The following is a 72,089-nucleotide window of genomic DNA, read 5'->3' as shown; positions in this document are numbered from 1 at the left end:
CATTCATTGTAATAAAAATCACGTTTGTGATATATGTCATATTGCAAAACAAAGAAAGCTGAGTTTTCCTTTAAGTTCTTCCTTTACCACTACAATATTTGAACTGATTCATGTTGATATTTAGGGTCCAGTTTCTGTGATGTCCATACATGGTCATTCTTATTTCCTTACCATAGTGGATGACTACTCTAGACACACTTGGATTTATTTGCTAAAGAATAAGGCAGAAGTGAGACCTTTAATTCAAGCCTTTTGTGCATTGGTGGAAAACCAGTTTCAAATACCACAGTCAAAACCATTAGAACTGATAATGGTAAGGAGTTCAAATTTGACCAATTTTATGCTACAAAAGGAATAGTTCACCAAACAAGTTGTGTAGAAACTCCTCAACAAAACTCCATAGTAGAAAGAAAACACCAGCATATTCTTATTGTTGCTAAAGCCTTATTATTTCAAGCTAACCTTCCCAAAATATTTTGGTCTTATGCAGTTACACACTCAGTTTATCTCATCAACAGAATCCCTACACCAGTCTTGGATGACAAGTGCCCCTATCAGCTACTATATAAATGTCTTCTTGACCTGACCCAACTCAAGGTCTTTGGTTCACTTTGTTTCTCCTCCACACTTGTTAGTCATATAGGACCAAATTTGATCCTAGAGCCACAAGGTGTATTTTTCTGGGATATAAAAGTGGCACAAAAGGTTATATTGTCTATGATATCAAGACCAGAGAGCTATCAGTATCTCGAAATGTCGTTTTTCATGAAAATATTTTTCCATATCAATTGAAATCTCCTACCAACACTACTTCCAATTCTAGTATTCCCTTGCCAACCTTTATTCCTACAGAACCTTTTGATTACACTCAACCACAAACTGAGTCAGAACCTGAAATACCACAAAATCCTCTTCTTGATAGTGAAATAGCAGAAACAGTAACCACGCCACATAATCCTATACCAACACCACAATGTTCAACTAAGAGAATTATAAAGCCCCCTTCATATTTACAGGATTATCACTACAACCTTGTTGCTGCCACTGCTGTGCCACATCAATCTTCAAGCAAAGGTAATCTCTATCCTCTTTCTCAAGTGCTTTCCTATGATTGTTTGACACCTTCATATCAGTCTTTTATTTTGAACATTACCACCACACCTGAGCCCACCAGATATTCCAAGGCCGTCAAACATGAATGTTGGAGGATAGCCATGGATCAAGAACTAGAGGCATTGGCAAGAAATAATACTTCGGTCCTGGTTGATAAACCACCTGACAAAAATCTCATTGGTTGCAAATGGGTCTACAAAGTCAAGCACAAACAGGATGGGACAGTAGAACGACACAAGGCAAGGTTGGTTGTGAAGGGTTACACTCAAATAGAAGGTATTGACTTCATGGATACCTTTTCCCCGTAGCAAAGATGACCACTCTAAGAGTTGTGTTAGCTTTGGCCTCCTCCAAAAATTGGTTCCTACACCAATTAGATGTAGATAATGCTTTCTTACATGCAAACCTAGAAGAAGAAATCTATATGGCTTTACCGCAAGGTGTCTCGACTTCCAAGCCTAACCAGGTCTGTTTATTAAAGAAATCTCTCTATGGATTGAAGCAAGCTAGTCGACAGTGGTTCAATACTATCTCACGTGCTCTACAGGTTCTTGGTTATTCTCAAAGTCAAGCTGATCACACCTTATATACCAAGAAGACTGAGAAATCCTTCACCGCTTTACTATTATATGTTGATGATGTGTTGTTAGCAGGAAATGACATTTCTGAGATCAATAAGGTCAAGCAGTCTCTTCATGCACAGTTTCGCATTAAGGATCTTGGAGAAGCCAAATTCTTTTTGGGTTTAGAGATTGCGCGGTCCTCCAAAGGCATAGTGGTTAACCAACGCAAATATGCCTTGGAACTTCTATCAGACTCTGGTCTTCTCTGTTGTAAGGCAGCGACAACACCTATGGATAGCTCAGTCAAGTTGGGAGCTACTATTGGCGAACCACTCTCTGATATCAGCTCTTATAGAAGATTTATAGGAAGACTTCTTTATCTTACAACTACAAGACCAGACATAAATTTTGTGGTGAATCAACTTAGTCAATTCTTATCTGCTCCAACAGACCGACATCAAGCAGCTGCTCATAGAGTCCTTCGTTATATCAAAGGCTCACCAGGGTGCGGCCTTTTTTATCCATCATCAAACACTCACAAGCTCACAGCATACAGTGACTCTGACTGGGCTGGTTGCCTTGATTCTAGAAAATCAATTACTGGGTATTGTTTATACATTGGTTCCTCTTTAATCTCATGGCGATCGAAGAAGCAAACTACTATAGCAAGGTCTTCATGTGAAGCTGAGTATCGTGCACTTGTTGCAACAGTGTGTGAAGTACAATGGATCTTTTATCTACTGTAGGATTTACAAGTTGTTGAGCCTTCTCCTATATCACTCTTCTGCGATAATCGCTCAGCAATCCATATTGCTCGTAATCCCAACTTCCATGAGCGTACAAAACATATTGAGTTGGATTGTCACATTGTTCGAGAGAAGCTCAACCAAGGCCTTATTCATCTTCTGCCTGTCCCTTCAGCACAACAATTGGCTGACATTTACACAAAGCCTCTAACGCTTGCACCATTTAGATCTATTTTTTCCAAACTGGGAATGATTGATATACATTCTCCAGTTTGAGGGGGGCTAATACACATGGTCAAATTAGTCAAATTAGTTTCCAACTAATTAGCATTTGTTACGGTGCCAGCTACTTACTTATCTTTAGCTGCTGTTTATTCTGTTTCCTTATTTCCAGCTTTGATGCTTCCTTTCCGTTTTTAAATTTCAAGTATATATGTAACCCTTGGTTGGTTCCTCAATTAATAAGATTAATTTTCTATTCATTCAGATTTCAATTAGAATTAGGTTTAACTTCTCTAAAGTTGGTAACTCATCGTAGATAATAAAGTAATAAATTTTAATCTTTGACGCCAGTGATATATTTCATTAAATTCATAATTTGTTATGTGTATGCATATATAATATTGATTATTAATTTTCTCATTAACGATTGAAATTTGTTATTTTACCTTTTAAAGTGGGTTTTAGAGAAACCAAATCTTTATAGTTTTATATAAGGATATTCTACATACATGATAAAAGTCTACATTATTATTAATAATTAACACAAGTTATCAAACTCCCTTTCTAATTAAAGAATCATACTTAAAAAAATTAAAAAAATGTATCTAACCTATTTACCACATTTGTTCTTGTCTATAAAAAACAAATGATAGTCTTATTTTATTTCTAATTATATATATATATATATATATATATATATATAAAGAAAAAAACATGAGTCTACACTTAAATGGATTAACTGACGACAATTGAAATTTGTTATTTTACCATTTAAAGTGGGTTTTAGAGAAAGCAAATCTTTAGAATTATAGTTTAATATATCGATATTCTACACAATTATAGAAGTCTACATTAATAATTAGCACAAATTATCAAATAAAACTCACTTTCTAATTAAAGAGTCCTACTAATTAAAAATATTAAAAAAATTACTTAAAACTTATCCTATTTAATACAATATTTTATAAGAAACAAAATGATAGTTTTATTTTGTTCTTAATTATAAGAAATATGGGTCTACTTGTAAATGTATTAATTAACAATTTTCTTTTATACCTTTAATTTATTATGAATCTGTCAATTAGTATTTTACTCATTTTTTCATGAAAGTAAATGCATTTATTGAAAAACTTTCACTATAACCCATGTTTAAGGGTTAAAAGTATTATTTCTTGACTTTTGAGTAATACTATTAAATATAACTACCGCTTATGTTATTTAGTCCTATGAGTATTTTTTTGAATAAAATTTTAAATTATAACATCATTAATTATCACTGACTAACTTAATTAACTACTTTTATCTTGATAAATTTGGGATTTGTTTCTTATATATAGAAACAAATGTAGTATTGTTTAATTCAAATTTGGCCTTATCCATGTATATCAACATCAATATGTAGAATTTTTTTTTTATAGACTATAAGTATCTTCTACTTGAAACAATTATGTTTAAGTTAAATTAAATCATTATAAATGATAAAACTCTTCTTTTAAATGTTTAACACAATTGCATATAATTTTAGTTATAAATAGTATGCACAAAACTTGAATTTAAAATTACTTGTTAAGGCAAAAACAACTTTATACCAGTTGACTATGTACACCAGTAATATGTAAGGTTTATTCACGTGTTTGGATTTAACCACGTATATGAGTGATATAAACTTTCTACAATATAAGCAAGTTGAACGTATGTAACAATGTATATGTGCAGCTCTCATTTATCATTTTCTCTACAATATATATCCTCTACCTCCGTATTCAGGAGACACTTTGAATTAACAGACCCCACCTCACTGTTAAGCATAGAATGCATTATTGCCATATTATATCGACTGTCCTCATCAATGTGATTAATGCATGGATTCACATTCACGTGCTTAATTATACTCAGCAAAACTGATTTCTTCTAAGCCATGCCAATCCAATAATTCATATATCAAAGACATGAGCCCTTTCCACATGATGTAAGGACTCCCGTGTTGCATGCTCACATTTCACTTTTTTATGTTACAATCTGTATTTGCTTGTTTTCCCATGATCAATGAATGAATGTTTTGTATGACACAAAAAAGACAGCTTTTATTTCATTTGACATTCAAGTCCCCGACCCTGTTATATGTTTGGATAAACAATGAGTGAGCTACGTATAATGAAGGAATGAATGTACAAGTTGTTGGGGAGTTTAGAACACTGGGGAGCATTCTATATAGTGGGTAGTGAATAAGTCACACAAGTGAGTTTGATACCATAACATAATTTAAAACCTTAAGGCATTAGGTAGGTGGGTCTTTCTCACTTATATATTACTCAACATGCCCAACTCTAATCAATGTGAGACTTTACTTCACACTTGAACTCCAACACTCCCCCTCAAGTGTGAATCCCTTCCACATGGTTACACTCCCCCTCAAGAGGAAGATTTTTCTTTCGTCCATGAGTATTCAATGGTGACCTTACTTGCACTATCGTTGCACTTCAACGACTCACGTCCTCCACACTTCTAGGAAGACTTTCAGTACAAGGGATGATCCTACTCTTGGATTCAACCCATACTCGTCTGAGCCGATCACCAGTCACTTGGTCGAACCATCGACAACACTGGGGAGCATTCCACACAGTGGGTAGTGAGTAAGTCACACAAGTGAGCTTGATACCACAACATAACCTAAAACCTTAAGGCATTAGGTAGGTGAAAAACTTGTTGAGATTTCCGTTGAAGTACTTTTGTTATAATTGTAAATCAGTTTAATTCCATCAACGGTCTCAAACACGGCAAGTATACCGGCCGTTCAAGTAGTAAAAATATCGTATCCACAGGGATTAGAAGGTAAAATAAGCATTTATTGACTATTCGTGACTAAAGAATAATTCTAATTTATAGTTTGTCATGTAAATGTGAGATGAAGAGCATGACTATTGGAATGTTAAAACTATAAAAAGATTAGTTTTAGAATAGGAAAGAGTAGAAATGGGATAATGGTATTGTGAGGCTGTGGAGGTCAGATTTTACCGAACGTAACACTAATGTATTCTTAATCTCTTGTTAAATTCATTGCTTAGTCAACCCATAAGTTTACTCAAACCTAATCCCTTAGAGAAAGAGCCTAGGTGCGGATATTGAATATCAATCCCTTGAGTACCCAATATCTACACCCGCATTACGGGCTAGGGTTTAAGACTACTAATGGGTCAAGCTCTATCCCTAGATACAATCACCACTAGGCATATGTTTCAGAACTAGTTTCAAAGGTTATTTTCCAATACCCATGGAACCTTAAATCATGCAAAGGGTGATCAATCCAAAGCAAGCATTAAGAATAGAAACAAACACAACAAAGAATAAAATAACATGTATATATATCATTAAAATCGTAAAGATTACAATAGAGTACGTTGGTTACATCTAACCCCACAAAATGGGTGAAACCACTCAACAAAGAGGGCAAATACAAAATAGAGATGAAAGGAGGATGAAGAACCGAAGGAAAGATCCACACACGGACGATCCCAAGCCCTGGGAATCCCTTCCGCAGCTCCTGGCGGCGCCCAATGTGAGAATGGAGGTTTCTCCCCCGAAAATGGCTTCAAATACGAGCCTGGGAGATCAGATTAGGGTTCCGCGTCCGGCGCACAATTCTTCGCGCCCGGCACAAGTTCTTCTAGAGAAGTCAAGCACTCTCTGTCTCAACACAAGCCCGGCGCAATTCCTTTTGCGCCCGGCTTAATTCCTTTTGCGCCCGGCACAATATAACTGGCAGAGATGAAATACTATGTTTTTGTCACGCCCAGCGCGGGTTATATTGAGCCCGGCGCAGAACCTCTTATTTGCTCCTTAGCTTCTTAGGTTTCCAATCCTAAGAGTCTTCAATCTTCAAGTCCCTAGCTCAATACCTGCATAAAAAATGAGGTGTATTAAGGTATTGTTAGCTAAATTTGGGTTAGTTATATCTGCACACAAAAAGAACCAAAAAGAGAACAATTATATTGCAATGGTTCAGAGGATGAGTGGAATTCGTTCAATAAGTCTCATCCAAAAAGAGGTAAAATTGAGACTTAACAGTAGGTGGGTCTTTCTCACTTATATATTACTCAACATGGCCAACTCTAACCAATGTGAGACTTTACTTCACACTTGAACTCCAACACAAGTATTATTTAAATATTTTATTGTGGAACATATAGTGAAATTTCCATTGATTAGTTGCAAAGTGTATGAAATTATAAGAAGGTTAATCAATAATAATTTGTGTATACTTCCAAATTGGAGTAAAATTTTCATTTGATTAGTTCCCGGTCGTTCTAGAATGGTTCCTTTAAAAGTACGTTGTAGAAGACGAGTTTTTTCTTTAATTAAGCTTAATTCACTTCTATATACTATAAACCTTGGTTAATAACCGTTTTCTTTTAAGATACAATAAAGACCTTAATTAAATAGTTAAATATAATTTCTAATTCCAAAATGATATTTATAAAATGATAATTTATTTATATTTTTAGACAAATTTATTATAGTTTATGCTTGATTGATTGTATTGAATATTAGTTTTATTGCTAATGAAATACAATCAAAGTTGCATGTTATTAGAATAAGAGGATAAACATAAATTTATAAATACAAATGTCTTCATTAAATAATGATTTAAAATAAATTCATAAAGGTTTAAATTTAAAATAGATAATATCATATCAATATGAAGATATGTGTGTAGGAATTTTCAGTACATGATAAATGATATCACAATTGATGGATTTGAGTGGATGATCAGCTCAAACGAGTATGATGGAAGCGTTGAACATAAGATTCATTGTATGAGTAGAGGATAGTGCAAGTACCTAGACTATAATTTATTAGTTCTATAAGTCATTATTAAATACTTGTGAACTAAAAAGATAGTTTCTACTGCATGAAGAGGTTAAATTATGTCCCTCATCAAAAGAGCAACATAACTTATAAACACACAAATATCTTCATTAATAAAAGACATTTTGAATGATGATCAAAAATAATATCATAAAGGCGTCTAAAGTAGATAATATCGAACAATTGTGGAGATATATGTGTGTATGTGAAGCCCCAGTGCATAGCATGAGGGTATCAAAGTCGATGGTTTAACTAGGTGATCAATTCAGACAAGTATAATAAAATTGATAAGTATTCACTCATATGGATCATCATTGGAGTACTTGTGGAGCTTTCTGCGAGGAAAAAGGGTAAATCATGATACTTTATTTGAGGAGTTGTTGGAATATAATTAAAAGCTTAGATAGTTAGAACAAGAAAATAAACATAAATTTATAAATATACAAATATTTTCATTGAAAATAAACATTTTAGATAATGACAAAAATAAAAATCCATAAGAGCCAAAGTAAATATTAATGTAAAAGTATACGTACGGAAAACCCTAGTACGCAACTAATACATATATAAATATCTATATCTATTTTCGAAGAATCACATCATTCTAATATATATCTAGCTATACCATTTTAATTCATCTTTATTCATGTAACTAATTAAGAACATCTTCTATGATTTAAATTATGATGATAATCAATTTATACACAGGATTATAATTATTGGAGTTTTAATTTGAATTTGAATTAAATGAGACAGTTATTCTATTTAAATGAAAGAGACTAGATCACACCGACCAATATTGATGTGTTGCACAAAGGTGAAAAACAAACAAATTAATTCATTTAATATTGAGATAGCTACCCTTTGACAGAGAGGACCTATGGGACCTTTGTGATGAAAATCCATTTAAGAGAGTGAAAAAGAAAAGTCACTGGTTATCTATTATATATGTGTTGAACTTTTCACCGATTCATCGTCCTACTGTAATATATATATATATACACCTTTGTAACTTGTAAGTGGTTGAGAAACTTCAGGGTTACTTTAAAAAATAATAACAAATTTTTATATCATTTTATTACTAATATAATAATAATACTTTCACAATTATTACTGAGGTAATCATGTTCATGTTTTAAAATCAGTCTAACAAAAATTTAATTTATCTTTGATATAAAGGAGTGGGAAGTGAAAAAAAATCACATAAAAGAGTGTGTTATGTGATGGTTAACACAGATCATATTTTAAATTAGTTATTTTACCTCTAACTCCTTTTTTCTCCTTTAATTACGAAATGCACATGTTAAATAAATATTTTTTTAGTAAGCAAATTTAATTTCCTGCATTAAATTTTGAGTTGGGAGCCAGTCCTATCTTTTACCAAAGAGTAGTTTGATTCATGATTATCATTAAACTGTATTTGGCTAAAATGAACATGCATGCACTAGGAAAAAAAAAACTATTTACTTTATCTTTTAGTTTTTATAATTAAAAATATTATAATTTAATATATATATATATTATTTTTGTTTTTTTAGTTTTTATAGTTTTATAAATTTTACCTTTTTAGTCCTTATAACATCTTTAAATATAGATTAAAAGATAAAAGTTGTGAAATTATAAAAAAAATAGAGTAATTAAACCAAAATTAAATTAAGAATAAGAAGGGTCAACGCATGAACTTTGAGTGTAGATTGATGAGAGCCATATCTGTATTATGTTTCTTAGTTAGCAGTAACATCAGAAATTTAATACCTGATTTGGCTATAAAATCATAAATCCTTTTCAAGTATTATATACTTGGAAACCTAGAATCCTCCTATGGATGCTCAACCATAGTTTATCAGCTTAAAAAATAAATAAAATTCAGACCATAGGCTGGACAAAGATATAATTAACTACTGATAGTTAAGCAAGTGGCTGTTATTGTAGTTTCAATACTAATTAGTTAAAGCATGCCATATGTGAACAATGTAATGACCCACTTCTTAAATGTGGGGGCATGCTAAATCACTTGTTTAATTTAGGTTTAACATAATAATTACTACTTTTGAACAATGAAAGAATGAAAACCAGAACCTTCATTCAAATCTATTTCTAATTATAAGTAATACCATGTGAATAATTTGCCAAATACTCCCATCATTTCTGTTCTGACGCATGACAATCTGAACGAGTGCTGCGAACTTATGCAATAAATGTTTGGGATAATAAACACCAAGAAAAGTCAATAAACGATTTCAGCCACGAAATGTTCCACATAAGCGATTTACATTGTTGATGTAGTGGTCACCGGTCTCCTGTCGTGAAGAAATTCTTCCGAACATAGTATGTACAAATAGTACATGTTAAATAAAAATTCGTGGACCGACCTTCATCATATTCATATTCAATTGATTGATCTTATGGTTAGTTTTCAAATTTTATGAAATTTAATTTAAGCTTTAATTTGATTAAAAAAAATGATGTGGAGACTGATAATATTAACGTAGTCAAAATTTTGAAAAAAGATTAGTTTTCAGTAAATTTGATGAATATTATCATGATAAAAGAAAACACTTAAATAATGTTAATTAGTGTGCTCATAATGACTTTCAATGTAACTTTTCAATAAATAAAAAATTCTTTTCTTTTATATATATATTTTATCTAATATTCTAAAAATATCTTTTAATAAGGCTCAAATCTTCATCACGTAAGCTAATGAACTAACATAGTAATTAGATATCTTGTCCTAATATGTTATGTAAACTGATGAGCTGACATAGTGATTAGATGCCTTGTCCCAATACATTATACATTAAGTAGATGAGATATCTATTTAACAAGAGTTTTATGTTCAATTTTTGTTGTGTAAAAACTTTTTAAGTCAACTACAATTAAAGTGTTATGAGAAAAATTAACTCATTTAATAAGTTGAAAATATTTGTACAAAACAACAATAATATCCTTAATTTTTGGTATAGAATAAATTATATTGGGAAGAAAATGTTTATTACCTTGTGTGTCCGACAAAGATTAATCTGCTTCTGATGGTGAATATTTTATATAAATATTATGATTAAAAAACTTAAATTAATTGAATAATTACAATTTTCATATTTATCACATTCTCATTGGCCCTTGCAACACAATTGAAAATGCGGTAAATCAGTTAGTCTATTCTTATAATATAAATTTGAATTTTCAATTTTTAGTGCGAGTATATATTTTTAGTAGTTATTCTCATTTTCATTGAGTTCATATGTCTTATTCTAACATTATATGTACATTTTGATTATTTCATCTGATTTTTTAATTTTTTATTATATATAAATATATTACTTATTGCTTAATTTTAATAATTAACTATTTTTATAAACCATCTCAAACCACTCTTTTTATTTCTTTTTTCTTCATCTATATATTTGATTGTTAAACCTTTATTTTTTTTAATTTTCATATGTGTTTCTACATTAAATTCCAATAATTTTTTTAAAGAAATTGTTAATATTTAAAAAGCCCTGTATTACAATGTAAATTATTTATTTGTAAGTTCAAAAATATAATTTATATATATATATATTAAAAACTATATTTATTATAAATTTTTATCGGACAAAAGTAAATATTTATTCTGATCATTGCATAAGCTATAAATACTAGTAAAAAAGATGTACCAATATGACAATTAATAAATTAGTCATTTTCATATCCAACTAGTTTATGACTCAATAATAATAATTAAGATATTAAATGTAATTGATTTCAAATTAGGTTTATTATAAGAAAATTTTCTAATAATTGTATCTAGAGTTCCAAATTTTCTGAGCTTGACCCTACTTTCCAACTTTACTTATATATGAATAAGGTAGAAAAGTAGAGAATTAATTTATAATATTGAAATTTTCATCCTCTAAGGAGCACAAAAATTTTACGGCGGATAAAACCAAAGGAATAGATATATTATCATATATACATACCATCCATAAAGGAACATGAAGAGTTGTACAATGTTTAGTTACTTTGTACTCAAATGTTCCGGAGAAGATCTATTTAGCAAAAAAAAATTGAACTCAATCTTCATTATGTGTAAAAACTTTTGGAATTAGTGGTACTCACACTTTCAATATATTATGAGTAAAACTAATCTTTAATTTAATTAGTGAGTTAGAAATATTTATGGTAGGAAAAAAAAATTGATCCACAAAGGAGTACAAAAAAACTAGCTTCAATGCAATTTGGATATAATTTAGTAATTAGTTACCAATTTTAGCATATTATTTGGATCATGTAAAAAAAAAAACTAGCTTCAATGCAATTTGAAACTATTTTTAAAAAAGAATTAGTTGAGTCCTCCTTTAACTGAACGCTTGAACGTGTACTGCCGAAGCAAAAAAAAAAAAAAAATACTTAACCAATAACTAATGTTACTTGAAATCAAAGGAATTAATTTTCGATTAGCAGTCGAAAGATATCCGATGAAAAGAAATAAAATAAAATAAAATGTTTGACTTTTTGTATTCTACAGGATCTTATATAGTTTTCTCATTAATAATTACAATTCTACAATGTTACTCTAATGGCCATCCTCAATTTAGAGGATCAAATTGCATAAAGTACAAACTATAATACTAGAGAAGTATAGGAGGGATGAAGAGGAAGAGGGGGCTAACAACTAGTCCTACAAATCCTAAGCAGAAAATGAAAAATGGTATAAGAAGAATATCTTAATATTGTTTCTAATCAAATTCAAACCATGAGTAATTGTCTTTGAGCTTCAATCCTCAAATCCTCCTTCATCCTTCTAATGAAGTCGTCAAATTTTTTGTTCAACTCCTCAGTACTTAACACATAGTTTGGTTCTTCTACAACTTCTTCCTCTTCAACACTTTCTCCAATCATAAACTCATCATTTTCTGATTCCTTGTCTTCATCACCAGCACCAAATGATCCAATTTCTCCACATGGCTCCTCCTCTTCTTTCAAACCTGATTCTCTATCCCCTTTTCCTTTTTCTTCACCTTCCAAAACTATGTCTCCAATGCTTTCTTCTCCTTCTTCTTCACCATAGTACTTGATTTCTATTGCATGTTCTGCTTCTGTATTCTGTTCATCAGGCTCATGATTTTTCTCCATGACTACCTTCCCCACCAACATTATTGGCTCATTAGCCTGAACATCTGAGTATGAAGATTGTGATCCATCTTCAACATACTTGTAAGATTCACCAACACTACTAGACTTAGATAAAGATCTTGTTATGCCAACAAACACAAGGAGGCCATTGCACAGGAGGAACATGCAGTTCTTGTCTATGGTGTGGGTGAATAGTTGGAAGGAAAATGTAGAGAAGTAGAAGTTGAAGTGGTAGAGGAAAGCAAGCAAGGAAGATGGAGGAATGAAGAAAGAAAACAAAGATAATGAGACTAACAATTGGATGAGCTTGATTAGATAGTTATGAGCTTTTGTGCTTTGAGTAAAAGCTGATATTTTGTGGGTTTTGGTTTGATCCATAGCTTCAATTTTGCTACAGAATGAAAGTGGAACTAATGAGAGTTTCTGAATGGAGTTGTGAGATGGGAATGTTGGTGTGTTAAGGCCATGAGGCATGAAGGCCTCTCTTATATAATGCTTGTGACTAGAGGGAATGATGTTTTTTTTTTAATTTCCAAAAATGCCCATGGTTGGCAAATTATTATGAAGCAGGTGGCATAAATTGGATGTTATCCCACCTCCCAAAACTTACCTGCTATTCAGGGCTTTTGTAATAAATGACGATAGGTACTTTAATGGGACATGGCCAATTTTCAAGTTACTATTTGTCACATAAATCGGCAAATGGTTATTCATGTTCACTAGTTTTGAGTTTGACGTGACAAAATGGCTTCATGTGGGGTTTGAGGAAAAAAATCAAAGATATTGAAAAAACATTCAAGTTTCACATCTAGTAGATATAAGAATAAAATAGAATGTACAAGCGAGGAACTTATTTTTTAAGTGAATTTTGTGAGGTTAAGTTATAATCAATTCTAAATTCTCTAATTGTATTAACCTATTTTATATCTATTTAAAAATGATCACCTACTATTTACACACATACTAAGCCTAGTACTAGTTAAGTTAGGTTAATCTCACATTCTAAAATATGACTCGGAGGGGGAAATAAAAAAAACCTAAGTCAACAACCTTAAATCTACCCTATATTAGTCCTAAATATAATTTAAAAATTGCTTGCTAAATGCTTATGGACAATTCATACGTGCGGGGCACAAAGGTCAAACTATGTATCCACCAGACCAATTATTTCAAGAAGAGTTCCGATGCTGCAGGTGAAAAATCTATTAATGGATTTTGCTTAGGAATTAATCCAAGCTACATTGCTAATTTGGTTTGTTTTGTTATAACCAGAGAGCCTTTGGATGTAAGTCACTATAATAATAACAATATGATTTATGTTATCCTTTTCTGTCAGTCTTATCATGATTATATTGAAATTAGGCAGCAACTCAGCTAGTTATTTGTTAACTCACTTTGCTGTCACAGCAGCAACAAGTAATGCTCACTTTACATCGTGGCAACTGGTGTGCCTCATCATGTTATTTTTCCACCATACCTAACCAAAACGTTGTAACTGCAGCAACAAAAGAATAATACACATTACACAGGCTTCAATTTTTTTTTTGTTATCATGTTATCAATTCATGTCATCTTGCTGTGTTCCTATTCATTCTACTTTAAACACTCAAGATTATTTTGGAACAGTAAACAACAAGATTGTAACTAGCAAAACTGAACACTAACAAATAAAGGTGGGACCCACGTGAATGTTATCCAATATTAGGAGTGTTTTCGGAACCATTTTTTTGCTACTTGAAAATGCCATTGGTGTTAAGATGTGGTAACAGGCTAAATTTATGTCCATTTAGTTTAGGATTGGGCAGCATATAGATTGGAGAAAAAAATGTAATTGAGAGTGCCTAACATTGTTTATAATTTTAGTTTGCTAGATTGCATTTCAAGCTTCCCCTTTTGCTGCATTGAATTTGAGAACTAACCTTATGGTGGATGATTTTAGTAAGTTCTAATAACTCCCCTATTGTTAGACTAGGATCTCTCATCTTCAGTACTTATTTTTCTATTGGATTCTAGTCATTCTACCTCTTGTTGATATGATATGTTACAATTGCATCTTCAGCCTCTATTTTTGTAGGTCCCGACTTTAATAGGGTGACATGTAATATATTTTATGCAGAAATTTCAAGGTTTGCTATACTCAACAGCAACGATAGGTTGATTCCTTAAGCTATATCATGTACGCCACTAGTCTTGTATTGAGTTGTTCTGCTTCTTTATATAAATGATTAAGGGTTTTTTAAATAAATTTCTCCAGAACCAATATTAGGAGAGAAAAATAAGAAAAATAAAATAAAATAAGTTCCTTTATAACTTAAAATTAGCTGAAGTTTAATTTTTGGAAAAGCTTTTTTTTTTTTTCTGGAAAAGTTTATCCAACTAAATCCTAATCCTCTTATCTTCTGGTGATCCTTTTCTCTTTCATTGAAGTGTTGTTGTTATATATGAAGGATGGATGAATTGGTCATTTGAATGGTTTCTATATTTATTATTTGTGGTTCTGATGGGAAATGTCCCTGTTTGTGGATACATGTTATGCTCTTTTTTATTTTATTCATCCACTGTAGTTCTATAAAACACCACAGCGCAGGGGTTCCACCTATGAAATTCTAATTTTATAAGTATTGGGTACAAATACTCTATGATGTAATTAGCTAATCAAAGCTTTCTGATAAGTCATCGGAATGTGGTTGGAACTATCCAGCTGTAACAATTTTGATCCCTCATTTTTGTTTTTATCTATAGCAAAAGAGTTGAAAATTTGCAAAAAAAAAAGTTCAAACTCCATTGTTGACTGTATGCTGACTTTTGTATATAATATTGCGGTGCCTAAAAAAGCAATAGAGCTTTATCTGGATGTGAGAAGGTTAGTTGGAGAACAAAATCAAGCGTGTGCATACTTTGTCTTCTGTGACTTTTGGTTTGACATCTGTTTTGCTTTTTAATCTATTTTCTACCTTTATTTTAATAGTTTGCTCTTCTTCTTTTATTTTAGAGTTATACTGAACCATACTCAAACAAGCTGGTGTTGATGCTTCTTGGAACATTCAGCTCAGTTTTATGAAATAATTGTATATACTGATGAACAGAATATGGTTACCTGATAATGTTTCTTCATTTACAGAATGGATACACATTCTTCTTATTAAGAGTATTCATATGTTGATACTATTGTTGATTTCTGCTGTTTGTAGACCTTGTTTTAGATAGATTGGATACCAAACATTACATAAGATATAGGCAATCAAGGCCTGATGCCAAATATTAGAATGGAAAACATTTTAGAATAGGTTTGTGCTAATGTTTATGTGTGAAAAGAATACTATTAACACTCTTTCTAACATTTTCTTTATTGTAGGATGAAATTTATTGAAAATCACAATTATTTTGTGAATCTAACATTCTCTTTATTGTATAGTCAAATTTATTAAAAATCATAATTTTTGTGAGTTTTGCATTTCATTTAACAAATTTCTCTTCTAATTGAGTGATTAGAAATCACATTCTCTCATGTTCTCTGTTGATTATGAACATATTTTTAGTTTTGAGCGTTTTTTTTATTTTGAGCATTTATATGTGTAGCACAAATTATATTAATTTGTGCATCAAAACTTTAGTATAGGGGTGGCAATCCTGCTACATGCTATTACACTATAATTCTTTTAGTGTCTGCCCCTTTGCACCACTTTTGGGATTGATAACTATGCTTATAGTATTGTGTGTGGCTCGTCAATCTTGTTATTTTTTTTTTTTGTACTGCTGGACTGTAGTGTTGTTCCATATGTGCTTATAACAGGAAATAGATTCTCCTTTTGTTCACCTTACTTGGGACTGTGGGAGGACCTTACAAAGTTAAGAGCATGTTTGAGTACAAGTCTATAAGTGCTTTTAAGAACTTTTAAAAATAATTCTTTATTTTTAGTAGAAAAACTCTAAAAATGTTTCTAACTTGTATCTAAATAGATATATAGCAAAGGTTCTTTATTTAAGTGGCCAACTGGCCATGGTTTGGAATGTTGCCTCTAATTTGAGGACTGTGTCCCTATGAAGCCATGGCAGCAGCATGATATAAATGAAACAACACTTTTTGCTATAACTGTTGTGACATTTTGGACTTGCAAAAGTTGCATTAAGGCCAGTGCTAGTAGCATCTTACCAGGGATGTTTGATTCATGCTGAATTCATTAGGCGCTCTAAGGATCATTAGAGGTAACCTTTTAACTTCTGCCATGTTTAAGCTTTACAACAATTTCAAATTGGATTTTTCCCAGATTTTATATAAGATGTCTCGTCTAATAATTAAGTTAATAGGTAAAAGCTAATTTTCCCTTTTTAAATTTAACTTGTAAATGTTGCTAGCTTTCCTATATGTTGAGTATGTAGTTGGAGGTAGATATGATGTGAGGAGCTGTGGGAATTATGCTGGTGTAGCATTTTTCAGTTTGTTCTTCTGATCTTATCCATGTGTGGAGAAATAAGGTCTATCCTGATATTAGACCTTATTTCGGATATAACTGTCTATAGATAGAAATTTTTTTAAATATAAATATTTTAAAACAAATATGTATTCTAATATAAAGTAGATACATGTTTTACCAAAAAAAAAAAATAAATACACAAATTTTAAATATTTTAAATAATAAATACTTATTATAATAAAATGTAGACAAAAAGCCCCTCATCATAGAATAAATATTTCTTTTGTCACAAAGATGGAGAAGGCAAAAATCTAAAACAGTAAGTCGGTGATGAATTATGTAAGCGTCGAATTTAATTATATATATATATATATATATATATATAACATTTTTTTGGGCCCAAAATTTATGTGCTCGTACCTATACACCTCTAAACAGTGTTCAGAATTGGGCCTGATAAGTGTTTTAATGGTGAATTTTTCCTTTATATACAATTTTTTTAAAATATAAATTTTTTTTTAACAATTTTTATCTCATTGAATGATACTTTTTTTAAAATATTCTTTATTAATGCTTGGATATTTTTAATTGTACAATTTTTTAGACATTTATAATGAAAATAATTTTTAAAAAAAGCATTATAAAAATAATAAAATTTAATGTAATTAACTAATGTGTGAAATTAATTTTTTTTATTAGTAGAGAACTAGGAATTTTATTTTATTTTTGCACGTAGAGAACAAGGAAGTTAATCTATTTGATTTGTGGATTTGTGCGCATTTAATTATCTGCACTGTATGTTGCAAGCTTTAAATACTTCCTCCATTAGACCATGGACGTGACATAAATTTTGTTTGTTGAGACAGTTTATTTCTTCCCTAATGATACCATGATGAAATTATGTCAATATATCGTATTCTATATATTGATCACATTTTGGGGATAGAAGACTTTTTGTGACAATGTTTCCAAATGATTCATATACAGGTGTATCACCATTATTTTTTTATATAGAAAAAAAAAAATTTTAAGAGCATTTCGTTTAAGTATTAAAAGATTTGTGTATTATTTTGATTTAAGTGTTAGAATATTATCTTTTTAATTAATATTATTATAATAAATCTATGATGAAAATTTTAAAATCTTGAATAATTGAGATCATAACAGTCATCAACGATAAAAATGAAGATAAAAGTTATCAATGGTGAAGATTTGTTGATAACTATTTATGGTTATCTGTAGTTAAAAATTAGTTTCCATAAATATTTGTAAACTCATTGTAATAAGCGTACTTGGAATTTACAAACACCTTATGAATTCTAAGTTTTGGTGATGATTACGAATGAACATGTTATTACAATATTTTCAACCATTGTTTCAATTCTAGTAATTTAGATTTGTTTTTACAATTTATTTCTCCTCTAATTTCTTCTCAAACTTAATATTTTTACTTCTCAATCTCAATTTTTTCTCCAAACATATATTTTTACTTCTTAATCTCAATTTCTTCTTCAAACTTTTACTATTTTATATTTCCACAAAATTCTTTTCATTTTCTACTTTATTTGAAGTTATAACCAATAATTTGCTGGTTCAAAAAAAAATCCACACAATTTTGAAAGATTTTGAGTCCTACTTAAAAAATTATTTGTATTCAATTCTCAAAATCAATTTTCACCCAAAAATAATATAAGAGTGCATTAAGAATAGAAAATGAGAATGGTTAGCTTCGTTGTAAGTTGATTACATCATATTAAATATTTGTTTTCAGCAATTCTTCATCAATTTTTCCATCCAATTCCGTTTCTAAAAAGCATAATGATTTCTAGATCTAAGTTCATCCTTAAATTCATGTAAAATTTCTAAAATTGATACAAAAGTTAGAAATAATTGCTTCTAAAAATTTATGCCAAATTAAAGTTACCATGGATCACCTTTATAGGTGATATGGTGAGCCATTTTTCTTAACCATTGTATTACTATGATGTATACTACCATATAGCAGACTCTCCACACTTGTTTTTTGTTTAATTTTATTGTTCCCTCTCCCTCTTCTACAAACAAACTTCACAGCACACACTTTCACTATATCAGCACTCGTTGGAACCGTTGTCAATGGCATTAAAATTATCAAAGTGGGCCACCTATTAAAGTGGTTCACCTTAGTCTTTGTCTTAGTGTAACATTGTGAGTCATATAGTGTTGTAGTTGTTTTAATTTATATCGTGTCATTGTGTAGATTGTTGTTTTGCGTTGAGGAACTTTGGAATTTGAGGATTCCATCTGAGTTTAGGTAGTTTTGTGGGCTTTTTTGGGCAAAGGTCTTTTTGACTTCGATGGGAGAAATATATAAGATTTCTATTTAGAATTGAACTTCATAAGTTTGTTCTTCAAAAATCTAGAGAATGAAAGAAAGAGAAGAGCTTTGGCTCATGAGTTCTCTTCTTCAAATCTAAAATCCTTCTATATGGGATGATTTCTTTCCAGAACCTCACTAAATTTGCTTTAATTGTGATTCAGGTCAGTAGGAACCTTGAATCAAGTTGTTGAATCGTTTAGGGTTGTGTTGTGGATTTCTCAGAGTCTTCTTCTTTCCTTCTCCTTTTCTCTTTGATTCCAAGGTCAGGGATTTTGGACTCTTGCTCTTAGTTGAGTTGCTGAATGATTTATGAGCTGAATGTTGTTTGAAATCTTTGAGATTCGTAGTTGAGTTGGTTGATTTAGAGTAGGTTTCTTGTTGGGATTTGAATGTTATGGTTTTGGGAAAGCGTATGATGAAAAGATTGATGTTTTGAATTAATTATGAGTTTCATATTGGAATATGTGTTGTATATGAGTGACACATAGCATATATGAGTGTATTCTTGTGTGGCATGTTGGTTTTACTGGATTTCAGGTGAATGGAGAGGAGAATCCATGATTTGCATAAGTTCAAAGTTCGCGTTGCATTAGACATGCCTTCAAAGAGTCGAACATGATTTCAACATGAGACCCTTTATCTTGTCACATTAGGTGCATAATTGGTGGTGTCAAACGTGAAGAGAGAGACTCATCTCGAGTTGAAATGACGTCCAATGTGGTTTGAATGGTGTCAAATGTGAGAGCATTAGGAAGTCTTTGACTTGGTGACACCGAACCTAGGTGGAATGGCACCCAACATGGCTAAACTATGACTCTTTGCCTAGACGATATTGGGCACCGATATGGTGATATTGAGCGTGATTCAAGCAAAAACTCCCTACTTGAAATGAGGCCAAGCATTGGACTTTGCCATGTCAAGCCTTAGGTCACAAGGGCCTTTACCTAATCCATATTGGGTATGGGTTGTGTGGCACGGGCATTGGCTAGACAGAGGATTTCTTACCTTGATGACGTTAGGTGTCAAGAGTGTGGCACCAAGCACTAGATGTTTATTAAAATTCTTTGTTGATTGTAGTATGAGCTGAGGGAAATAAGTAGATTTGAGTTATTTAATGCATATTTTAAGTTGCTAAACGTTGAATATTATATATATATATGCTAATATATGATGGTAATTAGATATGATGGATGGTTGAGAAACGAAAATAAATTTTGTATATTATGTGTTGGTGGTGTAATTGTATTAAATATGCTTTAAGCATGATATTCCTTTATATTTCTATTCATCCAAATAACACAACTTTTTACTTTACTTCTTGTTTATTTTTATCTTTATTCCTTTCTACGCATTTCTCTTCTTTATATTTCATTCCTAATTAGGGATGGCAAATAAACCCGTACCCGTGGGTAATACCCGAACCCGTCCCGACTTTGACGGGGAATACCCGCTTTGACCGGGTACGGGTACGGGTACAGGTAAAACCCGATTAAAAAAATCGGGTACGGGTACGGGGTCGGGTATATACTTACCCGCCCCATCCCCGTCCCCGTCCCCGTCCCCGTCCCCATCCCCGTCCCCGGTTAAATACCTGTCCCCGGTTTAATTTTTTTAAAAAAATTAACATTTTAAATATTGTTGTAAAATCTAAAGGCCACGAGCAAGCAAACACTTAGGTTAGGGTTTCAATTTTTCAAATCTGATTCACAGTCCAGTGTCTGACAAGCACTCTACTTTCTCCCTCCGAGCCACCGCACCAGCCACTCAGCCACGGAGCCACCGCACCAGCCACTCCAGCCTCTACTTTCTCCCTCCGAGCGGCTCCCTCACCACGACTGGTACGTCTCTCTCGCTCAATCTTCTTTCTTCCTTCCCTCGCAGCGGGGCTGGTATCCGTCGAGGTTGCACCGTCGATTGTCCCTCAATCATGTGGATCTTTTTTTTTCTTTCTTTCTCTATACTGCCTCCCACGATTTCTATGGTAAAAAAGTAATGTGGGATGGTTTTAATCAGATAGCAACAAAATAATAGCGTTTTCTTTTTTTAATATTTAAATTGGGTATAGTTATTAAACTAACTTTCCAAGTTGGTGATGGTTATCAAACATTGTAGCTACAATCATATCTGCTTTTACAGCAACCTCAAATAAAGGCCTATTTGGGTTTGGGATTACATTCAATTATTTTTCGTGAGGGTTTGAAATTTGAGAATATAATTTACAACCGTATAGAATTTGTATCTCAATCAGCTCAAACTATTTTTTTTTCCTTCTTTTTCTTTTTTGCTTTATTTGGTGGCTTGAATTTGAGGAGTGGTGGTGGACAGAGAAGGTGAGGAGGTAAAGATTGATGAATAGAGAGCAATTAGTTTTTTTTACTGAGGACTCGGGACTTTTTTTTTGCAGCTTCAACTTGGAGTGGATGAAAGCCATACCTTGGTGGTTCCTAAAGCCAAAGAATCTTCACAAGTCACAATTGAGGTGAGGTGCATTACTTTTTTTATATCCATGATATTTACAAATTACAACATTTTATATGCACTGCTCGATCAATTGAATTAGACTCGTGGATGAAATTTTCTCAATAATGCATCTCGCGCCAATTGAGTTTGACTCCCTTGGTTTGCTGATGTGCGTTGTTGCTGATTACGAATTTTGGATTTTGTTATTTTTTTACGAGTAAGAATACGGGTATACTCGATACTCGACGGGAATGGAGATGGGACAAAATTTACATACCCGACAGGTATGGGAACGAGGACAGGTATGAGTTTCAGTCGCGGAGACGGGGACGGGTATCATGAAACCCGTACTCGCCCCGCCCCGTTGTCATCCCTGTTCCTAATCCAAATATGTTATTCAAGCAAGAGATAAATTCTCTCACTTTTTTTATTTTATATTTCTATATCAATTCAAATAACACATATTTTTTATATTATATTATATTATATATATATATATATATATATATTATTTTCGTTACCAAAAAATATCAAACGTTACAAAAAAAAACATATATTTTTACCTTATTTCTCTTCTATTTTTATATTTTTTATTTCATTCTATGCATTTCTCTTCTCTATATTTAATTTATTATTTGGACGATGAACAAAGATTAACAAATTGTTTAATATATCATTTCGACGAGACAACTAAAAAAAAATAAAAATAAAAAGCAAAAATCACACTCAAAATTCAGAAGACTTTTAAATACAGTAATTGACTTTTAGTTTGAGAAAATAGTTCTTATTTTTATTTTCTGTTTTAAATTTGTTTAAAAAAGTTGACAAAACTCAATTCCTTTAATCAAAATCTTGGTTTCGAGTTTTACATATAAAAATAAATATGTAATTGAAAGAGATCCGATTAATGAAAGTGGCTAGTTAAATTTCTTTTTTGACAAAAATTAATTATAAAAAAAGATTAATCTATACTAATATATAAAGGGAATATCATTTTTAATAACTAATTTTGGTTTCTATTTTTACATGGACTATTTTATCCTTTGTTTATTTTTCAATAACTATTTTTTTATGGGTAATTTCTTATTTTTTTCTTTATTTATTTATTTTTTTTAATACAATACAGACACGGAGTGCCTTTTTTTTTGCTAGTCATTGATAACATGAATTCGTACCAATAACATACACGATTATAAAAAAAATGTACAAGTTAAAGAGTGAAAATAGGGAAAAGAAAAATAATATTTTTATCTTTTCTTATATAGAATTTTTATAATATAAAATAAAGTGTAAACAAAGTGATGTTTTTATAATTAATTAATAATGGAGACAAAAAAATATTGATATATGAATCGGTTTCTAAGTTTTTCGTACAGTGGGTAAATTTAGACTTCTTAACCAATTTGAAGTATTTTTTGAATTTTTGTACCTGTCTAAGGGCACACCCGTAACCTTTTAGTAGTTCTGAAGGCTGAACGAGAGCTCTGGATGGATGCTTCGAAGAGGGAAGATACCTATCTAAGGGCATACTCGTAATCTTCTGGTAGTTTTGAAGGCCGAACGAGAGCTCTGGATGGATGCTTCGAAGAGGGAGGTACCTGCAAAAGGCACTCCGACGCTTAAGTCAGGACAAACACGAATCTCGATAGTAATAAATGAACAGTGACATACCTCGTTTTACGTGACCTATTTATACTAGTCATAATGGACCCTGAGCGCGATGGGTCTCCTCTGACATTTACTAAGTAATACGATGCTAATCGGCTGATTATGTCTTAATCACGTGTTTGTTCTTGTTAATCATGATTGTTGTCTTAATCGTTATTTAGCCGTTCCGACCGCTGGCCGAGCCGAGGAATGTAAGACTGAAACTGTCCTTTCAAGTCTTGAGCCGAAGCCGTCATTAGGCCAGCTAGTTATGCTAACCTAGTCAAGTCTTAGATGTCTTGGGCGCAAGGTGCTTTATGGGTTCGGCCACCTCGGCTGCCGACGTGTCCAAGGGTCGTGACGTACCAACTGATGTAGAAGTCCTTGTACTTGGTCGTGACCGACACTACTGCATGAGAAGTACTTGGTTTCGGCCATCTCGATGGCCGAGAAAAAGAGTCACGTGCCCTTTCACGTGATCGATGAGATCATTCCGGTACAAGTTTAAAAAGTACATGTATTATTTATTAGTATAAAATCTTTACATTATTATAAATTTTATCATCATGTAGTTTATAAAATTCAAAATATCTCTTATATGTTCTTATAATAAAATACGAGAAAAATACAAATTTAAATGTGTAATTTACTATGATAGAATAACCCGATATCTTATAAAATGAGATTGTATTTTAAAAAATAAATTTTATTAATTGCAATTGAATAAAACTTGTAATAAAATTAAATTCGTAAATATATTTTTTTAATTTTATTATAATTTCATAAATTAATTTTTTATTAGGCTATTATTATGTTCTATATTTCAAAGCACACTCTTATCAATCCGACAAAATAACGTTATCAAACCAACACTTTAGCAAGACTTATCTTATTTCTCGTGTCTCTTTCACGCACCAACACTTTACTCAGACGTCTTTCTTTCTTTTCTTTTCTGGATAATGTTCCCAAATGTCTTTCTTGCAGTTAATAATATATATATATATAAATCTTTAAAATATCGTACCATCGATAGCCCCTGTTGAAGACATCACATGGCACCGTTTCCCATGATCACAAAATTACAAAATTTTAAACCTGAAATTCCAAACCAAATCGGAGAAATCAGAAAATCAAAAACACTAAAAATGTTAAACTTTTTTGAACTCTTTTTTTAAGGTAAAATTTCATTCGATAAATAGAGATTCTTTTAATTAAAAAACGCTAGTAAAAGAGCCTATAATACTATTAGTACATGTTAAAATATTTATGGCATAAGACCAAAACATAATGAAATATATAGAAAAAGAACTCAACCGCAAACTTGTCAAACAAATAGGCCATTAAGATTAACATCTCTTTTTCCTTACTAGACTTTTGATATAGTAATTTAGTTGTGTAATTCACTCATAAAAGAGAAAACTGAATTTTTTATAGAGATCTTGAACCCATGACCAAGATTTCTGCAAAACTTTTTGCCACAGTGATTCCACATGAAATGATCTTCCTTTGAATACAATAACATTTCTTGTTAACTAGATAGACCATAAGGTTGCCAACTAAATTACACACATAACCTTACTATCTCTATTCTCACTCCTCAATCCAAGATGATGCCACAAATGTGAAAGTATAGTCTAAGGGCATGGCCACCAAATGCCCCAACCAACAATAACAGTTCATCCATATCCGATAAACAACAAGTGTGAAACAGTTTCAAGCTTAGATTAGGCAAACAAGACCTAGCTCACCATTAGCAGCTTGAACATTTCTTTTAGCCAACTCTACCTTAGTTGGAATCCGATTTTGAACTACTCTCTAGGCAAAGACTGTGCTACCTTTGACGACACTTTCGCTTTCCAGATAACCTTAAAAAAGGTAGAATTTTATCCTTGACAATAATTGTGGGTTGACTTGTAGGCTTCTTTAACAGAGTAGTCCTCATCCTTGCCAAACATTCTTCCCCACTTCCAACCGTCTTTTACCTCTCGAATAGTTGGATCCCTACAAGCCATCTCATCAACCCTACCAACTTCCTTACTAAGTAAAGGACTCATCCACCCTAACTTCCATTCTCAAGTATTCTCGCGTCACACTCTAACCTATGAGATTAAGGCTTCCTTTTGACTTAAAAGGGAAAATAACCTAGGAAATAACACTCTTAGACTGTCTGGCCCCCCTGCCTCAACTCCCAGACTTGAAACTAAGTCATCCCCCACCATTGCCTTCATATTATCTTCAAACCAGATCCTTGTACCTTCTTCTGACATTACCTTCATAATATCTTTCCACCATTGTGACCCGTTTAATCCCACCACCGTAGATATATCTACTTCAAAGCTCTCCATATTTGGATTCAAGAATTTTCACCCACAGAGCATTGACACCATTTAGAACTTGTCCATTTTCCAAGAAGGGCTTTATTAAAGACATTAGTGTCTTTGATTCTCAAGCCACCTTGCTCTTTTGGTTTGCAAACCAATTCCCATTTGATCCAAGCTACTTTTTGAACTCTTTTAAGTAAATCCCGAAAAGTTGAATCAAATTTTAAATTGTAGAAATAATTTATTTTATGAATAAATTTTTCTAAATTTACACTATTCAATAATAACTCATATTTTATATTAAATTTTAACGAACACTAACCATTAAATTAAAAATTCTTATATATATATATATATATATATATATATATATATCAAGTTCACAAATCTAAAAACATAGAAAGTATTTGATACTTCATTTCATTAATTCAAATTGATAGATAATCATAAAAATATTTCATACATTGATTTGAGTCTATAAAACAAAATATCATGTGATTTTTGATTTTTTTAAAATTGTAGATTTAATCTATATCCTAATAACTTTTAATTCAACAGTTAGATCATTAAAATTTGATGTAAAATATGAGTTATTGAATGAAATAATTTACGAAAACTTATTCTTGAAATGAATTATTTTTTTTTATCTATACCTCTCATTCACTCTCTCTATAATTCTCTATTTATTTTATATATTATTTTTGACAATTTAATTTTTTTTTATAAAAATTACACAACAATAGAAGTTACAAAAGTCTTTTTATATAAAAGTTTTATCCTTAAAACTGTTATTGAATTACAATAATTATATATTATCCCATATGTGTGTATTTAAAAGAAGACATCCGATAACCACAATGTTCCTTTTTTTGCAATAGTATTAATAACTCAAATGATTTAACATATAATATCATTGAGATATATGGCGAGTATATTAGGGAAAAGTTTGACAACGTATGTTTGAGAACTCTGTCTTGAAAAAAAAAGTTGGTTGTTTAGAAAATTAGTTAGAAATTTATAAATAATATTTTAATAAAAATAAACTGTTTCATGAAGTTGAAATTTTAAAATTTGTTATTTTTTAACAGTTTCTTTTAAGTTAATTTACTATATAAAAATTCTTTTTAATTATATTTAAATGAAATCAAATATTTTAAAATCACTAATGAAAAATTTATTCAAATAAAATTTCATTTTGATTATTAATTAATTATTTATACAATTAATTAACTATTGAAATAAAAAATACACCGGTGTTTATTAATTTGGAGAATCTAATTAAATGTGGTGTGGCTTAGAATCGTCTTTGTGGCTTAGAATCGTCTTTTCTTTTTCTTTTTCTTTTTATAACATTACATAAATTTTTTGATAATCATACTTGTGAAAAAGCGAATTAAATACAAAATATTAACATATAAAAAAATTGATAATAGAATTCAGTTAATTAAGAATACATTTTCGAGTTGCTCTTGATATTTTATTAAAAATAAAAAATACAAAACATTATTTATAAACACTCTAATTCATAATTTAATTACACCAAGACAATAAGAAATATTATTTCCTCTCACTAAAGTTTTTCTTTCTTATACTTTTATTTCTTGTTAGAAAGAATAATTGTTATCTCTTGCCAATTTCATTTTTCTATTTATTCTCTTATTTTTCTATTCTTTCTCAATAAAACAAAAAATATTTCACTCATTTTTATTGAATTGTATATGATACTTTGACCAACAATCTCTCACTTAAAGGTTAATTTAAATATATCTCGACACTTCTATCAATGCAACAACATTCTCTAGTTTGTTATTATTATGGGAGACTAACTGAAGTTGAACATAATTTTAGTTTGTCAATAGTTATCACCTTTATTAGCATATATGTTGCATTCTTACTTCATTGGATTTTCTTCGATATTAGCACCATCTTTGAATAAAGACTTGATGAGATACAATCAAAGATCAATGTGTTTTGTTCTAGAATAAAATGTTAAATTCTTAGGCAAAACATTATTCTCCTAGTTGAATGCCAACTTTGTTTAACAATCTTTGAATTCATATCAAGTCTTCAATTACAACCTTATATTATTGCTACATATACTCAACCCTTTGTAGTGGAAAAAAAGTGATATATTGCATATGATACATCCAACCAATACTTGCAATTCCAATACTAAATATGTAATCGGTGGCACTTCTTCGATGATTGACTTCACCTCCAAAGTTTGCATTTACACACCCTTGAACTTTTGATTCTCCATTACCCAAGTATAAGCATTATCTCAAAATTCACTTAACTACTTCCCAACTAGTTTTATATAGATTTGGTATAATTTGTTAACAACTCTCACTATAAGACCATTATTTGGACTTGTACAAATCATCACATACATCAAATTTTTAATGGGTGATGCATGCAAAAATTTAGCCATGCACTTTCTTTATTCCTCCATTTGAAGTAATTGATCCTTTAATAAGTGACAATGACTAGCCAAAGGTGTGCTAATTGGCTTAACATTATTCATCTTAAATGTTTGCAAAACACAAGTTATGTATTGTACATGAGATAACTTCAAAATGTTTATTTATCATGGCTTGACTATCCACTTGCTTACCTTCACTACAAAAAAAAAAGTCAATTTAGCCACCGAAATTAGCGACCAATTTTTTTCCGTCGCTAATAGCGACATAATTAGCGACCGAATCTGATTTGGTTGCAAATTTTATTTAGCAACCAATTTAGCGACCGAATTTTTAGTGGCAAATAATCGGTCGCTAAAATTATAATTGTTGATTAAAACAGCGACGGAACGGTTTCGGTCGCTAAAAAAATAAAAATATTATTATTTATAATAATTTTAACAACCAAATTAAAATCGGTCGCTAAAATTATTATAAATAATAATATTTTTATTTTTTAGCGACCAAATTAAAATAGGTCCCTAAAAAAATAAAAATATTATTATTTATAATAATTTTAGCGACCAAATTATAATCGGTCGCTAAAAAATAAAATATTATTATTTAGAATAATTTTAGCGACCAAATTAAAATCGGTCGCTAAAAAAATAAAAACAAATTATTATTTATACTAATTTTAGCGACCAAATTCAAATCGGTCGCTAAAAAAATAAAAGTATTATTATTTATAATAATTTTAGCGACCAAATTAAAATCGGTCGCTAAAAAAATAAAAAATATTATTGTTTATAATAATTTTAGCGACCAAATTAAAATCGGTCGCTAAATGTAAATCTTTTAAAAATTTTAGAAATATATTTCTTTTAAATGAAAGCAAATATAAAAATATATAATATTATTTTTATAATGATAAAAACATTAATGATAAGAAATAAAAATTAATACCCTCCCAATAAAATTAATTTATTTTTTAAAATAATACAAATTATATAATTTAAAATAGATAATTAATATATCATGATGTATTAAAAAAATGAGAAACATAATGCTATAAATGAAAATTAAATAATAATCTTTTTAATTGAATCTTTTTTTAAAAAAATAGACTAATTTAAATAATAATTTATCTAGAAAATTTATTTATTTTTCTCTTGAGAAATTTATTTCTCTTTTACCATGCTTAATATTTTATTACATTATTAGATAATATGAAAATACATAATTTATTGTGTTTTCCAATTTTGTTAAGATAAATAAACTGCTTTTCAAATATATCTTATTTTATTTTCATTATTATTTTTAAAATTGACTTAAACATCTAGTTCAATTGATACAAACACGTTAGTTCCATTAAATTAAAAATAATTGGCTTATATAAGGATTAATAAAATTTATCAAACAAATATAAAATTGATAAAATATAATTAATGTTCCATTAGTTTAATAAATAAAAATTATAAAATAAATTATATATATAAATATATACACCAATAACACATGAGATCAATTATTGAAAATACGTTATACTATCTATCTTCGATTATGCTCGTACTACTTTGGGTAGATATCGCTTATTTGAGGAGACATGATTCTATTATTATATATGAATATGATCCCACTATGGAAAACTGATTCAACAACAACCATATTTTGAAATATTTTTATTTTTTTTAATGATATATTAAATTTTAATATAAAAATATTTATTTAAAATATATCTAATTATACATATATATTTTAAAATTATATTAATTAGATATGTATATAATAGTTTATCTTAAAAATCAATTCATTTAGATATTATAAAATATTTTATTTTAAACATCAATTAAATAATACCTTGCTACTTATAATTTATTTAAATATTTATAAATGAATATTACATTAACTCCATTGATTATTTTAATCCTTGTCTTTAATTTTATTATATATAAAAATTATTTACCTAATATATTTTGAAATTATTTTCATGAATCTTGTTTTATTTCAATTGATATTTTAAAAGTTAGGCTTAATTATTCGATTCAATTGATATAATCGTGCTAGTTTCATTGTTTAAAAGCAATTGACTTATACAAAAATTAGTAAGAATTTGTGAAACAATTATAAAATGAAATATTTTTTTAGTAATTTAAAAAAATTATGATCCTTTGATTTTAATTTACTTATAGATGTTCATAGTATTTAACTTATGATATATACACTTCCTTTTTATTACAATTACACCTACTTTGTTTAAAAAGGCTAAAATTGCTGATAATAGAGCTTGAATCCATACAAATACTTACGTGGAGAAAATCTTAAGTCTTCCCCCTTAACTAATTGGGCAAACCACCCGCTGGTTCTTTTTGATCAGTTTTTTCTCTATCAAATAGAATACGTGACTGTTTAACCGAAGTTTTTTTTTATTCGCACATTTATTTTAAAGTTTCATGTTGAAATAAAATTCCAACACAAATTAACATATTTTATAACTAATATCTGGTTTTAAACTTGATATGAAAATATTATGATATAACTTGATAAGATTTTAAATTAGTATTTTATTAATGATTGATAATTAAAAAATAAAACAAGGATAAATACATTTTTTGAATTTTATATCTTAGATTTAAGATGAATAAATATATTAAGTTAATTAATAATTTATTTAAAATGTTCAAATTTAATTTATAAAAATAATATTTTAAAAGAAAAGTGTTATAATAACACAGGTGTAACTTTTACTAAGTATTACATCGCTCAATAACTTTATATTAAATGTGAATTTTATAAATTCAATCGTTAGATTGAAAGTTTTTTACTCTTAGATCATATATACAAAATTTTACATGAATTCAAGATGATTTGATACTTCATTCTTGTAAAATAAATTTGACGTAACATATACATTTCAAAATATATTAAAATATGAGCACTTTGATTACCTTCAAGTTGTTGTTCAATTTTAACAAAACTTGAAATAAACATATAAAGTGATATGAACTTTCAATTTAACGGTTGGATTTACAAAATTCACATTTAATATAAAGTTATTGAACAATGTAATAGTTAGTAAAAGTTATATCAGTGTTTTTATAACCCTTCTCATTTTAAAATATAAAAATTATTATTTAAAATTTTAAATTTATAATAGATAATTTAAATTGTATCATTATATTAATTTTAAATAGAAATAAGTAGATTGTTAATTATAAAAGTAAGTATATATAAATAAAGATTAATTAAATATAATATAATAATTATTATTAGTAATATAATTATTAAATATATTATTATATTTTTATAACGGTTCGGATACACTGAAATGAGAGGGATCCAAAGATAGTATAAGTATGAGATTGTATAGTTGAGGATGACTTAAATGAATTAATTTGTACTACCTATACTGACAATATACATATGCCTTTCTGTATCTTATCTCATAAGAACTCTACAGTTAAGCGTGCTTGACTTGGAGTAATATAGGGATGGGTGACCTTCTGGGAATTTTCCCAAAAATTGTGTAATTAAGGACAAAACATGCTGAAAAGTGAAGTACTGTGAAATAGAATCCTTGAGAAGCCAAATATGAGTATTTCGTAGTGACCGAATTTGCAACGTCTATAAAATTTAATAAAATAAAAAATAAATCTTTAGCGACCGATTTAGCGACCGATTTATTCGGTCACTATTTGGTCCCCATACACTTCAGCGACCAAAATCATTGCAACCATTTTGCGACCAAATTTTCAATCGCTAAATAGCGACCAAAATTTTCGGTCGCTAAACCAAAATTTTCGGTCGCTAAATAGCAACCGAAAATTTTTTGTCGCTATATAGCTTTGCGACTAGGGTTTTTGCGACTACTTAAATTCGGTCGCTAATTCGGTCGCTAAGGCAAATAGCGACCGATTTTAGCAATTTAGCGACCGATTTTGGTGGTCGCTAAATCCAATTTTTTTTGTAGTGCTTGTGCAAGTGCTTTGGACGTCCAAGATATGTGGGGACCACATGTCCCCTTATCCATCCAAGTAACTCAACATGTCACATGATCTTATCTAATCTCACTAAACACATGTGTCACATGATAAGCTCCTAAAGACATCTCCAATGGAAGCAACTCATTTGAGTTGTTTCATGCATTGAAAAATTAAAAAAAAGTGGTCCCAGTGTGCAATGTCAGTATTAAGCAACTCAAACACAAATTTACTCCAATGGTAAACTTTAAGAAATTCAACTTTTAGAATTTTTTTCTAATCATTTATGAACCAATTTTAAATTTTTATTAAAAAGGATAATTGCACTACAATGAAAGAAAATAAATTAAGAGAAAAAATACACAACAAGTAGATATTAAAAATAAAATAAAGCAATAGTAAATACATAGACATTATACAAAATTAATTTTCATCATTATTATTTTCGAAATATTCCCAAATATGTTCAATAAGATTTTCTTGAAATCTGGTAAGGAACGGTTGCTTGAGAAAACAACTCTCTCTCTTCTTCAAGTCATGTTGCTACGTCAGAGTCCTCCAATAGCAAGAAACCGGGACTTGAGTTGTTTCATGGGACAAACAACTCCCATTGGAGTTGCTCTAATGGTTCTAGATCTAGGATGGTAACATGAGTCACACTTTCCTTGCTTGTACACATGGAAAACTCTCATTGACCATTCTAGATCTAAGAAAGTAAAATTTGAGCTTATGTTGGTTGAATGTCTCTTAATTAGGTTAGGATAGTTTGAGTTCAAGTTAACTAAACTAAGATTATTTTTAACCTAGATTAGCTTAACTTGCACTACAAGCTACCAACTCCTATATATATATATATATATGATCTCCCTTGTATTCTGATCATTTTGAGATTTATATGAGTAGAGTTCATATTTCTTTCCATTTCCAAAAGACCTTATAAGTTATAAATTACCTAAAAACTTAAAAAGTATAAGCTAAGAGTTGAAAAGCTAGCTTGAAACTTACAACTTATTTGATAAAATTACAAGTATTTAATAAGCTTAGCTGATAAATGGAAAATGACATATTTATATTTATTTGATAATAACTTTACACACACATTTCAATATTTAAATTTATTTATAATATTTTATCATCTTAAAATTAATTAAGGACAGTAGTTTTTAAATTTTAAATTATATAAGAATGGTGAAAAATTGATGATTTTACGTAATCTTTAAGTTTGGCATTTTGTAAGTTTTGAAAGTAAAATATAGTCATAGTTGTATTATTATTTATTTTTCTCAATAAAATAAATAATTTAATTAAGTTATAATGAGAGTGAGAAAATGATATGATAAATAAAAATTTATAATTCTAAATTAAAAGATGTAAAAAAATTATTTTAAATAAATAATAAAGCTAAAAAATAAAATTTAAAAATTATTTCAATTAATTTATGAAAATAAGTTATAAACTCTTAAAATAAACATTCACATAAAAAAATTATTTCGATCAAATTAATTTATATGTTAATCAAAAGAACTTATAAATTTAACATATGTCTTACTAAATCCTTTCTTATTCAAACATGTCCTTAGTATTTATATCGCGGTAGCAAAATTATGATATTAATGAAAAAATTTATTTACTAAAAATCATAGTATTGAAAATGACGATATAATTGTTGTGCCTGAAACTTGTAAAAATATCATGTGATAAGACAAATGATATGAAGAAAGACAATACATAAATTTCATATTTTACTACTTAATAAATTATGGGACTTAACTTTTTATCTCAAGTGCAAAAGCACTCATTATCATTGTTGTTATATCAAAATATCATTTTTACCTTTATTATTATCGTCCAATACTATTAGCATTCATTACTATTATTGTCAACCACTATTGTTACTATTATTATTACCCTTCTCTTATTATCATTATCTTTATTAGTGCTATTGTTATTGTTCTTGTCATCATTCCAATTACCATCATTCATCATCCTCTATTAAGTTAATAATAATTTATTATTATAGTTAATATTAAAAAACTATTATAATAAATTCAATATTATTTTATTTGTGTTGATTACTTTTCATCAAATAATATAGAGAATAAAATAGTACTTCCTCCTTTTTTTAATAGTTGTTTAAGGTTTTTGTACGGGACTTAAGGAAATGATTGATATTTTAGTTTTCAAAAATATTTATTACTTACTTTCCTATTATAACCTTTATTTTTTCTTTTTATTTTTTTGCATTCAAGTCTTGAGACCGTTGATTTGTGTACACTTATTATTGTTATGCACCTTTTGAGAAGTCCATGAATTAATGCATTGATTATTAGAATACACATGTAAGCTGTAACATACTCCATTTAATCTCGCTTATCCATGAATTAATGCATTGATTATTAGAATACACATGTGAACAGTAACCTACTCCATTTAATCACACCTTTAACTAAATTATGTCTTTTGGTATCCTAATTCTTGAATGAATACTGTGGAAAGAAAAAAAAAATTCATGGATAAATAGTATTGTCTCTATCAAGATTATTGGTCAAAAATTTGCTTACCCCCAAAAGATTACTATATTCCCTCCAAAAGATTTGTAATAACTTCACTATATATGTATATATATATATATACATATATATATCATTTTAAGCTCAAGAAAATTACATCTCCACTAACATGGATTGAAATAAAATTGCAGATTTGAATATTGAATTCACACAATTAGAAATGAATAGTGAAGATGGTCAACAAAATTGTGCAAGAGAAATTCTCCCTTTTTTTATTTTTTTATATTTCGTTGAAAAAATATTACTCTAATAAATACAACAATAACTTCACATAGGTGGTTAGGATAAAAAATAGATAAACATTAAAAATAAATAGATATATTATTCAATAAACATACATTAGTTATAAAAAATAAAATAAAAAAATTAATAAATCATTAATTTTAATAAAATAAAAATAAAAAAAATGATAAAATACTTACAAAAACGACTATTAAAAAAAACGAAGAGAGTATTATTCAATGATTTAAACAATTATTACTTAATGATGCGCATCAAAAGCAACCATTAATTCCATTAAATTCTTTGTAGTTTGATATCCATAATAACTAATCATCATTCCCAACCTTCTATCTTTTGCATTAAATTGGTCTTTTGATATATATATATGTAAGTAACGATCACAAAATTTTTGTTTTAATATTAATCAATGTGTCTCTTAACTAACTTTATATTTTGAAAACTAAATTGATCTCCCAATTTTTTTTATAAGATAGATCTAATGTCCGCCTACCATAAATGACGAAGAAGACATCCAACTTCCATAGTAATGGTCTGAAAATAACATCACCGACAACTTGCATCGTGATTTAATGTAAACTTCAATTATATGATGCAAGTGGGGCTGTCATGTGTGGAAGGAAGATAGAAGATGACACGTGTTGATGTTGTGATAAAAAGATTATAACACGCATGCAATGTAGGTCTTTCAAACTAGCCCATAAAATGTTTGTTCCTTTTCTATTTCAAACGAATGTATTTGACCATTTTGGTCACGTCGTATTGCAACTTGCTCCATTTAATATATTTTATTAGGCCTTTTTCGTTGAACACTCAAGTGTGTTGATATATATGATTATGGGGGTGTTCTTTTAATTTAAAAAGAGTGGCATAGTGAGGATTGATTAAAAAATATTCATGAAGGGCGAAAATTCATTGGCAAATGTAAACATACATGATACATATATATGTTTTATAGGACATCAATGCTTTTATTATATGAATGTATATCGAAGTCTTACTATGAAGTTATTCCGTCGATATGACAAATGAAGAGAATGGAATTATTGATATTGGATGGTTGATTGATAAAGCTAGCGTAACCTCCCAACATCACGATCATTTTCAATTCTTGGCTTGTTTGTAGAATTTAATTTATCTCTATAAAATATTGTTAGGTATTAGTTTTCATCTTGATTTGATTGTTGATTTTGATCGTATCTTGGACTATACAAAGTTAAAGCCGTTATTCCAACTCAAATTAAACATATCATTAGTTTATATTTTGCTGCTGTTTGGATTGGACGTAATTTCTCATATTCAAATTGACCTTAGTTTTGGTAATATCTTTTTTTTAAAATATTTATTTTAACATGTAGACTCAATGATGTAACCCTGCTGACGTAATTTTTTATTATTATTATTTTATAACTGTTTTTTTTTTAAATTTAAAGAATATGTAATTTTTTTTACTATCATGTCAGTTCTACTTAAGTTTATAGGAAAACTACATAAACCTAAACCGATCTAATTGCTTGCAGTGAAAGTATAATGGATCACTACCAAAAAAGAAAAAAAAATCCTGTAGTGATGTATATAAATTATTATTATAAGTTAAAAATTTGTAAGTAATTATTTATTTTAATTTTATTTATGAAAGATTTATCGATTTATTATGTAAATTATCTAATAACGACAGTTACCATGTCTATAAGAACAAAATATTTATAAATATATGTCGCTTTTCTTATAATGAATCATAATTAAAGTGGTTTTAAAAAGTCCGGTTAGATTTATTCTACTCAATAATTTATATTTTACATCAAATTTTAACGATTTAATTATTAAATTAAAATTTTTTAATGTATAAATCAAGTCTATAAATTTAAAAATTTTAAAAATATTTGACATTATATTTAATTAATTTAAATTGAAGAATAATTATAAAAATATTTTATCGATTGATTTGAATTAATGAATACAGAATGTAAAATAATTTTAAAATTTTTTAAAACATTGCAGACTATGCATTAAGAAAATTTAATTCAACGATTTAATCATTGAAATTTGATATAAAATAAGTTATTGAGTATAGTAAGTTTAGGTAAATTCATCTTTAGAATAAGTAGATCCCTCCTCTCATATATATATATATATATATATATATATATATATATATATATATATATATATATATATATATATATTACGAGAAGGGATCCATATAGATTAAGTTTGCAATATTTTTAAAAACTTTGAAAATCATTCGATGTTTCATTTCATTAATTCAAATTAATGTCTAAAGTGTTTTTGTAATTATTCATCATTTGAATTAATAAAACGCAGTATCAAATAATTTTTTTATCTTTTTTAAAATTTACAAATTTGATCTATGCATTGAGAAATTTTAACTTCACGGTTAGATCATTAAAATGTTATGTAAAATATCAATTATTGAGTAAAATAAGTTTAATGAGAATAAATCTAAACCCTAAATTGTAAAATTAAATTTACTCTTAGAATAAGTGCACTCATACATATAAAAGTAAAATACACCATGTTTACACGGCAAATTTTTCATACACTGCACAAATATTTTTAAACTTTTTTTTTTCTATATAAAAACCCTAAGGAGCATATTGTATAGTTAATTTAAATCCAAATAAAATTAAATAAATTAAAATTTCACCCGTATAATAATATTTAAATTATATTATATAATAATAAATTAAAAAGATTGTTGGTGTGATTATGAAATGTGACTTTTTTAAATCCAAATAAGACTTAATGAATGATAGAATTATGAAGTAAATTATTAATTTACTTATATATTATATACTTTTAGAAGGTAAATACTTGCTCAATGAAAATAGGTTCATATTTAAAGATTTATTTTCAAAATTTAATAGAGATGAATGCGAATACGAGTATTATTATATATATCCTACTTCATTCCCATATATACTAATTATGGATAATTTTTACGGGTACTCAATAAATATATTAGAATTTGATCTTTTTTCTCTTTTTGTAAAGAAATATGTTTAAGAATGAATTATTATACTTTTATTCATCGGTTCTAAATATATAGTAAAAATATATTCAATTATATAAATACTAACTTTATCCTAATATTAACATAAATTAATAATATCTTATAACTAAATGATAAAAATAATATTCTTATTTTTATCTAAATAATACATATCTAAAAAAATTTAAAACATTACAAAATTCTTAAAAGTTAAATTATATATTTTTTGAATTAAAAATATTTAGACATATTTTAAAAAATTTGCAATCGTAAGAATGATGTCTCGATTCCATGTATCTTGATGAAGTTTTATCAGAATAGTCTAAAACAATTTTTGGTTGAAACAAGTTTCAGTAGAGATTTCGTGTTAACACAGAATGGAGGGAGTAGTAATGTACCATTCTGCATTAAGTTATTTATTGAAAATATACATTAAATTTGATATTTTCAATTCAGAGATTGTCAATTAATAATATATATGCATTGTATATATTTATAAAAAAAAACAAACTTTTGTTTTTACTGTTTTGATCATTGTTAGATAACATTAAGGTACAGACTTTAGAATAGATTTTGGAATTCAAACAAAACATTGAATTGTTAATATGTTTGTGTAACTTTGTTGATGCTTTTTAATTAGTTTGTAGGAGAGATATACAATTCTAAGTTTTATGACTTACTTATTCATTTTCAATTTTAACCATAGTTTTAAAAATCGGACCCATCATCAAATTGGTTAGGATACTGAGTTAGTAGATCAAAGGTTGAATCGGTGAGTTACTAATTGAATCACATGATTTAATTTTTATTAATTAATCTAAAAATTATTTATTTTAAATATATTTTACTTATAAATTTCAATAAATTCATATCTTATCTTAAATTTTAATTTTCATCTTATTTCTTTTTTATTTTTGAAACGAATCAAATGCATAACTGATCCAACTTAAAATTTGAATCGACTAGATGACCAATTCTCACTTCAACTAATCCGACCGGCCGGTCTGATAAAATATTGCTTTTAACACGAGGGTCTTAATTAAACTTTTACTAATCATACTATAAAAAAGTGTTTTGGTCTTAGTGTCGCGATTCGTGGGTCAATTTTATACTAAAAATTTAAAGGATGCTTAAAAAAAAGAGAGAAAATTAATGGCAAGAAAAACGTGCATATAATAATATAATACAACTTGGTTATACCTTTTCTGTGTCTAGTAACTATTGAAGAAAATAAGAAACGTGTATAAACTTCTAAAATTCTCAACCTGCTGTGTGAATTAAATTGTAATAAAAAATTAATATTATTTTTACATACTTTTACATTAAGTTGTAAATGTTTAAATGATTAGTAAATACATTTCATATTTTCTTTCTCCTTTTAGCTATGGAAAAAATAAGTAATAAAAGTAAAAGAAAAAAAGAAAGAAAAACTTGAACACAAACACACTGTTCCTATACAGCACGTTAGTTAGATGGTGACTTCCATCATTTGGTTCAATTATATTTAGAGAAAAACACATTGATTTTCCGTAAGGTTTGTCTTGATTTGCGGCTTGTACCCTAATTTTGAGAATTATTCTACCTGCCCCAGTGTATTTATTACACTCTTATATGGTCACCTACTACATGTAATTAACATTTATATTAATATACAAAAGAGAATACTTTATTTCGTAATTATTTTTTGTATTTATAATTTATAGATAACTATATCTTTATTTATTGAAAATGACAAACTCTTATAAGTTTTTCCTTTAAATAATGATAAGTAGCATTAAAACTATTAAAAATATGTGATTTATAATAAGTTTAAGTAAAAGAAAGAAAAAGTATTTAAAAAAGGGGAATAGAGAAATTGTGGTTACCGATCTTAGTATGAAGGGTAAAACAACTGCATACCAGTAAAAATTATAAATAGAGATTTCTAGATGTAGGGATGGGAACCGGATCAAACGGCTACAGATTTCGATATTCTCATTTCTGGTTTTTGTATTTCGATATTCTCATTTCTGATTTTTCTATCTTATTCTTGTTTTCATTCTCATTTTTCATTCTCATTTGCAATCTCATTAAATATACTCCTAATTGTCTCATATTTGTTTAAAATTTAATCAAATAGTTTTTTTTTAAAAATAAAATAATTTTTTTAGTAATAAATTATAATTACAAAATTACATTAATTAAATTTTATTTAAAATAAAATAAAAATTATGTAAGTCAAATAAATTTTAAAAAAAATAACTTAAATTTTTATAAATTTAAAATGAATACAAGTATAGATAATATATATATATATATATATATATATATTTATTTATTTTCATCATCATACTCAATTCAATAAATCAAGTATTATTTGTATTCGATTAAATCAAGAATTCTTCATCAAAATTGAGACGAATTCAAATAATTTATACGAATACAAATTTACTTATTGTTCTTGTATAGATGTATAAAATGTTTTTATATTATTATTTTTTTTATATATAAATATAATTTACATAATATTTCTAAACTAATAACTACGAACTAATTATAGTATCTGCTAGCAAAATTTTATTTAGATATTGATAAATTTATAAAATTTTATAATAAAGTCCAACTAACTATAATAATTTAATCAAATCTCTTAGTCATTGATTGTAAGAGTGTTCTACTAAACACATAGGATCGACCTAGTAAATTTAGCATTGCTAAAATAATCTTCAACTCTGAGTATATAAAATGACTGGCATATCCTTCTTCCAACTCCACACCAACCTCCCTAAAAATCACCACAAGCAGGTAACCATCTATTCCATCACTTAGATCTCCACATGGCCTCCCAACAGTACATAAACTTATCACCACCTTCCTCTGTTGACCAAGCCATCACAATTTGAACACAGCCCTGGTTCATTTTTTCATTTTTAACACAAAGGGTATAAGAGACATGTCTTGCAAATAAGGAGTGTCATTTCGTGTAGGCCAGCAAACATAAAGGTACTAATTAAGTGTAATTAAGGCAAACTTGAGGAGAAGTCGTCACAATTTATCCTTTTCTTGATGACAGTTATACATGTATAACATATGATTCTATTGCATTTTTAAACCACTCACCTCTTAAGTTCTTAACTCTATCTCCAATTCCTTCTTATTCCACTGTCCCCTCCTCTCAAAACTTATTTCCACATGGGAGAAACTCAAGAAGTGCAACCCTCCCCTGAAACTTGTTTAACCATCCACTTGGGAGAAACACAAGAAGTGCAACTCAGCAAAATTGGTTAGTCAATTTTTCATCTTCCATGTTTAGAAATAAAAGGTTTAAATCTGTTAGAAGACACAAAATTATGAGCAAAAAGTTTATGTCTACATGTCTTTTCCAACAGTTGCATAAAGAAGTTTGTTATTATAGCTGTGGTTATAGGCTAGTAAGAAATCTTTCAATTTCAATGTATGCAGAATATACATATGACCAACTGTTATGTAATTTTTATGAATATAATGAAAAAAAAAACACCTGGTCCTAGTTTCGGTGGTTACTATCCTAGCATGTTGAATTAGACATAACAATGGTGCCAGCAGACTCCAGACAAAATACAGCTAGCAAGAAACAAAATCATTGAACGTGAAAATCTATGCCACCACAGTATAGTTGCTTCTATATGATTACTGATATAAGAGGTGAAGCCACCTAGGCTAGCTCAGGTGGCATGGATGATGGAATATTTCATGTGGAGTTCTAGTTTCTGAGCTGTATCAATATAATATTCCCAATAGAAACAAAATTAAGGAATAACAACTTCTATTGTTTGGTGAGGCTTTTAGTTTTGATTATACTAAAAAATTAGGATCTGTTGATTTTGTCTTTTTTATTTTCTGTTTTTATAGATAGTTACTATACTTTTATTTTTTCCTTGTTTTTCTTCTTTTCAAATATTTATACAAGAAATGGTAAACCAACTTATTTTTTTTTACCCCAAATCTTTCAGAACAGGGAAAAAGTGATGATTTTGTAATTGTTCAAGACAGAAAACAAAAACAAAAACGTTTTCCACTAATAAAGAGACTCTTACCTTCAGGATAGAGATGGATGACTTCCAATTCTATCATTTTATCTCTAGTTTACCATTATGAGAAACTCAAGACATTTCTTGTGACATTTGAACTGGTCAAGCATCAAACACTAGCACCATGATATTTCTCTTTAAACAAGAATAATAGAAGTCAGTTCACGTATCAAATGAAAACTTAACTCTGCTTCATAGGAAGTGAGTTGTCTTTGAAACAAATCAGAAGTGTATATTACAGCTTTGTCCAATCAATGACATTATCTAAGTTAATATAATGGTCATTTGGTTTGTTTTTGTAGAAGCTAATGGAACTGGAGAAACAAATTCCTTGGAGGATAATAGTTTTGGTGGTCAAATGAATGAGTCAACAATGAGTAAGAAAAAAAGATATTACCGTTGGCTCAGAATAACCATCCATTCAGTACTCATGTTAATGTGTGGATCAGCGGCAACACTCCTTGGAAGATTGTACTATGACAAAGGAGGAAAGAGCAAATGGATAGGAACACTTGTTCAACTTGCTGGCTTTCCTATACTGCTTCCTTTTTACTTCATTTCAGCATCCAAAAATGTCACCACAAATAGCATTCATCCAAATCAGCCATCGGCTTCAATGCTAGCATTTATCTATGTCTCCATTGGCCTACTTGTGGCATTAGATTGCTATTTATATTCAGTTGGGCTATGGTACCTCCCTGTGTCAACCTTTTCACTCATTTGCTCATCTCAGTTGGCTTTCAATGCTTTCTTCTCATACTTCCTCAACTCACACAAGTTCACACCTTACATAATCAACTCCCTAGTCCTTCTCACCATTTCCTCCACCCTCCTTGTGTTCCAAAATGAGTCATCAGATTCCACACAAGTCTCCAAGAAAAAGTTTCTGATTGGATTCATATGCACAGTTGGTGCATCTGCAGGGTATGGACTCTGGCTTTCCCTCACACAGCTTGTGTTCAATAAGGTTATGAAAAGGGAAACATTCAAAGTGGTGATGGATATGATCATATACACAAGCCTTGTATCTACCATTGCCACTATAGTGGGACTTTTTGCTAGTGGAGAGTGGAGTGGTTTGAAGAATGAAATGGAGGGGTATGAAATGGGAAAGGCTTCTTATTTTCTGAACCTCACTTTCACAGCCATACTTTGGCAACTCTTCACTGTCGGTTGTATAGGGCTTATTCTTGAGGTTTCTTCACTCTTCTCTAATGCCATAAGCGTTTTGGGAGTGCCTGTTGTTCCAATGTTAGCAGTGGTATTCTTTCATGACAAAATGAATGGTGTTAAAGTTATGTCTATGGTGCTAGCCATTTGGGGGATTATATCATATGTTTATCAACAGTACCTGAATGATACCAAATCCGAAAACAGAAATATTGTTGTTCCAAAAGCTTCTTCACCCATAGAAGAGGCTCATAGATGAATCGGGTAGGCTTTTAAGTCATCAATTTGAGACTTAGTAACACGTTATGTCTGTTTTTATTACAACACTTTTACACGTGTCAAGATAAATCATAGCTTATGTTTATGTCATACATTACCATTTGAATTTTTTGCATCAATCTTATTTGTCTGTTTATATTTATGTTTGCTATAAGTGGTGAAATATTAATTAAGTTTAATTCTCAACCGTTGTATATTTAACTAGATACGGACCCACTAGTTTGTGCTAAAAGCAAAACTGTTTAATAATTTTTTTATCCAATGATACCAAAAGATTTACAACAACTTACAACTTGCCCACACTGAGTTAGACCTCTTAATAATTTTTTTTAACGAAATTTTCATTCTGCAGAAATTGTAAGCAATTGTAATTTAAAAATGTCCATTCCTTATTCTAGCCCAATAAGATCTCTCTGGACTCTGGTCCAAGAAGCAGAAGAACCATGAAATATAAAAATCATAGACAGGGAAGAAGAAAATAAGAGAACAGAGCAATTTCTTTTTTGTTGCATAACCATACTCTTCATGATTTTCATTTATATATATTTTACCCTAAACAAATTCTACAAGGATCACTTTAAAAAAATAATAATTTCAGAAGATCACAATAAAAAAAAGCAGTATATTATAAGGACAAAAACATATTAAACCTAAATGATATTTTGTATGTAGTACTGTTATGTACCTTTAAAATTATTCAAGCTTTAATCATAAAACAAAAACACAAATTTCGTTGTATGTTCAAACTCATATATTTCATCTTATGAGTAAAAATAAATAAAATATTAATTAGTCATACACCAATGTAAAGCATGTGATTATATACAAATTAAATTAAACAAATTATGAAATAATAATTTAGTATTTATTTTTGTTCTTGATAAGCAAAGGTAAAATTAAAGGGATGTACAAGGGTAGTCCAACCTATTTACACAGTTAAGCCAACCAGCTCTTATATCGAAAGAGTATTCTACATGCGATAAGCCGATAACCAATAATAAGATGAACTTTATATATTGCTATAAAAATATGTTAAATGATTTTGTAACTTACAATTAGACATGACAATGGGGCGAGTACGAGTTTCATGATACTCGTCCTTGTTCCTACAGTTCAAACTCATCTCATCCTCGATACTTGATGAGTATGTAATTTTTGTTTCATTCCGTTCTCATCGGATATTGAGTATATGGGTATCTGTAAAAAATTAATTAATTTTTTTCAAAAAAGTACACAATATTTTTAGCTTATTTTTCTTTTATATTACAATGATAATTAGATTGTTTATCTATCCCGTATTTTAATTTAAAAATTTCTTAATAATTAAACAATCACAAATGTTTCACAATCAAATCGAAGACGGATATTAAACTAGAAAGAGGGATGAGGACGAGGTCGGGACTGTGAGACCCCGTGCGGAAAACTCTTTTTGCTCTCAACCTTCACTCTTTTCTTCTCACTCCATCTTCCTTTCTCTTTTTCCCCAATATTCTCTACTCACTTGGCTGATTTGTTGAATTCGTTTCTTTGGGATTTGAAGGTGCTGATCCAGAGTAGACCAAGGCTAGCAAATTTTTGGAGTTCTCTCTCTCTTGTTCTTCCGTGATCGTTCAAGCTCTCTTTCTCCAATTTCTGGATTCAAGGTAAGGGAAGCTAGTCCTTGGGGTTTTGTGTGGTTGAAAATGAGTTATATGAACTCTTGTGGCTGATGATGAGTGATTATAATTGCTGTGTTGCTGGAAACTTGGGGTTTCTTGGAGTGTTGAGGGTTTAAGTCAAAAACTTGGATTTTTGCTTGATTTGTTGTTGCATGCACATAAAGTTGGTATCTTTGAACTCCTTGATGAAAATGTGGCACTTTGAACCGTTTGCATGTGAGTTTTCTGTGAAATTTTGCAGGTTTTGGAAATCTTTCGAAACTTGGGAGAGTTACTGATGAGTTCGCGTTGAGCGCTGTTCGTCGTGCCGGGCGCGTGACCACCAGGAGACTCTGTTTAGGCAAGCCCGCCGGGCGCAAGGCTGTGTGCGCTGGGCGAGCTTGTAAATGGGGGGTCTCTGGTTGGCCCGCGCCGGGCGTGACTCGAGCTACGCTGGGCGCGATATCAAGAGTAACATGTTTTTGGGATACTTGGACTGCGCTAAGCGCACTTTTGGACTCGCTGGGCGCGGAGACTCCTTGGGAGTCTCTGCCAAGGGCACGCCGGGCACAATTGTGAATTTGCGCTGGGCGCGAGACCCTGGAGGGTCTCTGCCTTCCCCACGCTGGGCGCGGGTTAGGCTCCGCTGGGCGCACGAGACTCCTTGAGTCTCTGCCAGACAGGCGCTAGGCACAATTTGGAATTACGCCAGGCGCGGGAGAGCCTTGGTGCTCTCGGGTTGAGTCGCGCAGGGCGCAACCTCGAGTGCGCCGGGCGCGCAAGGAAATGATGATCTATAGGACATTGACTGTTGAGTTGTGCCGAAATTGTTAATCAATGATGTGATATGTTGAACCAAGCGAATTTGATGAATATGTTGTGATGATTAGGGGATTAAGCTGAGATAAATATGTTAGTTGTATTAGGGGTGTATTGTTGAGCTGGAATCAATGGATTAATAAGAGAAATTATATAGTATAGCGGCATTATAGACCGTTGGGCTGAGTTGTAGAAAGTAATAATTTTGTTGAATTGCTGTGCTGTGCTGTGCCGTACTGTGCTGAGATATGCTGGGTTGGGTGATGTTATAGCCACTAGAGTGGTGCTGTTGTTGCCGCTAAGTCGGTGCCGTTATAGCCACTAGAGTGGTGCTGTTGTTGCCGCTAAGTTGGTGCTGTTATAGCCACTAGAGTGGTGCTGTTGTTGCCGCTAAGTCGGTGTCGTTATAGCCACTAGAGTGGTGCTGTTGTTGCCGCTAAGTTGGTGCCGTTATAGCCACTAGAGTGGTGCTGTTGTTGCCGCTAAGTCGGTGCCGTTATAGCCACTAGAGTGGTGCTGTTGTTGCTGCTAAGCAGTGCTGATATTGCCGCATTGCGGTGCTGATGTTGTTGAGTGGTATGAGCTGTACAAGTGTGCTGATAACTGGATCTGTTGTTATTTATATTGACATTTATATAATTGTATGCTGAATTTTAATTTCACTAGCTTACCCTTTTGTTGTTTTCCATGTTTTTGGACTGCGATGATCATACTGTGTATGGGAGCAGGGCAGGAATAGATGTGCGTCTTGTGGTGAGGTTGGTGGACCTTGCAGCTGTTTTGCTTGGCGATGCCGTTTTGCTTGTGGCTACGTGGGATAGTAGCACTTGGTTGTATTTTTTTTCTTTAGTACACTTTAACTCTAGTCAGACTGGAACCTTGTATATCTATATATTCTAGATCCTATATTCATATACTTGTTCTATCTTTCTGGTGTTTCTAGTGTGCTATGTCGGGTCGTTACACTTTAGTGGTATCAGAGCAGTTCGAGTCTAGTGGACAGTCTTTGGGGGTGGTCCCTTTAGGCTTTTTGTTGTGTTAGCTCTGTGCTGTGTTGTTTTGCTGTGATGTCTGCTGTGCTGAAAATTGTTGTGCTGAAATTGTTGTGGTGATTGGTTGTGCTATTGATTTTGGGTGGTTTAGTTACTGTTTACTAAAGGAGTTGTTACCTTTGTAGAAGATGACTAGGACAAATGAGCAGATAGCCCGTGCCCTAGAGATGTTGGCCATGGCTATGCAACAGCAAAATGCCTATTTTGCTAGGATGGAGGCTGAGAGAGCTACAGCTGGTGCAGCAAGACCTGCAGGGTCACAAGAGAGCCGGGATCTTGCTGAGTTCCAGAAGTGTAATCCTCCACAGTTTGCAGGAGATGCGGATCCAGAAGTGGCTGACCGCTGGATCCGTGAATTAGAGAAGATCTTTACAGTACTAGGATGTCCTCCAGAGAGGAGGTTAGCATACGCTGTATACATGCTTGTTGGGGAGGCTGAACATTGGTGGAGAGGCACCTATCAGATGCTTGTTGCTAGGGGAGTTACAGTTGATTGGGAGTGCTTCCGGACAGTGTTTATGGAGAAGTTCTTCCCGGAAAGCGTGAGGCATGCCAAGGAGGCAGAGTTTATGCGATTGCATCAGAGTGGGATGACAGTATCAGAATATGCGATAAAATTCGAGCACCTAGCCCGTTTTTATTCGCAGGGTATGCCTGAGGCTTGGAAATGTAGGAAATTTGCAGATGGATTGAAATATGAGCTGAAGAGGATGGTGGTGCCTATGGCCATCACGGAGTTCCCAGCCTTAGTGGAGAAGGCGAAGGTAGTTGAGCAGTTGGAAGGTGGCAACCGTGCGGTGACGACCATTGGGGGACCATCTGGGTCCAAGAAGGGTGAGAGTCAGAGGAAACCATATGACATGCCCCAAACACAGCAAGGGGGTTCTGTTTCTAGGCGATCTTCCAGTGCTGCTAGTGGAGGTAGACAGAGTGGAGGTGTACTCTGAGATGTTTTAGGTGTGCTGGGCCCCACTTTATCAGGGACTGTCCACACACGGAGAGCCGTTGCTTCAGATGTCATCAGATGGGCCACGAATCGGCAAATTGTCCTACGAGGGATAGACCAGAGAGGAGCACCCAGAGGAGTAATGTACAGAGGGTTGATACTCAGAGGAGTAGTGCACAGAGAGCTGATACACAGAGGGGTGACAGACCTACTACTGCTGGTAGGGTATTTGCTTTGACGGGTGCTGAGGCTTCGACTTCTTCTGATCTTGTGAAGGGGAAGGGCAAGGCCGCTAGTAAGGATGTGATGATTCTATTTGACTCTGGTGCTACGCATTCATTTATATCATATGCATGTGCTGCTTTGTTGGGTGTGCCTGTGTGTGAGTTGGGGTTGAGACTACTTGTGTCGACGCCCGCTTCTACTTCTGTGATTGCTTCTGAATTGTGCGTGAGTTGTCCAGTTGTGGTGAATGAGAAGAAGTACAAGGTGAACTTGATTTGTTTACCTTTGGTGGATATTGACATAATCTTAGGGATGGATTGGTTGTCTGCCAATCGTATCCTTATAGACTGTGCCAATAGGCGGTTAATCTTCCCTCAAGAGGAGGATGAGCTGTTGATCTCAGCTGTTCAAGCTGAGTCCTTGCTGAGGGATGGGGCAGAGTGCTGTCTTCTGCTTGCTGACACAAGTGTGGAGACCGAGAGGATCTTAGCTGGTATCGATGTGGTGAGGGAGTATGCTGAGGTGTTCCCTGACGAGGTGCCTGGGTTGCCTCCTGTTAGGGAGATGGAGTTCAGCATTGACTTGGTTCCAAGTGCGGGACCAGTGTCAGTAGCTCCCTATAGGATGGCTCCTGCTGAGCTGGCTGAGCTGAAAGGTCAGTTGGAGGACTTATTGGAAAAGCAATTGGTGCGACCGAGTGTTTCGCCGTGGGGTGCCCCTGTGTTGTTGGTAAAGAAGAAGGATGGGGGTAGTCGACTGTGTGTTGATTACCGGCAGCTGAACAAATTGACCATTAAGAACAAATATCCACTTCCCCGGATAGATGACTTAATGGATCAACTGAGGGGCGCGTCGGTGTTTTCTAAGATTGACTTGAGGTCAGGATATCACCAGATTAGGGTGAAGGAGGGTGACATACCGAAGACTGCTTTCAGGACTAGGTATGGTCACTATGAATATGTTGTGATGCCGTTCGGTGTGACCAACGCCTCCGCAGTGTTCATGGACTACATGAACAGGATCTTCCGGCCGTTCTTGGATAAATTCGTGGTAGTGTTTATTGATGATATCTTAATCTATTCAAGGACCCCGGAGGAACATGGAGAGCACTTGAGGACAGTGTTGGAGATTTTGAAAGCGAAGCAATTGTATGCTAAGCTTTCAAAATGTGAGTTCTGGTTGGATGAGGTGAAGTTCTTGGGCCACGTGATTTCAGCTAAGGGGATTGCTGTTGATCCGGCTAAGGTGGAGTCGGTATTGCAGTGGGAGCGCCCGAGGACTGTCACGGATATACGGAGCTTTGTGGGCTTAGCGGGTTACTATCGGAGGTTCATTGAAGGGTTCTCTAGGATAGTAGCGCCTCTGACCCAGTTGACGAGGAAGGAGCAGCCGTTTATTTGGACAGATGCCTGTGAGCGGAGCTTCGAGGAGTTGAAGCGAAGGTTGACTACTTCTCCTGTGTTGGTGTTACCGGATTTTGGTGAGCCTTTTGACGTGTACTGTGATGCTTCTCATCAGGGTCTGGGGTGTGTGTTGATGCAAAACGGGAGAGTAGTGACGTATGCTTCAAGGCAACTGAAGACTCATTAGAGGAACTATCCCACTCATGATCTGGAGTTAGCAGCTGTGGTGTTTGCCTTAAAGACTTGGAGGCATTACTTGTATGGAGCTCGATTCAGTGTCTTCAGTGATCACAAGAGTCTGAAGTACTTATTTGATCAGAAAGAGCTAAACATGAGGTAGAGACGGTGGATGGAGTTTCTGAAAGATTATGATTTTCAGTTGATGTATCATCCGGGCAAGGCCAATGTGGTGGCAGATGCACTAAGTAGGAAATCCATCCACATGTCGAACATGATGGTGAGAGAGCTGGAGCTGGTTGAGAAGTTCAGAGATTTGGATCTCTGTGTGGAGTTAGCTCAGGATCACATTAGTTGTGGGGCAGTTACCATAACTAATGAGTTCTTGAGGCAGGTTGGACTCAAGCAGTTGCAGGATGAGGAATTGGTGAGACTTCTTGGTTTATTGGGCACCGAAAAAGCTGCTGGTTTTGAGCTGGGAGAAGATGGGATCTTGAGGTTTAGGGGCAGGATTTGCCTACCTCAGGATGCTGAGCTGAAGAGAGTTGTGCTGAAGGAGGGCCACAAAAGTAGACTTAGCATACACCCAGGTATGACTAAGATGTACCAAGACCTCAAGAAGACTTTCTGGTGGTCTGGTATGAAGAGGGAGATAGCTGAGTATGTGGCGGTCTGTTTGACCTGTCAGAAGGCAAAGGTTGAGCATCAGAAGCCGAGTGGGTTAATACAACTGATGGAAATTCCGAAATGGAAGTGGGATAGCATTACTATGGATTTCATTGTGGGGTTGCCTAGGTCCGCTAGGAATAGTGATGCTATCTGGGTAATTGTTGATCGGTTGACCAAGTGTGCGCATTTCTTGCCTGTCAACATGAAGTGGTCCTTAGAGAAGCTGACACAGTTGTATGTGAGAGAGATAGTACGGTTGCACGGGGTGCCTTCCAGTATTATTTCCGACCGAGATCCGAGGTTCACTTCCAGATTCTGGCAGAGTCTACACCAAGCTTTAGGCACAAAGCTGAAGCTGAGTTCTGCTTATCATCCGCAGACGGATGGTCAGTCGGAGAGGACAATCCAGTCCTTGGAGGATCTGCTGAGGGCTTGTATGTTAGATCACTTGGGTAGTTGGGAGGAAGTATTACCGCTTGTGGAGTTTACTTACAACAACAGTTTCCATGCTAGTATTGGGATGGCGCCGTTTGAAGCCTTATATGGCAGGAGATGTAGGACTCCTCTGTACCACGTATGTGGCAAACAACAGCAAACAACAGCACCGACTTAACGGCTACAGTACCACACTATTTGGCATAGTATAGTATGGCATAACACAGCTCAACATGGTACAACACGGCACAACCATTCAACAGGTTTACTAATTACATATATTTCAACCCAACAGTATACATCTAGTACAGCTAAACATGTTCATCATTTTATCAGCTTAAATCAACATAAACAACATCTAATCTGACCCAACCATCTTGTTTACAACTCATCTATCTTGTCAAATTACTCACCCAACAACAAGAGTACACCTAAGTACCTAAAACAACTTTCCACTTAACCAAATCACTAAATGTGAAAGGGCAACCATCACAACAAACAGCGCATCGGGAGTTATACTACTCCTACCATGCTCATCCTTATCTCATATGAAAGATAATAAAATTTCCTACAACTCTCATGAAGACACCAAGTCTCAAATCCTTCATCTACCTTGTTAAAAAATCCAAAAACCGCAACAGCTACAAGTAATGCTGGCAGCTTGACCCCTCTTCACTAAAACGGCCATATCTGGAGTTCTAGAACTCCTTTTTGGGTGATTCCAGCGCCATTGGAAAGATAACATCCAAAGCTACAACTTCCATGAAGACTTTGAGACCAAATTCGGTCATCTAGGCCCAGCGCTGCAGTGCTCAATCCAGCGCTTTAGCTGCAACTCTCGGCCAGATCAGTTTTCCCTTCCACCCATGGCTGCAAATCCACGGCTATAGCTGTGATTCCACGGCTATAGCTGTAGGTTTCAGATCTTTCGAAAATTCCATGGATTTCACCTCCGTTTTCACTCAAATCCTCAATAAACATGCAATTCTTCACAGAAAATTCACATGCAATCCAACCAAAATGTCACATTTTCATCAAGGAGTTCAAAGATACCAACTTTAAATGCATGCAACCACAAATCAAAGAAAATTCCAAACTTTTGACTCAAAACCACAAAACCCCCAAGACTTCCATTTTTCAGCAACTCAAACAGGCCTTAGTCATCATCATCAGCAGCAAAAGAGCTCAAAGAACTCGTTTTTAGCCAAGTAGAACCAAAAGAACACTAGCTTCCCTTACCTCCGTCCAATGGTCTGAGTTCCAGGAAGGAGAAAGCTAAGACGGGGAAGAACGGAGAAGAGCTTGAACGAAAATCTGAGTCCTTACTCAGCAGCAGCACCTACGGTTCCAAGGCAAGAATGGAAAGAGTGAGGAAGGAAAAATGAGAAAGAGATATGGAAGTAGAAGGTGATTCAGCCAAAGAGTGAGTGGAGAGTGTCGGGGGGGAGAAAGAAAGAACCACGGGAGGGGGGTCTCACAACCTCCCCAACAACAGGAGTTTTCGTCCCCGAAAACAGACTTACTAGGGAAAAGAAACGGATACTGCTCTCGGCACTGCTGCTCAACTTCCCAAGTAGCCTCACCAGTAGATGCATCCCACAACACCTTTACCAGAGGAATGGACTTGCCCCTCAGCTCTTTCAGCTTATGATCTATCACAGCTACTGGCAGCTTTTTAAATGTCAGGTTCTCCCTTACTTGTACATCGTCCAGCTCCACCACATGACTTGGATCATGCACGTACTTCCTCAGTTGGGATACATGAAATACATCGTGTAGGTTTGAAAGAGACGGTGGCAAAGCCAACCGATAAGCAACCGGTCCCACACGCTGTATTATCTGATAGGGACCCACAAATCTTGGTGTTAACTTTCTTGCCCTCAACGCTCTGCCCACACCAGAAGTCGGAGTCACCTTTAGAAACACATGCTCCCCCTCAGCAAACTCCAAAGGTTTTACGCCTTTTGTCCGCATATGATTTCTGCCTGCTCTGAGCAGTCCTCATCTTATCTTGAATCATCTTCACCTTTTCAGTGGTTTGTAGGATCAGCTCTGGTCCCACAATCACTGACTCACCATCCTGATACCAACACAGAGGAGTCCTACATCTCCTACCATACAAGGCTTCAAATGGCGCCATACCAATACTAGCATGAAAGCTGTTGTTGTAAGTAAACTCCACCAGCGGTAGGACCTCCTCCCAGCTACCCAAGTGATCCAACACACAAGCCCTCAACAAATCTTCCAAGGACTGGATTGTCCTCTCCGACTGACCATCTGTCTGAGGGTGATAAGCAGAACTCAGCTTCAGCTTCGTGCCTAGGGCTCGATGTAGACTCTGCCAAAATCTGGAAGTGAACCTCGGGTCTCGGTCTGAAATGATACTAGAAGGCACCCCGTGCAACCGCACAATCTCCTTTACATACAGCTGTGTCAGTTTCTCCAAGGACCACTTAATGTTGACAGGTAAGAAATGCGCGCACTTAGTTAACCGATCAACAATCACCCAGATAGCATCACTATTCCTAGATGACCTAGGCAACCCCACGATGAAATCCATAGTAATGCTATCCCATTTCCACTCGGGAGTCTCAATCTGTTGCATTAACCCACTAGGCTTTTGATGTTCAACCTTTGCCTTCTGACAGGTCAAACAGGCCGCTACATACTCAGCTATCTCTCTCTTCATACCAGACCACCAGAAAGTCTTCTTGAGGTCTTGGTACATCTTAGTCATACCTGGATGTATGCTAAGTTTGCTCTTGTGACCTTCCTCTAGCACAGCTCTCCTCAGCTCAGCATCCTGAGGTAGGCAAATCCTGCCTCTGAACCTTAAGATCCCATCCTCTCCCAGCTCAAAGCCTACAGCTTTATCGGTACCCAACATCCCAAGAAGCTTCACCAGTCTGGCGTCTTGCAACTGCTTAAGTCCAACCTGCCTCAAGAACTCATTAGTTATGGTAACTGTCCCACAACTAATGTGATCCTGAGCTAACTCCACACAGAGATTCAAATCTCTGAATTTCTCAACCAACTCCAGCTCTCTAATCATCATACTTGACATGTGGATGGATTTCCTACTCAGCGCATCTGCCACCACATTGGCCTTGCCTGGATGATACACCAACTGAAAATCAAAATCCTTCAGAAACTCCATCCACCGCCTCTGTCTCATGTTCAGCTCCTTCTGATCAAACAGATACTTCAGACTTTTGTGATCACTGAAGACACTGAATCGAGCTCCATACAAGTAATGCCTCCAAGTCTTTAAGGCAAACACCACAGCTGCTAACTCCAGATCATGAGTGGGATAGTTCCTCTCATGAGTCTTCAGTTGCCTTGAAGCATACGCCACCACTCTCCCATTTTGCATCAATACACAACCTAGACCCTGGTGAGAAGCATCACAGTATACATCAAAAGGTTCACCAGAATCCGGTAGCACCAACACAGGAGAAGTAGTTAACCTCCTCTTCAGCTCAACAAAACTCTGCTCACATGCATCAGTCCAAATGAATGGCTGTTCCTTCCTGGTCAGCTGGGTCAGAGGCGCTACTATCTTAGAGAATCCTTCAATGAACCTTCGATAGTAACCCGCTAAACCCACAAAACTCCTGATATCAGTGACAGTTCTTGGGCGCTCCCACTGCAACACAGACTCCACCTTGGTCGGATCAACAACAATCCCCTCAGCCGAAATCACGTGGCCCAAGAACTTCACCTCATCCAACCAGAACTCACACTTTGAAAGTTTAGCATACAGCTGCTTCGCTTTCAAAATCTCCAACACAGTCCTCAAGTGCTCTCCATGTTCCTCCGGGGTCCTTGAATAAATCAAGATATCATCAATGAACACCACTACGAATTTATCCAAGAACGGCCGAAAGATTCTGTTCATGTAGTCCATGAACACAGCAGGGGCGTTGGTCACACCAAACGGCATCACGACATACTCATAGTGACCATACCTAGTTCTGAAAGCAGTCTTCGGTATGTCACTCTCCCTCACCCTAATCTGGTGATAGCCCGACCTCAAGTCAATCTTGGAAAACACCGATGCTCCCCTCAGTTGATCCATCAGGTCATCTATCCGAGGAAGTGGGTATTTGTTCTTAATGGTCAACTTGTTCAACTGCCGGTAATCCACACACAACCGATTACCTCCATCCTTCTTCTTTACTAGTAACACCGGAGCACCCCACGGTGAAACGCTCGGCCGCACCAACTGCTTCTCCAATAAGTCCTCCAGCTGATCCTTCAGCTCGGCCAGCTCCGCAGAAGCCATCCTATAGGGAGCTACTGACACTGGTCCCGCACCTGGAACCAAGTCAATGCTGAACTCCATCTCCCTAACAGGAGGCAACCCAGGCACCTCATCAGGGAACACCTCGACATACTCCCTCACCACATCGATATCAGCTAAGACCCTCTCGGTCTCCACACTCATGGCAGCAAGCAGAAGACAACATTCTGCTCCATCTCTCAGCAAGGACTCAGCCTGGCTGGTTGAGATCAACAGCTCATCCTCTGCTTGAGGAAAAATCAACCTCCTATTGGCACAATCTATAAGAATGCGATTGGCAGACAACCAATCCATCCCTAAGATTATGTCAATATCCACCAAAGGTAAACAAATCAGGTTCACCTTGTACTTCTTCTCATTCACCACAACCGGACACCCAACGCACAATTTAGAAGCAATCACAGAAGCAGAAGCGGGTGTAGACACTAGCAGTCTTAACCCCATATCACATACAGGTACACCCAGCATAGCAGCACAAGCATAAGATATAAATGAATGCGTAGCACCAGAGTCAAAGAGAATCATCACATCCTTACCAGCAGCTTTGCCCTTCCCTTTCACAAGATCAGAAGAAGTCAAAGCCTCAGCACCAGTCAAAGCAAATACCCTACCAGCAGTAGTGGGTCTGTCACTCCTCTGTGTATCAGCTCTCTGTGCACTACTCCTCTGAGTATCAGTTCTCTGCACATCACTCCTCTGAGTACTCCTGTCTGGTCTGCCCCTAGCAGGACAGTTGGCCGACTCGTGGCCCATCTGATGGCATCTGAAGCAACGGCTCTCCGTGTACGGACAGTCCCTGACAAAATGGGATCCAGCACACCTGAAACATCTCAGAGTGGCACCTCCCCTCTGTCTACCTCCACTAGCAGTACTGGAAGATTGCCTGCTGGCAGGACCCCCTTGTTGTGATTGAGGCCTATCATACGGCTTCCTCTGACTCTCGCCCCTCTTGGACCCAGATGGTCCACCTACAGTCCTCATAATACGATTACCACCCTCCAATTGTTCTACCACTTTCGCCTTCTCTACCAAGGCGGGGAACTCGGTGATGGCCATAGGCACCACCATCCTCTTCAGCTCATATCTCAATCCATCTGCAAATTTCCTGCATTTCCAAGCCTCAGGCATACTTTGCGAATAAAATCGGGCCAGGTGCTCGAATTTTATCGCATACTCCGAAACTGTCGTTCCTCCCTGATGCAGTCGCATAAACTCTGCCTCCTTGGTATGCCTCACGCTTTCCGGAAAATACTTCTCCATAAATGTCGTCTGGAAGCATTCCCAATCAACTGTGACTCCTCTAGCAACAAGCATCTGATAGGTGCCTCTCCACCAATGCTCAGCCTCTCCCACAAGCATGTACACAGCATATGCTAACCTCCTCTCTGGAGGACATCCCAAAACAGTAAAAATCTTTTCCAGCTCACGGATCCAGCGATCAGCTACCTCTGAATCCCCATCTCCTGCAAACTGTGGAGGGTTACACTTTCGAAACTCAGCAAGATCTCGACTCTCCTGTGACCCTGCAGGTCTTGCTGCACCAGCTGCAGCCCTCTCAGCCTCTATCCTAGCAAAATAGGCATTTTGCTGTTGCATAGCCATGGCCAACATCTCTAGGGCACGGGCTATCTGCTCATTGGTCCTAGTCATCTTCTACAAAAATAACAGTAGCCTTAGTAAACAATAGCTAAACCACACATCAATCAACCACACAACAGTTTATCACAGCAATCTCAGCACAACAGTTTCAGCCAATTGACATCACAACAATTCATCACAGCAGTTTCAGCACAGCAGACATCACAACAAAATAACACAGCACAGAGTTAACACAGCAAAAAGCCTAAAGGGATCACCCCCAAAGAGTGTCCACTAGACTCGAACTGCTCTGATACCACTAAAGTGTAACGACCCGGCTAGTCACTACACACGGCATCGCACACTAGAAACTCCAGACAGATAGAACAAGTATATAAATATAGGATCTAGAATATATAATATACTAAGTTCTGGTCTGACTAGGGTTAAAGTGCACCAAAGAAAATTACAACCAAATGCTACTATCCCAAGTAGCTACAATCAAAATATCCACACAAGCAAAACAGCTCCAAGGTCCACCGGAGACTCATCCCAGGACGCCCACCTATTCCTGTTCTGCTCCCATACATAGTATGATCATCGCAGTCCAACAACATGGAAAACAACAAAGGGTAAGCTAGTATTCTTTAATCAAACATATCAGCAAAGGCATAATAAGGTAATTAAATTCATCGCTATAATTATCAGCACATCTGCACAACTCATACTGCTCAACAACATCAGCACCGCGATGCGGTTACATCAACACTGCTTAGTAGCAGCAACAGCACAACAACAACACCACTTCAAGTGGTTAGAATGGCCTCTCACTTAGGCACACATCAGCACCAGCTAGCGGTTATTACAGCACCACGTATGTGGCAAACAACAGCACCGACTTAACGGCTACAGTACCACACTATTTGGCATAGTATAGTATGGCATAACACAGCTCAACATGGTACAACACGGCACAACCATTCAACAGGTTTACTAATTACATATATTTCAACCCAACAGTATACATCTAGTACAGCTAAACATGTTCATCATTTTATCAGCTTAAATCAACATAAACAACATCTAATCTGACCCAACCATCTTGTTTACAACTCATCTATCTTGTCAAATTACTCACCCAACAACAAGAGTACACCTAAGTACCTAAAACAACTTTCCACTTAACCAAATCACTAAATGTGAAAGGGCAACCATCACAACAAATAGCGCATCGGGAGTTATACTACTCCTACCATGCTCATCCTTATCTCATATGAAAGATAATAAAATTTCCTACAACTCTCATGAAGACACCAAGTCTCAAATCCTTCATCTACCTTGTTAAAAAATCCAAAAACCGCAACAGCTACAAGTAATGCTGGCAGCTTGACCCCTCTTCACTAAAACGGCCATATCTGGAGTTCTAGAACTCCTTTTTGGGTGATTCCAGCGCCATTGGAAAGATAACATCCAAGGCTACAACTTCCATGAAGACTTTGAGACCAAATTCGGTCATCTAGGCCCAGCGCTGCAGCGCTCAATCCAGCGCTTTAGCTGCAACTCTCGGCCAGATCAGTTTTCCCTTCCACCCATGGCTGCAAATCCACGGCTATAGCTGTGATTCCACGGCTATAGCTGTAGGTTTCAGATCTTTCGAAAATTCCATGGATTTCACCTCCGTTTTCACTCAAATCCTCAATAAACATGCAATTCTTCACAGAAAATTCACATGCAATCCAACCAAAATGTCACATTTTCATCAAGGAGTTCAAAGATACCAACTTTAAATGCATGCAACCACAAATCAAAGAAAATTCCAAACTTTTGACTCAAAACCACAAAACCCCCAAGACTTCCATTTTTCAGCAACTCAAACAGGCCTTAGTCATCATCATCAGCAGCAAAAGAGCTCAAAGAACTCGTTTTTAGCCAAGTAGAACCAAAAGAACACTAGCTTCCCTTACCTCCGTCCAATGGTCTGAGTTCCAGGAAGGAGAAAGCTAAGACGGGGAAGAACGGAGAAGAGCTTGAACGAAAATCTGAGTCCTTACTCAGCAGCAGCACCTACGGTTCCAAGGCAAGAATGGAAAGAGTGAGGAAGGAAAAATGAGAAAGAGATATGGAAGTGGAAGGTGATTCAGCCAAAGAGTGAGTGGAGAGTGTCGGGGGGGAGAAAGAAAGAACCACGGGAGGGGGGTCTCACAGTCGTGACATAAAAGTGTATTTAAAAAGTAGTTGAGTTCAATTCAACTGAGGTTAAAAAAAAATTACATTCATAAACTTTTATATTTTCTACATTAGAATATGTATTTTTTTTTCATTAAATGTAATCTCAAATTGATATCTAAACATACATTAAATCATTGGCTTGATATTTGTCTAATAAAAATTAAATAATTAATATTGACATTGTGAACTTATACATACTTTTGGTATATAATATTAATTAAAAATTCATTGGTATAGAATATTGATATATGCTATGAATATATCAAATTTTAATAACGTAAATTATAAAATGAATATAACCCTAACTTTTGTTTGTTAGTAATCTTTACCATTAATTTATAGATAAATATGTTAAAAAAAATGCTATACGGTATAATTTCCACAATTAATAGATTATACTTGATCCAATCTCCAATTATTATGTGTACTTGTCTATAATTGTGCCACTTGCTACAAGATGTTATCAAGCATTTTCCTAATGGAATATATGTCTTTTTTATACGAACATTTAAACATATATATGCATTAAGATTGTATCGTGAATTTACTCAGTTGACTGAGTGATATGAATATGCTTGAGTCAATGTAAGCATCAAATTTAATTTTTATGGATTAGAAAAACGTTAAGATCATGAATTTTGTTTTTCTAGAGGTATTTGTGATTTGTGATTTGTGCCGTGACTTAGAGCAAAGAGTTAGGTTTCTAGCAACTCCTTTGGTGGATTTCATGGTAATGATGAATGATCTTTAAGCTCTAGTAACAATCCAATGGTTATCTATTGTTGGTATTTTAAACTCTGGCGGTGAAATCTTAAAACTTAAATCAATATTTTCCTCAAGTATTTACAAGAATGATGAATGGAATACAAAGTTTTAAGGTAGTTCAAAGCATATATAATTTTACTCTGTTGTTTTCTGTTACTCTTCCCTCTCTGTTCCACTATTGTTTTTTTAGAAATCATTTCCTTCATTGAAGCTTTTTTCTTTTCTCCAATTTTGATGTGGCCAAAATTATTTAATTTAGTAAATAATTTTTTATTAATTTATTTTTATAATTTTTATTTTTTTAATTTATTATGGTAGATCAGCCTTCCTTCCCTGTAAGTCAAAGCATCTTGCTTTTTGTATTTTGAGTCTTCTGTCAGTTCTGCGGTTGTCACCAAAAAATTAAGATGGAATGGAAGTGCCCTTTTAGTTTTCCTTTAAAGGCTTTTTTTTTCCTTTTTTTTTTTTAGATTTTACGTTGCCCTTAGTCAATGATATAATTAAAATAAAGTATTTAGTTTTACAAATTTTATATTTTAATCTTTGAGAACATGTTTAAGATCCCTCGTCTATCGGTGATGTAATCAAAATAGAATAAGGTCGAATGGACCTCACATTCTTTTAAGACTTTTCAGCATAGGATTTTATGAATCAACAATTTCACTCCAATTTTTCATATATGTCTTTTTCGTATGTTGGATATCAGGATATATGGTTCTGTCGTCCCAAAAATAAGGGAACAAAAAAAAATTAGGGGTCCACCCTATCCACTTGTAGGCTTTTTAACGCAGTATTTTAAGGTGCAATCCTTTGAGAACCAACAATTTCACTCCAATAATAATGTTTCACTTTTCCTTTGAATCATAAAGGAATGGAAGAGGTAGATTTAATTTTCTTTTGCTGAATCATGTCTTATCCCCTTTGTATTAAAGAGTTGGTGTTGCGTAGACGCCTTAATTATTTCTCAAAAAAAATAAAATAATAATAATAATAATAATAATAATAATAATAATAATAATAATAATAATGGGGCTTATTAGAAAACATTGAATTTGGTTGTAAGTTATAAATTAGAAAATTGGAAGTTTAAAGTTTATAAACTAAATGATTAAGTTAAAAGAATTTGATAAAATTAGTTTGTGCATTGTTGATTAATGAAAAATAACACATATTCATTTAATAAAAAGAGAGATATTAAAATATATACAAAAAAGTTTTTAAATTAAAATAATAATAAATAATTTTGAGTAAATTAATGATGATAAAAACGGAAAGAGAAAAAGAAGCTAATAACTTATAAGTTATAAATTATTTTAATTAATTCATGGAAATAAGTTCTTAAAATTAACCTGTCAACCAAACGAATTTATTTTAGTTAAACAAACTTATAAGAAGCTAGTTAAAGAAGCTTGCTTATCCTTCAAATATCTTATCCAACAAACTCATAAGAGAGAATTATATAATGTAAATAAAATACATTAAAAAAAATCATAATCTTTTTACGTTGAATAATTAATATTTTAACGTATGTTACACAAGTTATATATATATATATATATATATATATATATATATATATATATATTATTTTATATAGTTAAAATTTATAATAAATTATATATACATATAACTATTATATTTAAATATATAAATTGTATTATGTTTAAAATTTATTGAAACAGAAAACTTTTTAACAAATAAATTATATTTTAAATTTATGAGAATATTATTTTTAGTTATTGATAATTAATTTTTAAAAATAATAAATTTAAATTAGAAACAAATATAAAAAATACAAATTGTTCTTACCGGAAATCTGCTGTAGAGCTGATCCGCCGGATAAGATCAGTGAGTCTCCTTTGATGATGTATTGGTGCTCCAAGATGGGGGAGGTACCTGCAAAAGAGACTCCGATGCCAAAGTTAGGGTTTGCACGAATAATAGTCTCATATATATAATACACGTACCTTGAGGTGATTTAGGGTTGCTTTGGGCCTTGGGCCTGAGATCCCCGGGTTCCGGTGTGATTAGCCCGGTATGACCTTTATTTCGCTAGTCCGGGCTCAGAGCCCGGATGCGGAATGCGGTCAGTACACTAGCCCCCGAGCTCCGAGAGCCGTAGGTTGAGGAGTTAAGACCGGGCTTGCTAGAGAGGGAGTGACTTAGTGCGTGCATTAACTGGAGCTTCGCCACGTGGCGTGGCTATTCACTTCTGAAACGTGCGGGCGGCGCACTAGAGGAGGTGGCGGTTATGCGATTGATGGCTTGTATTTAATGTTTTTTCAGGCGTGTCCCTTGGTCGACACGTGGCCTGGCAGTTTTGAATTTCGGGGAGAGACTTTTCCTTTTCTCGCGCCTTTGCCCTTTTCACTTTACTCTTTTTCTGTCTTTCAGCTTCTTGCTCACGTCTCGTCTCTGCTTGCCCCTCGTTTCTATTTTCTGACATTTTCTTTGTGTTTTCTTGATGGCTGGTGGTTATGGCGGCAAGTCTTCTGCCCCTGCTAGGGGTAGGGTACGTGGCAAGGCGGTGGTCGCCGCTGAGGCAAAAGGGGTACCTCCGTCTGGAGACTCAGAGCTGGGCATTCCTAGTTATGAGTGGGCAAAACGCGAAATGGCCAGGTTTGCGAGTGTCTTCGACTCGAGCCTGGAAGTCGATGCGTTGTGGGAGACGTACAGGATTTGTGACCCCTCCGTCTCTCAGAAGATCCGATTGGAGCCTTGTTCGGCTGGCGAGGGTGTGTACATGAAGAGGTCTGCTGATTTCCCCTCATTTTATGTATATGAGAGCTTTTTCAGAGATTTGGATGTTTGCCTTCCCTTTACGCAGTTCGAATGTGATTTTTTGAACTATATTAATGCGGCCCCCAGTCAGCTGCATCCCAACAGCTGGGGCTTTTTGAGGGCGTTCGAGATCCTGAGCGGAGTTCTAGGGATGGAGGTATCCCTGCCGGTCTTCCTTTATTTTTACCAGTTGAAGGCGGGTGGTCCTACGTACGGGACCCTGTCTCTGAATGGAGGTAAGGAGGGGGGTCTGTTTACCCCCTACTCCCCGTCATATAAAAATTACAGGCAGGAATTTTTCTGGGTTACTCTTGTGGGTGTCAACCCTTCGGAGGACGGAGGATTCTACTTTGGAGGGCTGCCAAGGTTTCCCTTCTACTGGTGCCATGACCCTGTTGGGTTTCATGGGGTGGATCCATCGAAGTTAACGCCGTCGGAGACGGCTGCTGTTGAAGCTTTGAAGGCGCTTCCTCGTCCGCTGGACTGCAAGCTCATCCTGTCGCTCGAGCGTTCGGCGCACAGGGAGAGAGACTTGGAGGGTGCGTATTTTGTTGTTTTCGTTTAGCTGTTGGGGTTTTATGCCCGCTGATGTGTTCTGATTTCTGTACTTAGGTATTGTGGGAAGGGACCTGTGGCGTGGCTGGAAACAGCACTATGGCTATCGTGTGGCCGGGCTTGAGGATCTTAAAGCTCAGGGAGAGGAGGATGTTTCCCCCCTGAAGATGAACCGGAAGAGGAAAAGGGTCCCGGCAGAGACCGTGGGAGTCGCTGCCCCTCACGAGGCGGAGGGGGTTGATGCAGGGGCCACCGGTGCCGAGGCGGCGGGCTCAGTTGGTACCTCTCTAACGGAGGGGGGAGCTCGGGTGGCGGAACCAGATGTCGAGCCCCTCCGCCCTTCTACTGGAGTGCTTGTGCAGGCTGCCGGACGAGGGGTAAGGATTATCTGTCACCTTGTTAGCTTTTCCTTTACATGGTTTTGCTTAATATTTCGGATTTGGTATCGTTCCTCGCAGGTGGAGGCTGTCGTTGGGTCGACTTCCCGGGCCGTAGGCCGGGCCGGTGTGGTTCCTGAAGCGGAGATTCCAACCATTGGGCGGCTCACTCCTGTTGTTGAGGTGGGCAGCGTGTGGCTGTGATTTACTACTTTGCTGTTCCTCTTGTTTAGTTGGTGAAATTTTTATATTTTTTGTAGGCGAGAAGGACCGCAGGGGTTTCTGATGGTCGAAGGTCACCGGTGGTGGGGGTTAGCGTCCCGGTGACCAGGCCAGCGGTTGGGCCGGCGGCCTCCTCCTCCTCCCCCGGTCGTCGTGGTGAGGGCTCTGGTTCTGGGGATCCGGCTCCTGTGTCTGCGACGAGGGGGCCGCCCAAGCGTCCCTACCTTGCGTATCGTTATGCGCAGGAGGGTGCGCCAACACGGTTGGAGCACCTGAGTGCGTCGGAGGGTATCGACTCTTGGTGGAGTGTCTCGTTGACGCCTGAGAAGTTTTTTTCGCAGGGCTCCTTGAGTGCGGCCGATCAGGTGATGTTTGAATCTGCCAGGCCCGTGGCAAGTTTCGACGCTGCCCAGATCTTTTTGCAGAGGGGCACGACCATTGTGGATTATTGGAAGTGCAAATGGTCCCGGCAGCAGGAGGAGTTATCAAGGTTGAAGGGCCAGGTGCAGCCCTTGATGGAGGAGAATAAGGTTCTGGCTGCCACTCTGTCTGAGGCGAAGCTGCAGGGGATCAAGCTTCAGGCGGTGCAGAGGGATGTTGCCGAAGCCCGGGGGTCGTTAGAGGCGGCTGTCCGTTCTAACGAGGCTTATGCTAGCCAGGTTCACTCTCTGGAGGAGGAGGTATCCTTTTGGAAGGGTGAACTGGCGTCCGTATCTGAGGAACGTCTTTGCGACGAGGTGGTCCTCCGTACGAAGGAGGCAGAGGTGGTCCATTAGAGGGAGAGTCTTTCGGCTCTAGAGGCCGAGAATGCAGCGTTGAGGAAGAGGCTCGAGGAAGTCGAGCGCTCAATCGTGGTGGAACATAAGAGAGGCTTCCTCAAGGCGGCCCGGCAGGCCCAGCTCCTTGCGCCGGGGTTCGACTTTTCCGGGATGCATTTGGAGAAGGTTGTCCGCTTCGGGCGGTTAGTCCGGGAGCATGACATTGAGGAGAGTTCTAGTGACAATGCCTCTGTATAGGATACTTTTTGTATTTCCTATTTCTGACTGTCTTATGAATTATACTTCTCAGTTATGCAAGTTTTGTTTTAGGTGTTGTTATTTCCACCCTGATTTTTGCTATAACAAAGTTCCGATCGGCTTTTTGCCCTGTGTTTTTGGTGGCGAGGTTTATGTGCAACCGTTAATACTGAGGTTTCTTTTTGTCTTGTGACGGGGTAAGATGGGGTTCGTTTCCGACCTTTGTTTGAGTAAAGTGGGGTTCATTTTTGGCCTCCATTTGGGTGACGTGAGGTTCGTTTTTGACCTCTATTTGAGTGAAGTGAGGTTCGTTCTCGACCTGAGGTTCTTTCTCGACCTCTATTTGAACGAAGTGAGGTTCGTTCTCGACCTCTATTTGAACGAAGTGAGGTTCGTTCTTGACCTTTATTTGAATGAAGTGAGGTCCGTTCTCGACCTCTATTTGAATGAAGTGAGGTTCGTTCTCGACCTCTATTTGAACAAAGTGAGGTTCGTTCTCGACCTCTATTTGAATGAAGTGGGGTTCGTTCTCGACCTCTATTTGAATGAAGTGAGGTTCGTTCTCGACCTCTATTTGAGTAACCGGGTAATAGCGTCGTAAGGGATTTCAAGTATATAAAAGAAACGAATCATTTTATTTGATGAAAGTCATGTGCCTCGTTAAAAACCCTTCTCAGTTAGTGTGTCTGAGGTAGGAAAAGAGTGCACCGTCTATTTGTACAAAGTTTTACTGAAGTAAAATTTGAGGTAGGTAGCGTTCCAGGTCGTGGAATGGGCTTCCCACTGAGCTCCTCTAGACGGTAGGCTCCGTTTTCCAGGTTTTCTACGACTCGGAATGGGCCGCCCCAAGTGGGTGCGAGCTTCCCGTATGACGTGTCCTTCCGTGCTTCTCCGAGTAGCTGCCATACCAGGTCGCCTTCCCGAAAAGACCGGGGTTTCACCCGGGAGTTGTATCGCCAGGCGGCCCGGAGTTTGCATGCTTCTGCGTGGATTTGGGCTTCGTCTCGGAGTTTGTCTAGCAGGTCGAGGTCCGTTGCTAGCTCGTGGTTATTTTGTTCATTGTGGAAGACTTGGCGTCGGTGGGATGTTTGTCCGACCTCTACCGGGATCATTGCGTCAGCTCCATAAGTTAGTCTGTAAGGTGTTTCTTGCGTGGTTGACTGTGGGGTGCAGTGGTATGCCCAGAGGATGCTGGGAAGCATGTCGGGCCACTCCCCTTTTGCGTTCCCTAGCCGTTTCTTGAGTTCCCAGAGGATGACCTTATTGGCTGCTTCGGCCTGGGCGTTGGTTTGGGGGTGCTCCACCGAGGTCGGCAAGTGCTTGATTCCGAGTTCTTGGAGGAAGACTTCAAATTCTTCTGCGATGAACTGCCGCCCGTTGTCAGTGATAATGGTGTGGGGAATTCTGAATCTGCAAACAATGTTTCTCCATGTGAACTTTCGCACGTTTTCCGTGGTGATCTTGGCAAGTGGGCACGCCTCGATCCACTTGGTGAAGTAGTCGATTGCCACCAGGAGGAACTTTAACTGACCCTTCGCGGGGGGGAAAGGCCCAAGGATGTCCATTCCCCACTGGGAGAAAGGCCATGCTGCCAACATGTGGTGAAGAGCCTCGGGGGGCTGCCGATGCGCGTTGCCAAACTGCTGGCACTCTTTGCATTTCTGGATGTAGTCCTGGCAATTTGACTTTAAGGTGGGCCAGTAGTATCCAGCTCGGAGTACCCTGGCTGCCATCGAGCGAGCTCCGGAGTGCATTCCGCATACTCCGTGATGAATTTCCTTGACAACATAGGCTGCTTGAGACATGGTCAAACATTTGAGCAGTGGGGTGGAAATCCCGCGTTTGAATAGCTCACCGTCGATGATGGTGAACTTTGCTGATCGCATTCTCACCTTCCTTGCCTCATCCTTATCTGTAGGCAGGGCGCCATCTTTTAGGTAGTTCCATATGTTTGTCATCCATCCTAGCTCCTCGCTGTCGTTGACATTGACAGTTTTATCATCCAAGTTGGGTGAGTGCAAGGTTTCCTGGATAATGGTTCGGTGTTGCCCGGGCTTTTTGGTACTGGCGAGTTTTGACAGTAGGTCTGCTCTGCTGTTCTGCTCTCGCGGTACATGTTTTATGGAGAAATCATTGAAAGACGAGATCTGTTGGGCTGCGGTATGAAAGTATCTCTGTAGGAGGACGTCCTTTGCTTGGTAGGTTCCATTGAGCTGTTCTACCATGAGTTTGGAATCGCTGTTGCAGCTTACTCTTCGAGCCCCGAGGTCCCGGGCTAATCGTAGTCCGGCGAGGAGAGCTTCGTACTCTGCCTGGTTATTAGTTGCTTTGAACCCGAACTGGAGGGATTGTTCCACAGTGATTTGGTTTGGTCCTTCCAGGATGACGCCTGCACCTCCTCCTTTACAGTTGGAGGATCCGTCTACATGGAGGGTCCATGCTCGGGGTTCTTCTGTGGTGGTCGGCGTGAGCTCAGCTACGAAGTCGGCTAAACATTGGGCTTTTAGAGGTCCGCGGCTTTCGTACCGGATTTCAAACTCTGACAGTTCTATTGACCAGGCAATCATGCGTCCGGCAAGCTCAGGCTTTCGCAGGATTTGTTTGATGGGGTAGTCGGTTTTAACTACCACCTGGTGGCTTTGGAAGTACATTCGGAGTCGCCGGGCTGTAGTGACCAGTGCCAATGCCAGCTTTTCAACCATTTGGTACCTTCTTTCTGCGTCTTGGAGGACCCGACTGATGAAGTAGATTGGGGTTTGCGCCTTCTGATGCTCTTGTACAATGACGGCGCTGATGGCGCCTTCTGCTACTGCCAGGTAAAGAAGGAGGTCGGTGTTGTGATCCGGCCTTTGCAAGATTGGTGGGGTTGTGAGGAAATTTTTGAAGCTTTGGAAAACTGCTTCACACTGGTCAGTCCACGAGAAGTCTTTTGGTTTCTTTAACAGGGTGAAAATTGGTCCCGCCTTCTCCGCAAGTTTGGGGATAAACCGGGACAGTGAGACCAGTCGCCCAGCCAGGCGTTGCACCTTCTTCACCGTTTGTGGGCTTTGCATGTGTATGATGGCCTCGCACTTCTCGGGATTGGCTTCGATTCCTCTGCTGGTGATCATGAAGCCAAGAAACCTTCCTCCCCGGACATCAAAGACGCATTTTTCCGGGTTGAGACGCATGTTGTGTTTTCTGATCTAGGCGAACATCTCGGCAAGATCAGAGGCGTGGTCCGGTGCCGAGATGGTTTTTACCACCATGTCGTCCACATAGACCTCCATGTTCCGCCCGATTTGGTGGTGGAAAACTTTGTCCATCAGTCGCTGGTAGGTTGCCCCTACGTTCTTGAGGCCGAAGGGCATCACCCGGTAATAGTAGTTGGCGCGATCAGTGATGAAGGACGTGTGCTCTTCATCCGGTGGATACATCATTATCTGGTTGTACCCGGAATAGGCGTCGAGGAAGCTGAGGAGGGCATGCCCGGATGCTCTGTCGACTAGCCTATCGATGCTCGGCAAGGGGTACGAGTCCTTAGGACATGCTCTGTTGAGGTCGGTGTAATCGACGCACATGCGCCACTTTCCCGAGCTCTTCTTTACTAGGACTAAGTTTGCCAGCCAGGTAGTGTACCTGACTTCCCTGATGAAACCGGCGTCGAGCAGTTTTTGCGTCTCTATGATGACGGCATCCCATCTTTCGCCGCCGACCTTCCTTTTTCTCTGTGCGACCGGCTTGGCCTCTTTGTGTATCGCTAACCTGTGGCAGATGAAGTTGGCATCTATGCCGGGCATGTCAGCGCTGGACCAAGCGAAGAGATCGGCATTCCTGAGGATTTCTTCCTAGAGTTGTTGTCGTAGTTTGGGGTCTAATTGTTTGCTGATCTTTGTTGTTTGGCTGGGGAGCTTTCCGATTTGGAGATCGTCGAGCTCATCGATGGGACTGGGCCGCTCATCGTGAGCGTCGGATCTCGGATCGAGGTCGGCGGTTTCCTCGTGTTCAGCACGGGTTAGAACAGTGAAGTCGCTTTTGAGTTGTCGGATTGGGGGGGCAGTTTCTAAGTTGCCTATGTAGCATTGTCGCGCTTCCTGCTGGTTCGCTCTGATGGAGATGACTTTTCCGTCGTGTCCCAGAAATTTCATGGTGAGATGCGGGGTGGACACTACCGCCCCGAGTTGGTTTAGGGTTGACCTGCCGATGATGGCGTTATAGGTGGAGTTGGCCTCCACCAGTAGGTACCGAACCAGGATCTGCCGGGAGGCCGGCAGTGTCCCGAAGGTCGTTAACAAGTCCACTCATCCTTTGGGGTGGATGGTTGCTCCTGCAAAACTGACCAAAGGTTCGGTGTGAGGTTGTACGAGAGAGTGGGGGATGTCTAACCTGAGGAATGTTGGCCAGTATAGGACACCGGCCGAGCTTCCCTGGTCGACCAGGGTCCTGTGAACTTCCCAATTGGCTAGAGTTACTGTCACGACCATGGGGTCGTCCTGATTTGGATTGATTCCGACATAGTCGTCGTTGGTGAAAGATATGGTGGGCGAGTCTCGGTGTACCGTATGCGTGGGGGGGTGCACGCGGTTGATTTTACGTAGATGTTTTTTCCGGGACGAGCTGCTGGCGCCGCCCCCTGCGAAGCCGCCTGCAATTGTGCTTACTAATTGGTTTGGGGGGCTAGGCCCTGCTCCCCGGCCTTCCCGGTCCTGGACTGTCTTGCCGGGGTCGAGTGGTGAGTCGTAGGGACAATCGGGGTATCGCCATTGGGTTTGAGCGCGGGCGATTGCGCTCTTTAGGATTGTCAAGTTGGTTACGCGGGTCGAGTCTCCCGAAGTTGTATGTTCATTGCTCATTTTGCTTAGGTGCTCGTCTGATACGGTTCCTGGTACGGACCGTGCGGGTAGCCGATGAGAGCTCGGTCTGATCAGCCCCACGGTGGGCGCCAAATGTTCTTACCGGAAATCTGCTGTAGAGCTGATCCGCCGGGTAAGATCGGTGAGCCTCCTTTGATGATGTATTGGTGCTCCAAGATGGGGGAAGTACCTGCAAAAGAGACTCCGATGCCAAAGTTAGGGTTTGCACGAATAATAGTCTCATATATATAATACACGTACCTTGAGGTGATTTAGGATTGCTTTGGGCCTTGGGCCTGAAATCCTCGGGTTCCGGTGTGATTAACCCGGTATGACCTTTATTTCGCTAGTCCGGGCTCAGAGCCCGGATGCGGAATGCGGTCAGTACACAAATTAAAATAGATAAAAAGTTGAAACTTTGCTAAAAAAAACATATTATTGAATAAAAATGCTAAAATAAAAACACCCTGCACCATTTTCTAAAATCAAAACCCACTGTAAATAAGTTTTGCCATACAAAGAATGCATGCAGTCGTTCTCCCTCGCTACCACTTGAGCTTTAAAAATGAAAGAAACTAAGAACATCGTTCATAAAGAAGAACAAGAAATTGATGTTAAGTTGATAACCCACTATTCCAACAATCATCGCATATTGTTGGTGGGAGCAAGGAGATTTTTCTTTCTCCCTTTGTCTAGCCAAATCATTTGGTTCTGCTGTCAACATAGTGGCTTCTTCGTTTAACACTCATGGTCTGTCATCTTTATCTTTGAATTGATCTTTTGTCTTCACGTTATGTTTCGATCTTTGTAGGTAAAGAAAATGAAGTTTTTGCTTTAATGCTTAGTGTTATTTCGAGGTTTGATATATGTGAGTGCAGGTTTTTCTTTTGAAATATTATTATTATTTATTTCTTTTTTCTTGTGTGTTTTCAAGATGGTTAAAGATTTGAAGTTATATTTTTATATCTGTCTATGTATCTAATTTGCTGTAGTTTTAATGTCTATGTATCTATGTATCTAATGGTTAGTGTTCTTTTGAGGTTTGATATGAGTGCAGGTTCTTCTTTAGAAATATTATTATTGTTTATTTATTTTTTCTTAAACATTTTGAAGATGGTTAAAGATTTGAAGTTATCTTTCTCTATTTGTATATGTATCTAATTTGTTGTAGTTTTGAATGTGTTTTACTATAAGGGGCACCTTTATGCAAAGTCAAATCTAGATGACTTACTCAAGATGGGAGCATGCTTATTACATGGAGTGGATGCAACCAAAATGAAGCTTCATCCAGATTTGAAAATGCGCAAGTTTGATCCAGTTATTTTTAATTTTCCGCATGCTGGCTTTCAGGGAAGGAAGGTAACACTTCAATGATTAAGTGAGTACATTTCAGTTTAATTTAATTAATGTCTTCAATATTGACATTCTTCATTCTTCATTTTGGTTTGCTGCTCTTGAACTAAAATAGGAAATAAAAGTTTGCCTGATTCAGTTCAGAAACGAGAACATGAATTTCATATATCTTTTATTATGCCACATTAGTTAATAATTTTAAAAGATTTGTTGTTTTTAATATTCAGTTATGTTATTTCTTTATTTATGAATTCCCTTTCAATCTTACATGAGACATTATTTTTGGTGTTTGAATTCACATAAAGCACTTGTGTTGGGATTGAATTTTTCCGTAGGTAATATTTAGTTATCTACGGAATATTTGTAACAGCCCAATTTTCAATGGGCCGTAAGTCCAATTCGCTGCCCAGAACGGGCCGTTTCAAAAGTGAAACGGGCCGTTCTGGAATAAGTTAAAGGCCCAAAATTTGAGAAGCAGAACGGGCCGTTCTGGAGGGAGAACGGGTCGTTCCGATTTGGAGAATGGGTCGTTCCAGAGGGAGAACGGGCCATTCTGCTGGGATTGGGAACGGGCCGGCGTTCTGGTTTTGGAACGGGCCGTTCCAATTCAAAAATTTGCGTAGATTTGAAGGGTTCAGAATGGGCGTTCCACTTTTGGAACGGGCCGTTCCGGTAGGTGAGCCTGAAATCCTATAAATAGCGCCCCTCACCTCTCATTTTCACACATATCTCATTTTCTCTTCCTATTCTCTTCTGCTCTTTCTTCTTCCCCTCTTCTTCTCTCTGAAGACCATGGGGCACTTAGAGGAGGAGACCAAGAGATCCCTGAAGAATCCTTTAGGATTATGAGCAATTTTATAATTATTTCTGTTTGGAGAATTATTGGTCTTATTTGATTCTGTATGAATTTAGGATTATGAATATATGATTTATTTGTAAAAATGATGCTCTGGGAGAGAGAACGAAATTATAGAAAAGTGCCTGTAGGCTAGGTTTTGGAAAAATTAAAGGTTTTATTGTTTATGTTAAAGTTATATTAAATTGATAATTCCAGTGTTTATAATATTAATTTATGAATGTTATTGGTATATTAATTGATAAGAATTGATGATCTAGATGTGAATTGCTCGAAAGGTGTGTAAACCCTTATTTTGTTGGACTTGCCTGTTGTGTATGTGGTATGGA

The 72,089-nt window shown here is 35.2% G+C and overlaps 6 protein-coding genes across 6 annotated transcripts in view; 3 read left to right on the top strand and 3 right to left on the bottom strand.

Annotated features, from left to right (window-relative positions):
• LOC109819099 (retrovirus-related Pol polyprotein from transposon RE1) overlaps positions 1–1,421 on the top strand; it is a 3,052-nt gene extending 1,631 nt beyond the window's left edge. The window contains exons 3-4 of the mRNA XM_083069803.1: positions 125–313; positions 636–1,421. Of these exons, the coding sequence (XP_082925929.1) occupies positions 125–313; positions 636–1,421 (975 nt within the window). The remainder of the gene's footprint in view (positions 1–124; positions 314–635) is intronic.
• Positions 1,422–11,966: 10,545 nt separating this feature from the next.
• LOC109819096 (uncharacterized) lies at positions 11,967–13,117 on the bottom strand. The gene has a single exon (XM_020384689.3). The coding sequence runs from the start codon at positions 13,100–13,102 to the stop codon at positions 12,242–12,244; it is 861 nt and encodes a 286-aa protein (XP_020240278.2). The 5' UTR covers positions 13,103–13,117; the 3' UTR covers positions 11,967–12,241.
• A 27,670-nt stretch (positions 13,118–40,787) lies between these two features.
• LOC109819101 (purine permease 21) lies at positions 40,788–43,649 on the top strand. The gene is made up of 2 exons (XM_020384694.3): positions 40,788–41,294; positions 42,384–43,649. The coding sequence occupies exons 1-2, from the start codon at positions 41,204–41,206 to the stop codon at positions 43,508–43,510; spliced, it is 1,218 nt and encodes a 405-aa protein (XP_020240283.1). The 5' UTR covers positions 40,788–41,203; the 3' UTR covers positions 43,511–43,649.
• Positions 43,650–47,166: 3,517 nt separating this feature from the next.
• LOC109819100 (uncharacterized) lies at positions 47,167–47,985 on the top strand. Its single transcript, XM_083069802.1, has 2 exons — positions 47,167–47,686; positions 47,783–47,985. Exons 1-2 carry the CDS (start codon positions 47,167–47,169, stop codon positions 47,983–47,985), a joined length of 723 nt encoding a protein of 240 aa, XP_082925928.1.
• Positions 47,986–55,413: 7,428 nt separating this feature from the next.
• Positions 55,414–56,264, bottom strand: LOC145955101 (uncharacterized). Its single transcript, XM_083069801.1, has 2 exons — positions 55,539–56,264; positions 55,414–55,443 (listed from the first exon to the last, which is right to left on the bottom strand). The coding sequence occupies exons 1-2, from the start codon at positions 56,262–56,264 to the stop codon at positions 55,414–55,416; spliced, it is 756 nt and encodes a 251-aa protein (XP_082925927.1).
• A 9,132-nt stretch (positions 56,265–65,396) lies between these two features.
• Positions 65,397–67,889, bottom strand: LOC109788839 (uncharacterized). Its single transcript, XM_020347675.2, has one exon. It carries the CDS (start codon positions 67,887–67,889, stop codon positions 65,397–65,399), a length of 2,493 nt encoding a protein of 830 aa, XP_020203264.2.
• Positions 67,890–72,089: the final 4,200 nt, after the last annotated feature.

The sequence above is a fragment of the Cajanus cajan genome, chromosome 2, assembly GCF_000230855.2.
Source record: "Cajanus cajan strain Asha chromosome 2, NIPB_CcT2T_4, whole genome shotgun sequence".
Classification (NCBI taxonomy): domain Eukaryota; kingdom Viridiplantae; phylum Streptophyta; class Magnoliopsida; order Fabales; family Fabaceae; genus Cajanus; species Cajanus cajan.
Note: the sequence above shows the minus strand (reverse complement) of the source record. Positions and strands in the feature narration are given on the sequence as shown.

Bases quoted from the DNA above. Each gene is read 5' to 3' on its own strand.
- LOC109819096 (XM_020384689.3), bottom strand. From the start codon at position 13,102: ATGCCTCATGGCCTTAACACACCAACATTCCCATCTCACAACTCCATT.
- LOC109819101 (XM_020384694.3), top strand. From the start codon at position 41,204: ATGGGAGAAACTCAAGAAGTGCAACCCTCCCCTGAAACTTGTTTAACC. The intron at 41,295-42,383 runs GTTAGTCAATTT...TTGTTTTTGTAG, and splicing joins AGTGCAACTCAGCAAAATTG to AAGCTAATGGAACTGGAGAA.
- LOC109819100 (XM_083069802.1), top strand. From the start codon at position 47,167: ATGACTAGGACAAATGAGCAGATAGCCCGTGCCCTAGAGATGTTGGCC. The intron at 47,687-47,782 runs GTATGCCTGAGG...CGGAGTTCCCAG, and splicing joins AGCCCGTTTTTATTCGCAGG to CCTTAGTGGAGAAGGCGAAG.
- LOC145955101 (XM_083069801.1), bottom strand. From the start codon at position 56,264: ATGGTGGTGCCTATGGCCATCACCGAGTTCCCCGCCTTGGTAGAGAAG. The intron at 55,444-55,538 runs GTGAACCTGATT...TTGTGCCAATAG, and splicing joins TGAATGAGAAGAAGTACAAG to GAGGTTGATTTTTCCTCAAG.
- LOC109788839 (XM_020347675.2), bottom strand. From the start codon at position 67,889: ATGCGTCTCAACCCGGAAAAATGCGTCTTTGATGTCCGGGGAGGAAGG.